General features: G+C 58.5%; 2 protein-coding genes across 2 annotated transcripts in view; one reads left to right on the top strand and one right to left on the bottom strand.

Moving 5' to 3' along the window:
- Positions 1–30019: 30019 nt before the first annotated feature.
- On the top strand, positions 30020–51688 carry ONECUT3 (one cut homeobox 3; the record flags this gene model as incomplete). The annotated part of the gene is made up of 2 exons (XM_082298059.1): positions 30020–31049; positions 51396–51688. 2 exons carry the CDS (start codon positions 30020–30022, stop codon positions 51686–51688), a joined length of 1323 nt encoding a protein of 440 aa, XP_082154185.1.
- A 9571-nt stretch (positions 51689–61259) lies between these two features.
- ATP8B3 (ATPase phospholipid transporting 8B3) overlaps positions 61260–68898 on the bottom strand; it is a gene marked incomplete at both ends in the record, with an annotated part of 17300 nt that continues 9661 nt past the window's right edge. The window contains 14 exons of the mRNA XM_082297681.1: positions 61260–61885; positions 61981–62167; positions 62937–63067; positions 63315–63453; positions 63654–63893; positions 64276–64359; positions 64930–65153; positions 65627–65894; positions 66321–66459; positions 66864–66939; positions 67188–67299; positions 67596–67760; positions 68141–68253; positions 68692–68880. Of these exons, the coding sequence (XP_082153807.1) occupies positions 61260–61885; positions 61981–62167; positions 62937–63067; positions 63315–63453; positions 63654–63893; positions 64276–64359; positions 64930–65153; positions 65627–65894; positions 66321–66459; positions 66864–66939; positions 67188–67299; positions 67596–67760; positions 68141–68253; positions 68692–68880 (2693 nt within the window). The remainder of the gene's footprint in view (positions 61886–61980; positions 62168–62936; positions 63068–63314; positions 63454–63653; positions 63894–64275; positions 64360–64929; positions 65154–65626; positions 65895–66320; positions 66460–66863; positions 66940–67187; positions 67300–67595; positions 67761–68140; positions 68254–68691; positions 68881–68898) is intronic.

Raw genomic sequence — 68898 nt, forward strand, 5'->3', positions numbered from 1 at the left:
ATCTCTGCTCTCTGAACGCTGCCAGGGGTGGTGACTCCACCACTGCCCTGGCAGTCTGTGCCAGTGCCTGACCACTCTTTCCAATATCCAGCCCAAACCTCCCCTGGCCCAGCCTGAGGCCGTTCCCTCTCCTCCTGTCCCTGTTCCCTGCGAGCAGAGCCCGACCCCCCCGGCTGCCCCCTCCTGTCAGGGACTTGTGCAGAGCCACAAGGTCCCCCCTGAGCCTCCTTTTCTCCAGGCTGAGCCCCTTTCCCAACTCCCTCAGCCACTCCTGGTGCTCCAGCCCCTTCCCAGCTCTGTTCCTGTCCCTGGCCATGCTCCAGCCCCTCAATGTCTCTTGCAGTGAGGGCTCAGAGCTGGACACAGGATTCGAGGTGGGGCCTCAGCAGTGCTGAGTTTTTGTCCCTCTCTCTCTCTTGCCATAGTTTCCATCCAAGCCAGGGCACTCTCAGCAGGAAGATGCCCACTGGCAACTTAGAGTCCAGGTGATGGAGCACCCAGCTCTGGCGGTGGATAACTGCTGGTGATTAATTACCCTGGCTATTAAGAGCCTCTGCCCAGCTCCCCGCTCGTGTTCCAGCAGCATCAGAGTCTCGTTAGGTCTCTATCCCAGAGCCCCCGTGCTGGTATTTGAACAAATCCACCTCTGAACCTCCTCATGGACCTGTGGAACAGCCTCAGACCAGCAGTGTGGGCATTGGCTTGGGCCAAGAGTTATTCCAGTGCTGTCAACCCTGATCCCAGGCAGAAGAGGAGGAATGTGGAGGGTCTGTGGATCTGCTGGGACAGGGACGACAGGAGAGTGGCCCCTTGTAAATGTGCTGTGCCATGGCCAGGAGGCTCAGCAGGGGGACAGGGACACCCACCCCTCCCCTAAAATCGGGCTGCTGCTGCCAAAGCTGTGCCTCCCAATGGAACCTGGGCCTGCCTGCTCCCAAATCCGGACACTGCACTCCACGGGATGCTCCTCAGGCCCGGCCTCCATCCCTGCTCCCCCCAAACAGCCTGGCACGGACAGGCCCTTCAAGTGAAAGGTGGAAAAAGGTAATTAATCTACAGAGAAAAAAGTGTTAATACCTCTAAGACACCGGGGACACTGGCTGTCAGCTTCCACCAATTAGTCACCTAAAACCCTGCCTGTATGATCTCTGTGGTACAGCTGAGTTGATTACTCTAATTAATTTTGCATTGATCTGCATGGATCTGCAGCACCAGGGCCTATCACGGCCGAAGGAGGAGATGGATGCCTGAGCCCTGCTGGAGTGTGGAGGAGGGAGCACATCCCGGCCACGCCGCTTCCGCAGCCCGGCTCCCACGGCTCCTCTCGCTCCCTCCCTGTCCCGAGGCTCCCACAGACAGAGGGGACAGAGCTGTCCCCAAAGCAGGGCCAGCAGCTTCTGGGAGTGCCCTGTCAGGGGTGGCACATCCCGCTGGGTCCTGTCAGGGGTGGCACATCCCAGTGGGTCCTGTCCCATCCTCTTCCACGTTCCTTCATGCCCTGCTCTTCTCCCCATCTCCTCAGTAGTCCCTTGGGGTTTTTTTGAGCAAGAATGCTTTTTGCCACCTCTGCAAATGCTGTGGGGCACCCACAACAGCCTGGGGGCTGCTGCTCTCGTAGAATCGTGCAATGGTTTGGTTTGGAAGGGACTGTAAAGGTCTCCCTTTGCCTTGCCAAGGAGAATCCCGATCCTCCTGCTGATTCACCCTTTGAGTTGTGCCTAAATGCTGAGTTTAATCCACCTGGGGCAGGCTCAGCCTCCTCTTTTTGGGGACCGTGTGTTTGTTCTCAGGAATGTTTTGTGACAGTGGAAAGCCAAACATCTGGTGTTTTCTAATTGTATTTTTTTCCCCTCACACATTTTTCCCTCCCTGGCTGAAATTTGACCTCAACTTACCAACCTGGTCTGGACATCCTCCAAACCCAAACTCCAGGTGGCACTGGCAGAACCCGTGTGGAGCAGGATCTGCCACCACCCTCCTCTTTAGGGATTAACTTCTCCCCTCTCCAACCGTCTCACAAAGCCTCCCAGCAGGAGGATCTCTGACTGCCACGATGGGGTTTCATGGCTCATTTTCCCGTCTCCCAGCACTTTGTGCATCCCATGTTCCTGCTGGGATACCAGAGCTCCCCTCCAGCCCCGGTGGGCTGCACACCCCCAGCATGCTCTGCTGGAGGAGCATCTCCTGGGAGCCAGGACAAGCTGTGGTGTCCCTCATGGTTTGCCTTGTCCCAGGTCCTCCTGCTGCCTCCCAGGTGGATTTTGCCAGGGTTTTCGGGAATGCCTCCGCTCCTCAGCTCTGTGAGCTGTTCTGAACACTTGAGAAGGCTGGGCCATGTCCCCACCAGACGTGGTTTGGCACAGGGACGCACAGCTCCTGCTCTGCCTCATCCCAGAGCCAGGAACCAGCAGCTGGAAGGAAATTCCTCCTGGACTAAAGCCAGCCTTGCACCAGGGCCTTGCAGAACGCCCCCAGCAGCCCCCAGAGCCTGCTGCTCCCACTGCTCATCCCGACCATCTCCAGGGCTGTTCCTCAAAGCTTTGGCGCTAATGAGAGTTCCTCGCTCGCTGCTTTAACCAGTGCTACTCCCAGCTCTGGATTGATCCATCTTGGAAAAGGAAAATTGAGGCACAGAGGGATTTAAACCACCCAAAGACAGAATGAGGCAAGCGAGCAGGGAATCCTCCTGCGCAGTCCTAACAAGCAGCGGGTTGGCCTTCATAAGCATAATTTCCTGGGATTAATATTAAAAATGTTTCTAATGGCTCCCACTTGTTTATTAAATACCCAGAGTGGAGATAAGTTATCAACCCTGGCTAGAATCGCTATTAATCAAATATTCAAATCCGTGCTGCAGTTGGCCACAATGGGACACACACATAATTCTCCAGCTCTGGTAATAATTAATCTTTTTCCCCCCTTTTCTTCCCTTCTACTTTGGACTCCTGCAAATATCTTTTGGTGTTAAGAGGTCCCCAGAGAGACCTGCCTCTAAATGAGGTGTAAAAATCTAAGCCGCACAAAAAATAGCATGAGGCTGGGATCGATATTCTCTTCACAGCTACATCGATTAACAACAATATTCTTCATTTATTAATTATGAAGGGGAATTTTCCATCCTTGCATCTCTTTCTCTGTTTGTTGCTTGGGTGGGTTCGCCAGGCCTCAGCGGACTCTCCCCGAGCATCCTCCAGGTACCGGCCAGGCCAAGGAGGAGCTGGAATCTGCCAGGGAAAGCGGGCATGGATGGGGCTGGATGGGTGCAGGGGACAGGGAGCAGAGTTTGGCTGCCTGGGAGGTCTGAGCAGCTCGAGGTCGCCCTGCTCGGTGGGCTGAGACCTTGTGTCATGAGGTGAGGTGGAGGAGAGTGGCTGGAGCTGAGGGATGGATGGAACTGAGGGATGGATGGAGATGGGGGATGGATGGAGCTGGGATGGATGGAACTGAGGGATGGATGGAGATGGGGGATGGATGGAGCTGAGGGATGGATGGAGCTTGGGGATGGATGGAGGGATGCATGGAGCTGAGCTGGATGGAGATGGGGGCTGGATGGAACTGAGGGATGGATGGAGCTGAGGGATGGATGGAGCTGAACTGGATGGAGCTGAGGTGTGGATGGAGCTCAGGGATGGATGGAGAGGGAGCTGGATGGAGCTGAGGGCTGAATGCAGCTGAGCTGGATGGAGCTGAGGATTGGATGGACGGAGCTGAGGGATAGATGGAACTCAGGGATGGATGGAGCTGAGCCGGATGCAGCTGAGGGATGGATGGAGCTGAGGGATGGATGGAGATGGGGGCTGGATGGAGCTGAGGGATGGATGGAGCTCAGGGATGGATGGAGATGGGGGCTGGATGGAGCTGAGGATTGGATGGAGCTGGGGGGTGGATGGAACTGAGAGACTGATGGATGGGTGGGACTGAGGGATGGATACAGCTCTGGGCCGGATGGAGCTCAGGGGTGGATGGAGCTCAGGGGTGGATGGAGCTCAGGGGTGGATGGAGCTCAGGGCTGGACGGAGCTGGGAGCTGGATGGAGTAGAGGGATGGATGGAGCTGAGAGGCTGATGGCTGGATGGGACTGAGGGATGGATGGACCTCAGGGGTGGATGGGCTCCAGAGCAGCTCCTGTGCTCAGGGAGCGTTCCCAGCCCTGCCCAAACCCCGGTGGCTGTCCCAGCTCCAGCCCGGCTGTTGCCTGGTGAGCGTCTGACTCTCTCCCACCGCTCCCTCAGTGCTCTGCTCCAGCTCCAGCCAAGCTTCCAGGTCCTGCCAGGGCTCTGCTGGGCTGCAGCAAACGTGCAGCTTCCTCAGGAGACCTCGGCTCTTCCCTGTGTTTTCCTGGGGATCTGCAAGCTCCCTGGCTGGGCAGCGAGATCCTTGATGGGCAGACGATGCTCCCAGCAAGACAATCCCCCTGTGGAGCACCCTGGCAGCTGCCACAGGAAATCCCACTCTCTAGCAGAGGACTTTTCCAGGGACACTGCAGAGCCAGCCCAGCTTCTCCAGGTGTGCAATGGTGGCTCCTGGGTCACGTTTGGGGGCCAGGGAGATGGGAAATGGCAGGGGAAGGGATCAGCAGAGAGCAGGGAAGACATGAGATGGGAATGGGTGAGAAACCTCAGGGGCTGAGCCCCTTTTATCATGCACCTTTATTTCTCAGGGTGCTTTTAGGAACCCACCAGCTCTGCCAGGGAAGTGCCACATCTCGCTCTGGGTTTCAGAGCTGCTCCTTCCCAAAGCCCCTACGTGAGCAGAGGTGGAGTTTGTGTCACCACCTCGGCCAAATAGCTGCCTCAGGCCCGATGTCAGCACTTCCCAATGAAAAGTTTGCCCCAGGTCCCTCCTTCTAAATATAAAAAGGACCAACTTAAGGAGTGCAAACAGGAATTGCACTTGTGGAGCGCTGGGCAGCACCACCTGGGTGCTGCCCAGAGGGAAGGGAGCAGCCAGGCCCCATGGCTCATTCCCTCACAAGCACACCTTGTACTTCGAAGTGTGTAATCGTTACTTAAAGTGAAAATTACCACCGAGCTCTATTAGACTTTAAAATAAAAATGAGGGGTTTTTAGAATAGATTTTCCCTAACGAGGAGCGTGACGGATGGGCCCGCTGGAGAGCGCGTGAGCCGAGCGCTGCGCAGAGAAACGAAATGGCACCGCTGGCATTCCCTGCCCTCCCCGCGGCTCCCCTCCCTCGGAAATCCATCCCGGCACCGTCCTCCCAGAGTGGCACTGGGACAGGGGCCAGGACACGTCCGTGCTGCCAGGTTAAAGTGAGCAGAGACGTTTCCTTCCTCTCCACACACAGACGTTTCCCTTCCTCCTAAATCAAAGACAGCATCCAAGAGGCCAGTGGTCCATCCCTTTCCCCCTAATGCATTTGCAGCCTGGATGGCCTCCCATTCCCTTCAGCATTCACTCCCAAATGCCCTCAGTTTTGGAGCAGAATTCAGCTTAGATGGCAAATTTCTATCACAAACTTAGCAGGGTTAAAATGTGCTATTTTTTTTTCCCCCTAGGTGACCAAAATCTGAACCCCTGAGCTGTGTGAGAGTGATAATGGTCAGATCCGGGGGTGTGGGACAAGGTTTTGTGTTTGGTTCCTGCTGTTTTTCTGGCTCAAAGCTCATTTTGCAGATCAGCGTGTGGAGCTTTCATATCTGCTCCAAAGCCGAAGCGTTTTCACGGGGAACATGGAAATGAGGTCTCTGCAATTCCAACCAAATACGATTGACGTTTTCCCGGCTTCATTAAACGTGCTATTTTTACCTCACAAGGTGTAATATCCCTCCGTGCTCGGTAGTGGAGGGGCTGGGACAGGTTTAAAGCAGCAGCTCTTCACATGAAGTTCTGTTCAATTTCTGCGTTATCTTTCCCAGCACCTTATCAGCCTCTCCGGGCTATCTGCCTTCCCCATCCCTCCCCTCGTGGCTGTCAGCGAGCTGAGGGATGCTAAATGTGAAAATCCTTTTCCATCAAAACCTCGGCGCGGGCGATGCCAAGCAGGGCCGTGGTCAGACCCCGAGCCAGGAGCGCATCCCGTGGGCATCTCCCAGGAGCTGCAGCCCAGCAACACCCAGCCAGGGCTCCAGAGGTTCCTTCCAGAGGCATCTCCTGCCATGCCAGGAGCATGGGGGGTGTCTGTGGTCGTCCTACATTTTCCATCCAAGCACTGTCGGGAAGTTTGGGCTGGTGGAGGGTTCCCCCCTCACACCTTCGGTTCAGCCTGTGAGCTACAGAGGGTTCTCAGAGAGTCTCAGGATGGTTTGGGGCATAAGGGACCTCAAAGCCCATCCAGTGCCACCCCTGCCATGGCAGGGACACCTCCCACTGTCCCAGGCTGCTCCCAGCCCCAATGTCCAGCCTGGCCTTGGGCACTGCCAGGGATCCAGGGGCAGCCCCAGCTGCTCTGGGCACCCTGTGCCAGGGCCTGCCCACCCTCCCAGGGAACAATTCCTGCCCAAGATCCCATCCAGCCCTGCCCTCTGGCACTGGGAAGCCATTCCCTGGCTCCTGTCCCTCCAGGCCTTGTCCCCAGTCCCTCTGCAGCTCTCCTGGAGCCCCTTTAGGCCCTGCAAGGGGCTCGGAGCTCTCCCCGGAGCCTTCTCCTCTCCAGGTGAGCACCCCCAGCTCTCCCAGCCTGGCTCCAGAGCAGAGGGGCTCCAGTCCTTGGGGCAGCTCTGTGGCCTCCTCTGGAGTGGCTCCAGCAGCTCCCCGTGCTCCTGATGTTGTTCCCCAGGGCTGGGGCAGCTCTGCAGGTGGGGTCTCAGCTGAGCGGGGCAGAGGGGCAGAATCTCCTCCCTCACCCTCTGCTCAAGGACAACCTGGGGTGGTTGTTCTCCTCTTCCCACCATCACAATGACCCCAGCTCCTCCATCCCCATCCATGGGAATCTCACAGTTTGGATGCACCTGTCTAAGAGTGTCTGAGCCCCATGAATAAGGTTGTCCCCAAGACTCTGGCATGAACCCACTGCGGAGAAATGCCCCTGGGAGCTGCTCACTGTCCCCTCCCCCCCAGCTGGAAGTGCCACCAGCGCCTCAAGCCCACAAGGTCTCTGCTTCCTCCTGGGAGCAGGCTGGCTGTCCCCAGGAGGGACACGTGCCGGGAGAGGGTGGCCCAGCCGGCGCTGGGGGTGACAGTGCCAGGGGAGAAGAGGCAGCTCAGGGCTCTGGCGTGAGGTTAGCACTGAATCCGCAAAAATCACCGTACCTTGAACAGTGCTCAATACACCTATTGATCAGTCCTCTCGCCTTGATCAGTTTGCTGGTGCTGCTGCCGCAGTGCTGCTTTCGGGGAGGGAGGGAGGGAGGGAGGGAGCGACACAGGAGGGGGCAGGGAGCCCAGAGCGCGCCTGCGCCAGAGATGCTCCAACTTCCCAAGGCCAACTTTGCCTTGTCCTGGTGGACTTGGGGCCTGCTCACCCTTCTGAGGGAGGCAGGGTGAGCTCTGGCCTTGGGCCTTGGCTCGGGGGGTGTTTTCAAAGCAAGACGGTGGAGGAGAAGTCCAAAAATCTCCTCTCTCCTGCCCAGCTGCCTTCTTGCCAAAGCCTCCAAAGACACCTTAAACTGGGCGTCCACCCAATGCCAAGAGCAGAAGGCAGGAGCCAAAGGAGGGAGAGGGAGATGTGGTCTCTGTCCTGGCTGGGAGCCCACTGAGGGCACCCCAAGGAGTGTGGGGAGCTGTGGGGCACCCAGTCCTGCTGTGTCTCACTACAGGAGAGTGGCAGTGTAGGAGCAGAGTTGGGGGTGGGGTGTCCCACCCTGCCCAAGGACCTGTTCATGGCCAAGGTGGCCAAGAAGGCCAATAGTACCTGGCTCATGTCATAACCAGTGTGGCCAGCAGGGCCAGGGCAGGGATTGTCCCTCTGTGCTGGGCACTGCTGAGGCCACACCTCGAATCCTGTGTCCAGTTCTGACCCCTCACTGCAAGAGAGACATTGAGGGGCTGGAGTGTGGCCAGGGAAGGGAACGGAGCTGGGAAGGGGCTGGAGCCCAGGAGTGGCTGAGGGAGCTGGGAAAGGGGCTCAGCCTGGAGCAAAGGAGGCTCAGGGGGGACCTTGTGGCTCTGCACAAGTCCCTGACAGGAGGGGGCAGCCGGGGGGGTCGGGCTCTGCTCGCAGGGAACAGGGACAGGAGGAGAGGGAACGGCCTCAGGCTGGGCCAGGGGAGGCTCAGGGTGGACATCAGCAGGAATTTCTCCATGGAAAGAGTGGTCACACCTTGGAACTGTCCACGGAAGTTTGGAGTGCCCATCTCTGGAGGTGTCCAAGGAAGGCCTGGACGTGGCACTCAGAGCTCTGGGCTGGGGACAAGGTGGGGATTGGACACAGATTGGGCTCGATGATCTCCGAGGTCTTTTCCAAGCGAAGTGACTCAGTGATTCTGTGTGACCAGAGGCGTTGAGGAAGGTGAGGAGGGACAGAGCAGAGCAGGGAATGTGGATCCACAGCCTTGACCTGGTTCGGGCTCAGGTTGCCCATGCGTGGAGTGGGTGTGAACACCAGGGTGGCTCTGGATGTCCCCATCCTGCACTGGGTGCCTGCATCCTACACTGGCCCCACCATCTAAACACCCTCAGCAGCCCTGGGGACATCTGCCGGGGGCTTGCTCACGGGAGCAGCCCCGTTCCTGCGGAGAGGACTGGGGACACGTGCTGGGCTCGGGAGCAGAGGGAGGCAGGGAGCTAAAACCCCACCCCCAAAGGTCACAGAGTTAATTCCAGCTCGTGCCCCCCTCTCACACCTCACTGATTAATAATTGAAGAAAATGTATTTCTTTTTCAGCTTGGCATAAATCAAAAATAAACACAGCATCCATGTTCTGCCCCAGGGAAGGGGCAGGAGCTGGGCTGGGAGCTGCCTTGGAATGGGGGGAGGATGGGATGGCAGTGGGGGCTCTTTGGAAGAGGCTGACATTGGCTTCGAGCTTCTCCCATTGAAATCAGCACTAAAAGGCTCCTCGAGGTGAGACCTGAAAGGGGCCAGCAGAGCTGGGCTGTGAATCTGCTGCCACTGGGAAAGCCTGAAGTGGTTTTGGGCATTTCCCAGAGCCCAGGTCCTCCACCCTTCCTCATCCCAGGTCCCCCATTTCTCCTGCTCTCAGGTCCCTCCACCTCTCCTGCTTCTAAGCCCTTCATCCCTCCTGCTCCCAGGCCCTCCATCCCTCTTGCTCTCGAGTCGTGCATCTCGTCCTGCTCCCAGCCATGGCTCACCTGAGCTACTGGCAGCCTCTGGCGAGATATTTTTGGATTGTTGGAATGGTGTTGGGGGAATTCACTGGCCTGGCACCCACACAGTCCAGGAAAACCTGGAAAAGGAGGAGGAATGGCAAGGACAATGCCCTGCCTCTGCCAGGGCCATCTGCCTGAGCAGGTCTGGAGCACCAACCATCCCTCCGTGCCACTGGTTCCTTCTCGCATCTCTAAGGATCCTTGTCCAGGAGGGGTTGGCCATACTGAAGCTCCTGCCCTCTCCATCCCGGCTCCCAGGGGTGACCCCATGCTCAGCTGCTTCTCTCCGTGCTCCCCTGCTCTGCCTGCACTGTCCCCCTTCTTCCAGCCCCCCGGGCTGCTCACAGGAGCTGAATCCCAACACTCCGGACTGCCGTGACATCGATTTGCATTCATGGATACTCAAGGAACGCCCATGGAAGGCGCAGGCATCCCTAACCGGGCTCAGCGCCTCCGTATTCACCTTCCAGCTGTGGCGGGGCTGTGCGTGCCGGCTGTGACCCCGCATCTGGGCTCTGGGGTGGCGGCAGCGCTCCCACACACGTTATCGTGCAGATCCCCGTTAAGGTGGAGCTTCATTTTGCCCTTCCGGCAGCAGTTGGAGCCCTTTGTTCGGGAGATGGAGCTGTGCAGGCACAGCCGGGACGGGGAGCCGAGAGACCCGGAGGTGGCAGCGCTGCTGGAGAGCCGGGTGCTGTCACCGACACCCGGAGCGCCCTCTCCTCAGGGCTGTGGGGGTGTGGGGCCACCCACATCCCCTAAAACACCCAGAAAACTTGTCCTGGGAGCTGGGAGGGATCCAGAGGATCCGGCTGTGCCCGGGCAGACCCCGGGCACACGGCTGCTCTGATTTCTGGCAGCCGCCTGCCGTTCCCTCCCTTCTTGGTTAAATAAAGCTTTGGGCTGTGATGAAGCCCATTAAAGTCAGAGGCGAAGGTGTGGGATTGAAATGTAGGACAGCAGCCGCTGCAGAATGTGGTTGCATGGGATCAATGGGAAATCGATACCCGGCTCTGCTTCGTGGGTTCCCGCCAGGCCCTGCTGCTGCTGCTGCTGCTGCTCTCCCCGGGCGCTTCCCAACTTCCTGCACACCCTGGAATGGCCCAGGACAGCCCCTAAAAAGTGGGAAAACAGGGATTTTGGCATCCACCCAGCCGTTAGTGAAAGGCTACAGACAAAGGCCTGCGGCTGCTGGGAGCTCGGAGCTTTCCGGGGGGCTCGGATGGGGCTGAATCCCCGTGGGACGGGAGGGACGAAGCGGAGCCTCGGCCGCTGCATCTCCCCAGCCGGTTGTGGAGGGCACTGAGGAAGCAGCCACGACCCACACGGGGTCAGAGCTTGGAGCCCTGCCTGATCCCTGGAGAGGGGAGCATCCACCGGGAAGTGGGGCTGCTCCCGCGGGCAGGGATCACCGAGCAGCGCAGCCACGAAACGGGGAGCAAACCACCAGCAGCGCATCCCTCTGCTCCCCCCCGCTCCATCTGCACCTCGCAATGAAACCCCAGCTGGCCCCCGGGGCTCATCCTCCCCCGAGCTCCCAAGCAGCCAGCCTGAGGCACCCTCCGCACCCCTCCATGCCCGCGGCCAGCGCGGGTCCGAGCGCGGCAGGAGAAGGGAGCGATCCCCGTGCCGTGGCCACCGTCACCACCGCCCGGCGGGGACACGGCGGTACAGAGGGATCTCTCAGGGGTGATGGTTTAACTGGAGCCAGGTGAGCACAGCACCGTGTGACCACCGCCGCGCATCGACGGATTGATCCGAGCCTGGTTACTCCGGCTTTGTGACATTCTCGGGGCTCCCCGCCAGCCTCTGCGGGCGGTGTGGGCTGGACAGAGCCCTGCACGGCTGGGAGCTGTTCTGGGAGTGGCGAGCTGGGGAAGGAGCTCCCCGCACCTTCCAGTGCTGCCTGTGGCACCCAGCCGTGACACCCACCCTCCGTGGTGCCCTCCACCGCGGCAGCGTGCCCAGCCAGGGCAGTGCTGTCACCCACCCTGAGCACAAGCACCCTGCGACCGCACATCCGGTCCCCTCCGAGACTCCACCGCGCTGTCCCCCTCTCCAAATGGCTCCTTGGGTCTCCTGGGGTGTCACCTCTGTCCCTCCTGCCGGAGAGGGGACACCCTGGAGAGGACTGGGAACGGGAAGGGATGTGCAAAAGCGCCATTAAACAGCCGGTTTTATCATCCCAGCTCACGTGAACACGGCGAAACCATGACATGATCCATCAGGGATGAACATTAATTATGATTGCACCTTGGGATCTTGATTGCCATTGATTTATTGATTCCTCGGCCCCTCGCAGCAGTGGCCGCTCCATAGGAATTGCACAGTGGGGAGGTGGCTGGGCCGGCCCTGGGTGGAATTTGGGGATGGGGCCTCCAGGGACACTTGCAGGGAGAGAGAGGATGATGCTTTTGAAGAGAGGAGAGAAGGAAAAGCCCCTGTGAGAGCCGAGGGATAACGCGGCGGCACCGGCTGCACCGCGGCACCTCCGCCGTGGCACAGACGGGAGCGTGGCAGCTGCCGGGACACCCAGGAGATCCCGGGAGCCGATCCCGGAGCGGGATCCCACTGAGGCACAGGCTGAGGAAGCCTCTTTGTGACAGACTCTGGTCCCCCCCCGGAGCCTCCCTGCTGCTGATCCCATCGAGCGGCGATCGGATCAATGCTGGCCGTACCAAGCCCCGCTCTGGCGGGGAGGGGGGACGGGGCTGCAGCACCTCGGAGGGATTTTTCCATCATCAGGTTCCTGGAGAAGACGCCTCTGGGCTGCTCCGGCTTGGTACATGCAGCAGTGATTAGCGAGGGTGGGAGAACAAAGCCGGTGGTGCCCCAATGGGTCCGTGCTGGGAATGGCGGGATGCAGGACCCGGCTCCAGCGGCTGTGGCTGCAGGGATGGGGCTCAGCATCCTCCTCAACTCAGCTTTAGGGGTCTCTTTCCCGCTCGGCATCTCATCAAACCTCCCAAACCAGCTCAAAGCTGCCCCAGGCTGGCGCTCAGCAGGCTCCAGGCTGCTCGCAAAGATGGATCAGCCCTGGATAACCATGGATATAGGCAGGAACAGCAAAGCCATGAGCAAATGCCTGCTGAGTGTGACCCAGCTGCCATCTATGGCCTTCACCGTGGTCTTGGGCACCAGGTGCTGGGTCACTGGTCCCTTGCAGCAAACCCAAAGTTGCCCAGGGAGGTGCCAGCCACAGGGCTGAGCCGAGCCCATCGCTGCTGGGAGCAGCCAGGCAGCTCAGGCAGGGGAGAAATAAATGATTTCAAATAAACTGGCAGTAATAGGATATTGATAACCAGACCAGGGCAGCACCAGGGGGAAACAACCTGAGAAAAACCTTCCTGGTGAATCTCCAGGGGAAATCTTTTGCAAAGGTAAAAAAAAGAAAGAAAAAGAACCCCCCCGCCCCCCCAAAAAGCCCTGCTGTAGAATAAATTCCTTCTGACGGTCATTTCTCTGGCTGCCATTTAAGGCAGACACTCGGGAAGTGCTGGGATATCGATGGAGAGGAGGAGGAGATGGCAGGACCTCCATCCCCCTGCCCCTCTGCACAGGCTGTAAGTGCAGGGCCTGTGATTTATTTCGTATCCATGAATACTGAGTGAAATCAGAATAATGGGGCACTTAGCCAAGTTACTGAGAAATCACTATTGTGATGCAATTTACTTCAATTAATTAAGCCTTTTTTGTTACCATTATTCCTTGTTTTACATTTTGTTTTAAATTTCAAACGATTGGGTGCATTGTGGTGGGAAGCTGATAGCTCTGGTTGGAGCCGTGCGCTGAGAGCCATAAATACCCTAGGGCTGCTTGTCCCAGCCCCTCCCAGCCCTTGGCGCTGCTGCCCTTCCCAAAACGCAGCAAAGACCACGGAGCTCCGAATGCAGCTCCACTGGGTGGGCCCAGTTTGGTGCTCAGGTGGATTTAATGTGGTTTAAGGCAGGTCCTGAGGATGCTCTGAATTTGACCTGTGAAGGAAAAGCCTGAGCTCTGAGTGCAATAAGTGAAAAGGAGTTTTTTTCTCACTGTATGAAAAAAGAAATCACTGACTCACAGAATCCCAGGACTGAGTTGGAAGAGACCTTGAAGCCCATCCAGTGCCACCCCTGCCATGGGCAGGGACACCTCCCACTATCCCAGGCTGCTCCAAGTCCCAGTGTCCAGCCTGGCCTTGGGCACTGCCAGGGATCCAGGGGCAGCCCCAGCTGCTCTGGGCACCCTGTGCCAGGGCCTGCCCACCCTCCCAGGGAACAATTCCTGCCCAAGATCCCATCCAGCCCTGCCCTCTGGCACTGGGAAGCCGTTGCAGGTACTGGCCCGGCTCTGGCAGCACGGAGGGAAGGATGCACCCCTCTCCTGCGACCAGAAGGAGTTTCTCCAGGGCAGGAAGGGAAGTTTCACCACGTGCCCTTGGTGTTTCTGTGCTGATCCTCTCCAGGTGGCCTTGGCCAAAGCCAGAGCTCGGGGAGGAGAATCCCAGAGCAAAGCAGCCCCCACCGGGCGCTGTGGAGTGGTTCACATCTCCCACTACCAAGGGCAAGCAGCAGGTGGGACCTGGGACCACCTCCCCAGCACAGCTCACGCCAGGAGAGGACACCCACATCCCACGGGACACCAGGAGCTTCACGCTCCTGTCAGAGGGTGAGGAGGTGAAGCTCCAGCTGGTTCTGGTGTGCAGACAAGGGCTGGGTTTCTGTTTTCCCCTCTGCTGTGTCTGGGGCTGGGTCACCGCCCCAAGGACATGGCTCTGGTGGCAGGACCTGAGCCCTGAGCAGCTGGACACTCCCCTGCCTGGCCGTGCTCCACCCTGGGTGCTGGTGGGGCCCCTGTGGGCTCCTCCTCAGGGTGAAAGGTTTGCGTTCAACTTGACCAGCATCTCCCCGGGACCCTGCACCCCCCCTGCCCTCCCTGGATCTGTGGTCAGGATCTGTGAGTCCCTCTGGCAGATCATGATCTCCCCAAGGGATCTGAGGCTGGGATTAGGTGGATCCCAGCACCCCGGGGACCTCGGGTGGAGTCGGCAGTGCTGGGTCAGTGATGGATTCGATGATCTTGGAAGCCCTTCCCAACCTTAATGATGCCGTGACTCTGTGATTCTATTCTGGTCCTCCCACACCTCCCGCTCAGCAGCCCTGGGACCTGCTCAGCAGCCCAGTGCCACCCCCCTGCAGCTCTCCCCGCATCCCCAGCACCACGCAGAGCCCAGGGATGCAGGGAGCCACTGGCAAATAGAAGGGGCCATTCGCTACCGTCAGGGGTTCTCCTTCCAGCCCTCCAGGTGATGCCCTTTAAGCTCCCGTGGGTTTCGTCCCCGTGTCACTGTTCCCAGTGCTGCAGCACAGCTCCTGCACTGGACATGTGAGGGGCTTCTGTGTGGGGCTGGTGTTACCCCTTTAATGGAGGGGAGAGAAAATATTGGTGCCTCAGACCCCCCTGGGAATAAATTCATACTGCGGGATCGATTCGATTTTTTTCCTCCTTTTGCCTGATTCCTGGAGCCTCCTGGGTAACAAAGATTAAGCTTCAAGCCCCTCTGATATTACTTTGAAATGCAGAAACCTTCAGAAAAAGAGACTAAATCTTCCCTCGCCCTGGAAAATGGCAAATATCTTTGGGGATGGGCAAGCGTTCAGCTATTTTCTCCTTCTCCCACCCCCGGAGTCACCTCGTGTGCACAGTCACAAGCACCCACACGGGCACCACACACTCCTGCACCTGCCCTGAGCTGCCCTGGGCTCCCTCTCACTGTGCAGGACCCACTCGTGTGCTGAGCTGCGGCCGGGAGCGCGGGCAGCAGCAGCCTTAATATCAGATCAATTAATTATCAGCCCTGTTATGATGCAGCTGCTGAAATGTGGGCTGGGAGAACTCGGGAGTGCAAGCACAGAGCTCTCGTTTCCCCGGTCCCATAATCGCTGGAGACAGCCCTGGCCTGTGATCCCGGTTACACCGGGACAAACCTGGAGCAGCTCCAGGTGTTTAATTGGTGTCACTTGGGAATGGCCAGGCAGAGCAGCATCCAGCTGGGATGGGATCCTGGCCCTCCCTGTGTCAGCAGCAGCAGCTCCTCAGCTGGGGGACAGCAGTGGCTGGAGGCTTCACTGTGCACGGAGGCGGAGGTGGAAATTTGGGACATTTACAGGAATTTAGGACATTTAAGGGAATTGAGGAGAGAACAGGTAAAGCTGAGAGCTGGGGAGCCCTGAGCCTGGGGGGCTCCTCAGTGCAGGGAGGGGAAGGCTGGGGGAGGAAGAAGGGGTGGAGATACTGCAGGAGGAGGCATGGGAACAATGGAGTGGAGGGGGCACAGGGACAGGGACTGGGACTGGGACTGGGACTGGGACTGGGACAGGGAATGGGACAGGGACTGGGACTGGGACTGAGACTGGGACTGGGGCAGGGACTGGAACTGGGACTGGGACAGGGGCAGGGACTGGAACTGGGACAGGGAATGGGACAGGGACTGGGACTGAGACTGGGACTGGGGCAGGGACTGGAACTGGGACTGGGACAGGGGCAGGGACTGGAACTGGGACAGGGAATGGGACAGGGACTGGGACTGGGACTGAGACTGGGACAGGGACGGGGACTGGGACTGAGACTGGGACAGGGGCAGGGGCAGGCACAGGGATGGGGGCAAGGACAGGGACTGAGACTGGGACTGGGGCAGGGACAGGGACTGGGACAGGGACAGGGACAGTGCAGCAGGTTTTGATGTGGCCACAGGGTCTTTGTTTTCCAGGACCTTGGGCTGCAAAGGGCTGGGCACTGCAGCCCTGAGCAGAGAAGAAGAAGGTCAAGCAATGGAGGGTTTCTCTCAAACCATTCAAGGCACTTTTCCCAGTGCCTGGGACCTGACAAGTCAAGTTTTTGTCACTTGAGTTAATTCGGGCTTTTCCTTGGTGTCAGCCACACATTTCCTTTACAGTCAGGTCCTTCAAGCTTGGTGATGGCCCCCAAAATGCCACCCCGGGTTCCTTTCTTTGGCCTCAGAGTCCTGGATCAGCCCAGGCTCCTCCTTGCCTGGTTCCTCCCAGGCTGGGCAAACAAAACCTTTCACAGTCAAGGCCAACTTTGCTGCTTCCTTTTCCTGAGCATCCCACAGCTCTGGACAAGTCCCTCTGGCTCTTTGCTGCCTTTGCTGGCTGCCCTGGCATCTCCAAAGGGGTCATTTCCCTGCCCCCAGCCCCTTCCCAAGGGCTGGCCTGTGTTCTATCTCCCTGCCAGGAGGTTTAACCTCATCTTTCCTCCCCTGGACATCTGGAGGAGACTCCATCTGCAGTCCAAACTCCTGCATGTGCTCACTTCCATGTCTGCTTCAAATGGGCAGCTCTGGACACGAGTCCGTCCCTGGAAAAACTCCATGTTTTCCATGATGACTTCCGTGGCCCATCCCTGGAAGTGTCCAAGGCCAGGTTGGACAGAGCTTGGAGCCACCTGCTCTAGTGGAAGGTGTCCATGGCATGGGGGGTGGAACTGGATGAGCTCTAATGTCCCTCCCAACCCAAACCACTCTGGGATTCCATGGAAATTCCCTTTGAAAGGCCTTGCCATTGGGTCTTGGCCATGCCCAGGGAAGCTCAGGGAAGCCGGGAGCCACACTCACCACGTGAGTCCACAGGTCACTGCTCTCCAAAGCCAGCCTGGAATTTCGAGGCAGAGACTTTTTTCCCCTCCAAACCCTCCCAGGCTGCGAAGGAAGTGATATCCTGACTCTATTTTTCTATCAATAAAGTTTATTGTCCTTTTCTCGCGAACCCTTCAGCAATTAAAAAAAAAAAAAAAAAAAAAAAAAAGAAGAAGAGGAGGAAGAAGAAGACAAAGGGAGTTGATGTTTGACTGCTGGGCTATCACTTAAGTCCTTGTTCCTGTTTACTCAGGACTTATTAGAGCTCATTCAATGCCTATAGCATGGCTGGATCAATACCTGCTGGGAGCAAGAGAGATTCCGCTTGGCCACTGTAGCCCATGTTGCAGAATTGATCTGCTTGGCTGCTGCAATCTGAAAATCCATCTTTTTGCGCTCCCTGCCTCTCTCCGCCGCGGGTTGCTAAGCAACGGGGGCTCCTTGGGATGGCCATTGGCCAGCGCCGTGGCCGTGCCGTGGTCCTCCCTGGTCACTTGGCCACTTTGGGCTGCGAGTCCTCCTCCACGGCTGGCTCCGGGCGGCGGGGAGGTGGAGAAAGGGCAGGGAGGAAGGGAAGGGGCTGGGGGGGTGGCGAGAGGAGGGACGAGGAGAAAAGGGAAATCGATATCACCTCACATTTAACCTTTCTTTAAAAAAAATCTCTGAGAAAACTCTATTGACCCATTCCTTATCACTTCTCGCCACCGCAGCCTCTGCGCCGGGGCTCCGCTGCCCGCACGCTCCCCGTCACCGCCCCTTTTTAGGGCACACCGCGCTCCTGTCCTCCCTTCTCCCTGTCTCCCTCACCTTGGCTGGACACAAAGTTATGCCAGGTTAGCTAAAGGTGTCTTTTTAAACTGATTTCATTAAACTGGGGCAAAACCTTTGTGCGGATGTACTGGGATCAATGTAAACCCCATTTGCATCGATTTCGCTTCGCTTTGGTAAAGGAATCGAATTATACAAACCAATACCAACCTGCTTTAAAATGATTTAAGAGTGTCTACACAAGACCAATTTTGGCTTGCAATCTTGCGTGTAGACAAGGTCCATCCCTCCTCCCAAAGAGCCCTTCATTAGGCAAATCCAGGCCACGGGAGGCTCGGGGCTCTGGCTCCCATGGCCTCCCCAACAGCATCGTCTTTGCAGCTCACCCTAAAAGCGGTGCCCAGGTTTTGCTGCTCCTCCATCAGATGCAGATCGGGGTGGGGAGGTGCTTTCCCAGGTGCTGGAGAGCATTTGCTGTGCAGGAATTGATGCTGCTCTCGCTCCATCCCACTCCAGATGGAGGCACCTCGTGTGTGTCCGTTCCTGCAGTCCCTGCAAGAGGTTGAGAACCCAAACTCTTCGTGCCAGAGCTTTACAACCCTTGCTTTGTGATTATCTCTCATGGACAGAGGACAGAGGGGTCAATACCGGACCACAGGTGCTCCCAAGTGGATGTTTCCCCCTGGGAGACACCCATGGGAAGCGGCCTCATTTCCACGAGTGCAGGGGGGCTCCCACAAAGCTGGGAAAAGCCCCATTGCTCTGGGATCGTCAAACCCAACCCCTTTGGTCAGCTCCCACAAGAGGTGGCTCACACCCAGAGATGCTCCCCAGCCAGAACACGAGCTCAGAGCTGGCTCAGGGAAGTTCTGATCCCAGTCCTCAGCCCTTGGCACAGCCTCTTTGACTCCAGTAAATCCTGGGATCCCCCACACTGGCGTGTCCCTACTGTCACCGGGCCAGGTGTTCCCTGGGTCACCCCTGGGACTGATTTTGGGGTTCAACACTCAGCTCTGGAGCTCTGCATCAGAACAGTTCCTGGTCAAACTGGGTGGAGAAGCTTCTTCCTGCTGGAAAGGGGAGTCAGCAAGGACCTGCATCACAGCTGGGCGGACTCTGGCTGGTAATGGAAACAAGAAATCCACCTGGATTGGCTTTGATCCGAACCCCTGAGCACCGTGGGCAGCTTTATGGGCCCTCAGCTGACCTTCAGCCCAAGGAAGAAGCATCAGAGGACATGCAGGTTATTATCCCATTTTAGAGATAGATTATTCTCCTATTTTAAAGATATATTATTATCCTGAAAGATGAATTATCATCTTAATGTAGATTAAAAATACCAGTAGTTTTTCATCTAGAAGAGCTGAGCATAACTCAGTCCAAGGCAGGTGCAGGTAGGGCTGAGTTCCCCATGCAGGGTGGCCAAAGGAAGCCAATCCTTTGCTGTGGGGAGTCCTCCTGACTCTGCTGCAATTTTCTCCCCCTCTGCTGCTGCCTTCTGGAATTTTCTTCTCCTACACTAACTTTTTTCACCCAGAGGAAGGGCAGGACGCAAACCCTGGAGGACAAGATGAGAGCCCTGTCAATGCAGGGCTCTGTCCCTGGGAGCATCTGAAGCCTTTCCACACCAAGCAGAGATCAGGGATACTCCAAAAGTTTGGAAAACCAGAAAAGTGTCGCTTTATCAAAAGAAATCCTTCTTCCAAAGGAGCCACTGCTCCCTGAAATCTCCCTTTTCAAACATTTCATTGGCCATGTGAAAAGGAGTCACCAGATTATCCCACTTCAGCATTTCCAAGGGAATCATTTTCCTCTTCCAGCCCCGTGTGATTTTATTTTTGTTTCAAAATCATGATTAATTTACACTAAAAGGAAATTTGAAAAACCGCCCAAACTTAAATTTAGCTGCTACTCTGAAGCCTGTCAGAACCCCCTGCCTTGACTGACAGTGTCTGTAACAGCTGGGATTTCTTTTTTCAATTCCTTGCTTTTTTTCCCCTGAACGATGACATTAAAATTCCCATAAATCCTCACAGAAGGAGGATCCTGTCAGATCCCAAACCCCTTCTCCAGATTCCCAGGGGGTTTAAGCAGGTACTTACAGGCTCTGATGAGTAGCAGCCCTTCCTCGAGTCGGGGCAGTGATTTCCCTCTTCCCACTGGGGTTTTTGGGATATTTCGTTTTACACACACGGTGATGGCTGCGGAATGATCACTTTACCAAGCAGCTCCTCACAAATCACCCGCCCCGGGTTCTGCGAGGACTCCCCACGCCCAGAGCAGGGCTCAGCAAGACCATTAACTGATTTCTGCTTTCACTTAGAGCTGCAGCATTGATGGCCCTGCTCGATATCTGACAAGCTCTGCACTGGCCCCGAGAGCTGAGCGGCGTCTCGGGAAAATATTCCTGGTCCTCCCTGCCACGGAAACCTTCAGGGTTTATCCTCAGCCGCAGCATCCAGGCAGGGTGGATGCTCCTCAGCGCTTCTGACTGCCTTTTCCCAGCTCTCTGGGTCTGAACAGCTCCAGCAGCTGCTGGTTCCAGGGTGCTGGGGCTGCGTTTGATCCCCAGCTCTGAGCCTTTGTGGTGTCCTCACAGCAGGCAGGACTGTGGCCATCCCTGCCCCAGCCTCCCCCAGACTCCCATCGACGCCAGCCCAGGTTTCCTGAGGGGGGGTGAAGTTCTCCACGGGCTCAGGAAGTTGCTGCTGGGTTTGAGCTTGGGACATGGATTTTGTGGGAAGAGAGGGAGGTGACATCTTGGGACAGAATTACCCCAGTGCCCTCCAGTGAGACCCTTCAGGTGTGAGGCATTAACCAGGGGCTTGGCTTTAACAGCTGGGGATGTTCAGCTGGAGAAGAGAAGGCTCCAGGGAGAGCTCCGAGCCCCTTGCAGGGCCTAAAGGGGCTCCAGGAGAGCTGCAGAGGGACTGGGGACAAGGCCTGGAGGGCCAGGAGCCAGGGAATGGCTTCCCAGTGCCAGAGGGCAGGGCTGGATGGGATCTTGGGCAGGAATTGTTCCCTGGGAGGGTGGGCAGGCCCTGGCACAGGGTGCCCAGAGCAGCTGGGGCTGCCCCTGGATCCCTGGCAGTGCCCAAGGCCAGGCTGGACATTGGGGCTGGGAGCAGCCTGGGACAGTGGGAGGTGTCCCTGCCCATGGCAGGGGTGGCACTGGATGGGCTTTGAGGTCCCTCCCAACCCAAACCTCTCTGGGATTGTCTGAGAACATCACGGAGAGGGAGGAAGAGGGGGGCCACGAGTGGGAAGGAGAGACCCTCAACAATGTGAGATTTTTAGTTTTGTGGGAAAGAAAATCCATTCCACATTTTTAGGAGAACCATTGCAGGTTTTATTCTTTAGGTCCTGTTTCTAAAAGCTCCTGGTCCCTCGCAAAGCCCCTGAACAACTGAGAGGCTCTTTTCAAACTCACTTGGAAGTCTGGGGGAAGAAACAGAAGCTTCACTTTCCCAACGTGCTTGAGTTTGTTGGGTGATTAACGTGAGACAGGTGTTGAGAAGCAGAGCCCACGGCAAGAGAACCCCCCTGCCCAGGAGACCCCCGGGCCGGGCTGGACAGGCCATGGGTGCAGGGAGGGAATGGCAATGCTGGAGTTTCATGGAGTCATTTAGTTGGAAAAGCTCTCTGAGATCATCGAGCTCATTAACCCAGCCCTGCCAGGGCCACCACTAAACCACGGCCCTGAGCACGCCTGCAGGGTTTTTTTGAACACTTCCAGGGACAGCGGCTCCACCACTTCCCTGAACTGCCCAGGTCACAGCCGAACCACCAAGGGGCCCTGGGACAGCGTCTGCTCAGCAGCTGCCTCCGCTCTCCTGGTGCTGGGGGGCTCTGGAGGGGCTGCAGGTCTCCACAGAGGATCTCCAGGGTGCTTGGATCTGGCACTTCCCTGCTCAGGTGCCTGTGGACATCGTCGCTGCTGCTCCAGGTCTGTGGTGCTTTTCCAGCTTCTTTTTCCTCTCCACTCTTCCGCAGCTTTTTTCGCAGTCCTCTCCATCTGCTCCTCTCCTCACCATTGAGCTCACAGCCCCTGGGGGGGGGGGGGGTTCACCCACCACCCCCCTTTCTACTGATCCGAGGCCTCCCTGAAATGCCACATCGAGGACTCCAGAGCCCAGGGGAGAGGGAAGAGCTGTGGAATAACCTGGAAAGCCGGGTGACACGGGCTCTGTTTGCACACCGGATAAATCAGCCGGGAGCCTCCGTGCCCAGCGCACACGTGTGTGCACAGCCCTTTACAAATGAAGAGCAGGAAACAAAAACTTCATCCATTAACATAATGACAGGTATTTCCCTGTTCTTAGGCCAGGCCTGGCCGAGCAGAACGCTTAAGTACATGATTAATTTGAAGTCTAAGAGACTTAAGCACATGCTTAAGTGTTCTGCAGCCCCGGACCTAACGACAGAGGTTTCCACAGAGCAATCCATGCTCCCGACATGTTCCAGTGGTGCTCAGATGTATGGATTAAGGGTGCCATAAACAGTTGAGATATTCTGTTTAAACAATCATTTGTTGACAAGACTATTCTAAGCCCATCGAATCCCTAAGTGATAGATGTATGTTGTCTCTCTGAGTCTCATGCTGTATCAGCCATTGATTTTTTCCAGCCTGGATGCTAAGGTAACCTTTACCTGAGAGCTTAGGCAGAAAGCCATGGGTGTGTGCTCGCCACGCCGGCTGTTTGCACGGCTGGGCTCAGCTTTGCGTCCGTCCTCGTGGCACAAGGCTGCCCCGGAGCGCTCCGAGGGCCAGGGATGAAGGAGCAGCTCTGGCTGCATCACTCGGTGCCGCACTGCACAGCCTGGGGATGTCTGCGAGATGCTCCCCCCTTCCCCAGAGCTTTTTCCAGGGTCTCCCCCCAGCCCAAATCATGGCTCACGGTGGTTTCTCACCTTCCAGGGAGCAGCAGTCTTGTCCTGCCATCCGTCTCCCCACTCAGCACCCACTCCAGGGTGATGTTTCTTTCCAGAACTGCACAGGTGCTCCGCTGGCTCCATCCCTGTGTGGCGGGACACCCTTCTTGGAGATCTGTTTTAATCACATTTATACACTGTAACCACGGGAAGGAATCTATTGACAGTCTGTCTTCACATTTCTGTCAATTCTTCCGGAGACATCATTAAATCCAAGAGTGGATCTTAATTTAACGTGTTAGCTAACGGGTTATTTAATTAGTTTTCAATAACCCCCCAAAAAAGTGGGGGGTGGGGAAATGGGTTAAGGGGAGAAAAAACCCAGCAAACCAGAGAGCAGGATGATGAACACATCTCGGTTTCCCGGATCTGCAGAGAAATCGTCTCCTCAGCCCCTTCTCCCCTTCTCTCTCACAAGAAAGAGCCCTGTTGCGTTTTCCCCCTCTCCCCACTGTGTTCAATAATAAATGAAAACGGTAAAAAGCAATTCATACACAGTCTAAGCGTCTGGATTTATTATCAAGACAATTACACCGAGGAGAATTCCCGGAAAATTACTCTTCGAAGTCTTTCTCTGGCACCCCCTCCCAGTTTGGATAAATACAGCAGCAATTACTGCCGCGGGAGAGAGGAGGTCACGGGGAAAGGGGGTGCCAGCACCTCGTGCCCAGCCAGGCTGGGGCTTGGGTGGCATCTGCCACCGGGGGGGCCCTGCCACGGGGTGGTTTTGTGCGGCCGGGTATCGCGGGAGGGGCGGCTTCGGGGGCACGTTTCCCTGGGCGGGTCTGTGCGGTGGTGCCGGCTGTGGCTGCTCCGCGCGTGTGGAACAGCCCCGGCTGGCTCTGAGCCACTCGGGATTATTGTGGTGACCAGCGCTGCGTGTCCCAAGCAAGTCCGGGTGGGCGAGGGGCAGGCCCGGGCATCCCAATCTGCAGGGACCGCCTGCCTGTGGCCCAGGGCAGCTGCTTGCTCTGGCTGGGGGTGGGCAGGTCCCTGCCTTGTCCCTGCTTCGTCCCCGCTGATTGCTTCGCTTTCTGGTTTTCCCTCATCCCCATCTCTGCCTTGTCGCTATCCCTGCCTCGTCACCGTTCCCGCCTTGTCCCCTTCCCTTTCTCATCCCCATGGCTGCCTTGTCATCCTCCCTGCATCATTTCCCATTTTCCTCATCCCCCTCCCTGCCGTGTCACCATCTTTGCCTTGTCCCCTTCCCTGTCTTCTTTCCCACTTTCCCTCACCCCCATCAGGGTCTCTGTCCCTGCCTGTCCCCATTGCAGCTTCATTTCCCATCTTCCCTCCCCCCAACCCTTCCCGCCGCTACCCCTGCCTCCCACGGCTCTTCCCGCAGGACGGGCCGGTCCCCGCAGCCCCGGGCCGGGGTACCCCGGTACCTGTTGCGGGGCTGAGCCTCCGGGACCGGGGGGCAGGGCCCGCTCCCCCTCCCCGAGCCGCTCTGCAGATGGCACAAGGCCCTGCCTTCCCTCTGCCCCCGGGAGCGGGGAGAAAAGTGTCCAAAGCCGGGATCTTAGCGAAAAAGCAGAGACGGCTTCTCCCGAGCCAGGCGAAGGAGCCTGAAGAGGCAGGAAAATACCTGCGGGAAACAGAGAAACAGAGGGAAGAAAATTAAAAATATATAAAGCGTGTATTTTTAAAATGGCATTTATATAAAATAAATCCTCTCGCTTTGTACATATATTATGTATAAGACATACATACTATAGATTATCTATATTGTGTATAAAATAACTGCATCTGGCTCGCGTGCTGTGGGTGCACAGTGGGACGCGGCGCGGCAGAAAGCACCCGATTCCTCCCCTTCCCTCAAGGTTTTACCGGCCCCGGCTCCGCCCCGGCTCCTGCCGCATACCCCTCGAAGCCTCACAGAGCTTTTGGGGTGCTCAGAGAGGCGGGTTTGAAGGTCCCCAAAATGCAGAAGGAGCAAAAAGTGGCAGAAGGCAGAGCAGGGGGAACAAGGACATTTCGGGGGTCTGGGGGACACCCGCGGTCCCGTCCCGTAGAGCACGGGCAGACTCGTTGCATGTGTCCCGCTGTGGGACACCCGCATCCCAACCCGGCTCGGGGATGGCCGGGCCTGAACAGGGAAAGGTGGAGAGACAACGGGAGGGAGGGGAAAAACTAGGAAAAAAAATTAAAATAAAAATTCGATTGTATAATTTTTATATCTCGCAGCTGGGCGAAATCCCAGAAATTTTTCAACGCTTTTTCCCCGAAATCTCCAACCGGGTCGAGCCCTCCCCGTGCCGCTTCCAGGGTGTAAAGTTCAGTGCTGCTCTGCGGGGAACTTTTGAAAACAAATTGCGGCTGAAAAAGGCTCCCGGAGATTCCCGGTGGTGTTCGCGGGGCGGGGGCGGCGGGGGGGACCCGGGCCCCGGGCCCCGGCCGAGGTGGGTGCGGAACCCCGGGGGCGCCCGGCCCCGGCCCGGGATGCGCCGCAGCTCCGCGGGGCCGCTTCCTTCGCGGAAAACCTGCGGGGCTTACATCGAAAAGAGCCACGGCCCGTCCTCAAAGTGCTCCCCCGGGGCGAAATCGAATGGAAACCCCCCCGGCCCCACTCCCCGCCGCCGCCGCGACCTCGCCGCTGCTTCCCGCTGAGTTTCGAGGCCGCCCAAAGTTTCCGGGTAAACGAGAAAAGTCTCCGGAAAGGCCGTGGAGGGGCCGGTTCACCCCCTAGCCCTCCCCGCCGACCCCCCCGCTTCGCTTCCCCCCTTTGCTGCTGCTTTTCCCCCCTCCCAGCGCGGCCCAGGCCCGACCCACCGGGACCGGGGCAAGACGGGCGGCGGAGCCGGGCGGGGGAGGGGGCAGGTCCCGGCGGGACTCCCGCTCTGGTCCTGTCCCTAAACACCTCCTGGGCCGAATCTGCAGAGACAATGAAAATTTTCACGAGGGCAGGGCATTAAAAAAATTGCATTATATCCCGCCAAAGAGAAAGGGAAAGGAAAAGAAGCCGGGAGGGGTGGGGAAAGGGCCTGATCTTGCAGCTAAAACTGTCTTAAAATTGAAAAAAAAAAAAATAAAAAAAGCCTGCGAGGGCGCAGATCTCGATGATCGGCCGAGGGGGGCCGGAATTTTAAGGAGAGGAAGCGGTCGGTGGGGAAAGGGCCGGAGTTTTTTTCCCGGCTGGATTCCTTCCCGGGGCGCCACAAACCACAGTGCAACGCGACTGGGCGCCGCCGGGAGAGCGGGGAAGGGAAAATCGCACCCGAAAAGGCGGGACAGGGAGGGAAAGGGGCAGAAGTGCGGGGCTGCCCCAGCCCGCGGCCGGCCCGGGGGGAGCGGAGCCCCGCGGAGGGGGCGCGGTAGGGGACGGCGGGGCTGGGGGCTGCGGTCCCGGCGCGGCGCCCCCCGAGCAGCTTTCTCCATATCCCGCTTTAATGACCCCAAATCCAGGCGGAACTTTTCCGGCGTGGCTGGATTTTTTCCTGCTTTGTTTTGTTTTGGAAGCGAAAGCGCTTGAATCCCCTTCAAGAACCGGTATCAAAGTCTCTTTTTTTAAAAGCTATTGATTGCAAAAGTCTTATTTAAACCAACACATTTTAGTTTCTCACATTTTAAAACATCATCTGGGGCCCATTGTATGGAAAATCGATTAGCAGGAATTGCCACGCTCTTTGCCTCCCGCTTGATTGTTGGAAAATCGAGACATCCATAGGCAAAGGCTGGGCTGGGGAAGGTTTGGAACCGAAATGAAAGGGTTTGCGAGGGATCTATAGGCACTAAATAATTCACCTGCCAGGCGATGGTGCTGTTATTTTGAAGCCTTAAAGAACTTTAAGGAACTTTTTTGGCTCCCGGCGGGGTGCGTGGAGCCACGTTCCGGCTCCTTCTCTTTCCTTGCCCCGTAAAACCCGACGGTTTGGCCGGTGCCCGGTGCCTGCTCGGCGGCAGCACCGTCCGCGGTGCGGCCCCTCCGCTGGGGCTGGTCCTGGCAGGGGCGTTTGTGCCTTCGCGCTGTTCCTAAGTGCGATGGGGGGGGGGGAAAAAAAAGAAGAAAAAAAAAAAAAAAGAAAGAAAAAGAAAAATACAACAGATTTGCGCTCAAAACAGCCCTCGAGCTGCGCAGCAGCACCGGCGGGCAGCGGTACCGGCAGGGTACCGGCAGGGAGGGGTCCCGGCGGAAATGCTCGATACCTCCCCCGGCTCCGGGGCTGCGCACCCCCCGCCGCCCCTCCGCTGCGGGCCGCCCCAAGAGCCCCGCACGGCCCGGGGGCAGCGGGGCACGGGCGGGGGTGCTGAGCGCAGCTCTGGGAGGCTGGGGGGGGGTTGGGGAGGGGGGCTGCTGGGTCGGCGCCTCTCTGCCCCTCGCTCCGCCTAAGCGAAGCCGTGGTCGCTGCGAGGACGTGGCGGGGGAGTGGGGGTGGGGGCCGGGTGGGGGCTGCCCCGGGCCCCCGCTCCCCCTCCGCACTTACCGCTCTGCGCCCCCGGGTGCCCGCGCTGCCCGGCTCCGCTCGGAGCGCTGCCCGGGCGGCTGCGGAGGAGCAGAGGGAAGGGAATTAAATAGGGAGAGGGAGCTCAGGAAGAAAGAGGTGGCGAGGGAAGGGATCAATAGCATCCAGCTGGCGAATGGAGCCGGGGCCTCTCCCCCGCGCTGCGTCCCGGCCCATCGCCAGAGCCTCTGGGCGCTCCGAGGGGCTTCCCCCGGGCCGGGGCCGCCGGGCAGGCAGGGGAACCCCGCGGCTGGCTCGGACCGCAGCGACTCGGCCCCGGGCCGGACCCCGCAGGGCGGCCCGGGGAGCTCCCGCCGCCTCCCCGCGCCCCGGCCCCGCGTGTCTCGGTGCCTCTCGCCCTAATGATATTGCATCGATCGGGGAAGGGCCGGGGGGGCAGGGGGGGGGGCGCAGGGCTACCGCATTACTCAATTATGTCGCACTAATTACTAAAAAGTCTCTCTCTTTTTTGCTGTTTGCTCGGTGAGAAGCTCGGCGGAGGGCAGAGTACAGCGCCCGTTCCGGGAGGCTCCCGGTGCTGCGGGCCCGGCGGTGCTGGGGATGGGGGGGCGGGGAAGGGGCGGCAGGAGCCCGGCACGGGGCCGCGGTGCGGGACGGCAGCTGCAGGGATAGATCTATCGATGGCCGGTCGATGGGCCGGTCGATGCGCTATCGCCATTATTACACTCAATGAAACCCTTCCAGACGCGGTTGCTTCATCCCTGCACCACCTCCTCCTCGCCGCTCGCCACGACACTCCCGCTCAGCATCCTCTGGCGCTGCCCGACTCCGGACCTCCCTGCCCATCTCTGCCCAGCTCCGAGCCCTCCCCTGCCCGTCCCTGTCCGGCTCTGGGGCTCCCTGCCCACCCCCGGCACCTCGACTTGTGGCACCCCCGCTCATCTCTGCCGGACTCCAGACCGCCCTGTCCATCCCTGCGCGGCTCCGGGTCCCGTTACATGCCTGGAACCCCCCCTTCCCCCGCTGGATATCGGGGACTTCGCATCCCCGGCAGAACCCCCGGGCTCTGGTTGCCTCCGTTTTGGGGGTCCTGCTCGCGGCCCGCGGGCTCTCCTGGCAGGGATAAACCGAGGGGGAGACCAAGGGAGGGCCGGAGTCCTTCCATATCCCGGCTCGGCTCAGCCCGTGCCGGCTCCAGGGGCTGGATCGCGGTGTAAGGGGCAGAAAAGGGGCTGAGGGGAGACCCCCCCGGCCTTGGTTCATCATCTGCCCTTCCTCTCACGTCCCGGGAATTTGCGGGGCTTTATTTTAATGAACTGGGCACTTAATTGACTTCCCGGAGAGGGTATCAGATGGGATAGAATACTGTGGGATGGATGGTATGGGATGGACGGAAGGGATGGGTTGGGATGGGGTGAGGTGAGATGGGGCGGCTTGAGATGGCTTGTGTTAAAAGCACTGAATTTGGACGGGATGTGACATTTGGCGGAATTACTCCCTGAGCAGCCGGGTGCCGGGTGAGTCCCACGAACACCCCCGGAAGGGTCGGGCCCTGCTGCTACCCCGCACCGGAGCTCCCAGGTCCTCCGGGACGTCCCTCGGCTGTGGAAGCCGCCCGGGGCTCGGCAGTGGCCGGGAACTGAGCAGCCCACGCGAGGCTGGCGGGCCTCACCCACAGGAAGCTATGGATTTTATTTTTATTTTTTCGGTTTGTTCAATAAAGCTTGGGAAACCGGCACGTGCCGACCTGGATGAGCGGATGCGGCCGGGAAGGCCAGAATTGCGCGGGGAGCCCAGCTCGGGGAAACGGGGCCAGGGGCAGCTGAAAACCTGTCTGGAAGGACACCGAGCACCAGCCCCTCCGGTGGCCCAAAACCGGCTCACGTTGGCTCTTCATTCTATCTTCCTCACCCTCCTTTCCTTTACCTTTCCGTTTCCCCTTTCCCTTTCAATTTCCTCTTTCCATTCTCCATTTCTCCTTTCCATTTTCCATTTTCCCTTTGCGTTTTCCATTTTCCATTTCAATTTATCCATTCCCTTTCCTTCTTTCCTTCCTTCCTTCCTTTCTTCCTGTTTTTCCTCCTCCACCGCTGCTGCTCAGGGCCCTGCAGCACCGTGTGTCGCCCCGAGCGTGTCCCTGTCAGCTCCCCTCCCCGTGCCAAGGCGACCTCCCCCTTCCCGAGGCAGTGCCAGCCGAGGGGCAGGGGAAAGGCGGTGATGGGGGCACACGCGTGGGGAAAGCCGGGGCTGCGGGGACAGGATACTTGGAGTAGGCAGGGACAGCCGGGCCCTTGGGAGGGGCACGGGGTGGAGAACGGGGCAGGCAGCGGCGGAAGGGGGGACAGGCACATCCAGGGGCGGCTGGCACAGCCAGATGTGTGCACAGGGAGGGGGCTGGGCTCAGCCAGATGTGCGGGGGCGCAGGTGGGCACTCGCCACCTGCAGCGCTTCCGGACGCGAGCTGGGTACCGGGTGCGGCGGGGCGGGCGCGACAGCCGGTACGGGGAGGGTCATCCCGGCGGCAAGGGATCACCCCGGGGCGGCGGTGTCACCGCGGAGCGGGGGGAAGGTGACCCCGGCGGGGCTCCGGGCGAGGGCGCGGCGCGACCCCGCGCTCCCCGCGCCCGTCCCGCCCCCGCCCCCGGCGGCACCGGGAGAGGTGCGGGGGGGGCTCGGTCCGGCGGGGGGGCGGGGCGGGGCGGCGCTGACGTCACGCCGCGGGCCAGAGCGAGGCTGCCGGGAGCCGGCGGCCGAGGCTCCGCAGCCGCCCCGCACCGAGCCCCGCGCCCCGCGCACAGCCCCGCGCACGGCCCCGCGCCCCGAGCCCCGCGCCCGGCAGGGCGGGCGGCGGGCGCACCATGCCGGCCTGACCGCGGGGCGCGGACATCGATCCCCGGGCGCGGAGTCTGAATTAATCCGGGCAGCCGGCGCGGGGAGGGGGGGCGGCGGTGGAGGAGGAGGAGGAGGAGGAGGCGGCGGCGGCGGCGGCGGGGGGGTGGGGGAGGAAGGCAGCGAGCGAGCGGGCGAGGCAGCGGCAGAGCCCGGCGGCCACCATGGAGCTGGCGATGGAGAACCTGGGCAGCCTGCACGGCGTCCCGCACTCGCAGCCCACCGAGCTGCTGAGCCCCGCGCACGGGCGGCAGAGCTCGCACCGCAACCTGGTGCCGCACGGGCGGCCTGCCATGGTCTCGGGCATGGCCTCCATCCTGGAGGGGGGCGACTACCGCGGCGAGCACAGCCTGGGAGCCCCGCTGCACCCCGCCATGAGCATGTCCTGCGAGTCGCCCTCCGGCATGAGCCTGAGCAGCACCTACACCACGCTGACTCCCCTGCAGCACCTGCCGCCCATCTCCACCGTCTCGGAGAAGTTCCACCACCCGCACCACCACCACCACCACCACCACCCGCACCAGCGCCTGGCCGGCAACGTCAGCGGCAGCTTCACCCTCATGCGCGACGAGCGGAGCTTGGCCTCCATGGGCAACCTCTACAGCCACTACCCCAAGGACATGCCGGCCATGGGGCAGCCCCTGTCGCCGCTTCCCAACGGGCTGGGTAGCCTCCACAACGCCCAGCAGCCGCTGGCCCCCTACGGCCCCGCCGGCCACTTGCCCAACGAGAAGATGCTCTCGCCCAACGGCTTCGACTCGCACGCCGCGATGCTGTCCCGGGGCGAGGAGCACCTGGCGCGGGGGCTGGCGGCGCCCAGCTCGGCCATGATGCCGCCGCTCAACGGGATGCACCCGCACGGCCACCCGCACGGCCAGCCCGGCGCCTCGCTGCTGGGCGAGCGGGAGCGCCCGGCGCCCGGCCCCGGCTCCCAGCCCGGCGGCTCCGGGCAGGTGGAGGAGATCAACACCAAGGAGGTGGCCCAGCGGATCACGGCCGAGCTGAAGCGGTACAGCATCCCGCAGGCCATCTTCGCACAGAGGATCTTGTGCCGCTCCCAGGGGACCCTCTCGGACCTGCTGAGGAACCCCAAGCCCTGGAGTAAGCTCAAGTCCGGCCGGGAGACTTTCCGCAGGATGTGGAAATGGTTGCAGGAGCCGGAATTTCAGAGGATGTCGGCGCTCAGACTGGCAGGTAGGACACGGCACGGCACGGCTCGGGCCGCCCGCCCCGCACCTCCGGGCGGGTGGGTCAGCGGGCTCTGCGAACGCGCGTGGGAACCCTCGGGGGTTCAGGGGTTGCCATCGCCAACTGGGGCCGAGCTCGGGCGGGTGTTACCGACCCGGTTTGTAACCTTAAGACCAAAGGGAAGGCATTTAGATTAAAGGTGAGTTATACCTAAGGCGACCTCCCGCCTCCCTGGGCCTGCTGCTGCCCGCGAGAGATGCGGGATCGAGGGTGGAGGGAGCCGAGAGGTGCCCGCCTCTCGCCGCCGCCCGCCCGCCTGCCTCGGGGATTTCCCTCTCGGTGCCGCCGAACTGGCCCCTTGGCGCTGGGATATCCTGGAACTCCTCCGCGGTCGGTTCGGCCGCCGCCGCTCGGTACCGGGGCCGCGCTCAGGGGAATCTCCGGGCCATCCCGCCGGGGCTGCGGGACCGGGGCCGCGCTCCGCTCCCTCCGGGCACCGGCTGCCCTCGGCAGAAGGAACGAGCCCCGCCTGCCCCGTGTCTCCGGTTCCCAACTGGGTTGAGGTCCCGCAGCGCCGTTCCCCGCGGTCTCGGGCCAGCGCTGGGCCGAGGCTTTCCGGGAGAAACGCGGGTTTCTGTGCCGAGGGTGGGCGGGGGTCACGGGGAAAAGGGCCGGAGGGTAGGACGGGGGGGACAGCGGCGAGCGGGGACGTGCCCGGTGCTCCCCGCCAGCCCCGGCACAGAGCCGCTCCCCCCGGAAACGACCGGAGCTCTTGGCTCCGCGGGGCCGAGCCGTGGCGGAGAAAACACGCGTTAGTGATTTTTAATTTATTTTTTAAGAAATCCGAGCTCCCCGTGGGGACGGACAAAGCCAGCGACGAGGACCCGCCGTTATTTATGGGGAAGAGCAGCGTTCATATGTATTTAGTGTAATTCAGTTGCTCTTTAATTAGGGCAGGGTAGTGGCATCTTTTAGTTCCAGTCGATGCCCTATTGAAAAGCAGTTAATAGAATGCAAATTGTTCCTGGCTTTACAAGGTTCTGGTAAATAAAGATTTAAACACTGCCGCGATCGGCCGTTTAATGCCCCCGTTGTTGGGGCTAATTGAGCAGCAGGCTTGGGCTTCTGGCTCACCAGAATTGGAAATAATAATTAATAATTCAAAAATAATAATAGCACTAATAATTAAAATTAACCGTGATGGTGATGATAAAAAGGCGGCCGCAGCTGGGGGAAGCTCGGGGGGAACCCTGTTCTCGGACCGCCTTGAGAGGTCCTTGTCCCCGGCCCGGGTCAGGGTTCCCTGTCCCTGAACCGGCTCGGAGGGTCCCTGTCCCTGCTGTCACCTCTTTGCTCCTCTCGCCGCCGTGGGAGATTTATTCTCCCCAAAATGATTTTTCTTCCCCGGCGCCACTTCCCCCGGCGCCAGGGCCGCCATGTCCCCATTATTTACGGGAATTAACCCCCCAGATTTCCGGGGAACGGGATTTGCTCATTTGCTCTCTGTGAAAACAGGAAAAAAACCACCACCAACCCAACCTCCGGTCACGAATCCGCCCGTGGATCCGCACCTCGCTCCCCACGCGGGCCCGGGCCTCCCCACGCCGCTCGCAGAGGGGCTCGGCCGAGCTGCCCCCCCGGTCCTGCCGCTTTGTTCCCGGCCCCGAGCCCTGCTGGGTCCCGCTTTCGTTTCGCTCCTGCCACCCTCTCGCCCACCCGGGCCCGGCCGTGGGGTCCGTCCCAGCCCCTCGGGCTCAGCCCCGGCCCGGCTGCCCCGAGCAGCGGCGTCTGGGGGAAGGGGTCGCGCTGGGGGGGGCCGTACCCGAGCCCCCCGATCGATGCAGGTGAATGCCCAGCCCGGCCCAGCCCGAGGCCTCGGGTTGACTCCGCTCGTTCTTTCAGGCTGCCCCGCGCTGGGGGCCCGGAGGGGTCCGGATGATTGCAACCTTCGCCCCCCGCAAGCAGGGAAGGGACCTGGGAAGCGAGCGGAATTTTTCCTTCCCGGTAAAAGGAAAAAAAGTGTTCGACGTGGGGCACGGCCGGGGCAAGGACTGGTACTGGTTCTGATCCTGTTCCTGGTCCTGTCCTGGTTCTATTCCTATTTCTCTTTTTGGTCCTATTCCTCGTTCTGGTCCTGGTTCTATTCCTATTCCTATTTCTTTCTGGTCCTATTCCTGGTCTTGGTCCTGGTTCTGGTCCCGGTCCTATTCTTATTCCTATTCTCTTTTTTTTGTTCCTATTTTTGAACCCGGCCTGGTCCTGGTCCTGGTCCCGGTCCGGGGCCGCCCGGCCTCAGGAGTCCATCTGATGGATTAGTCCGAGTCAGTGAGCCGAGGATCGATGACCACGCCGGGCCCCTAGAAATGGCACCCGCCGCTTTTCTCCTCTTTCCACCCCAGTTCCCCCCATCCCGCCGCCCCCTCCGCAGATGAACCATTAATTATTCAGCTGGGAGACGAGGGGGCTGCAGCTCCCGCCGCCCCGGGCTCCCTCCGGCCCCGCTCGCCCCAAGGGGCTCCACAAAAGAGGAGGGGTCCCACGGAGAAACATCTGGGCAGCAGCTGGCGGTGCCCAGCCCGTCCCCTCGGGCCATTCATCTCTGCGACTCCCAGTCGCGGCCGCAGACCCCCGGGCCCGCTCCAGATTCATCTCCACAAACTTCGTGACCACCCCACGAGGCCTGCGAGGGCCCGTGGGTGTCGGAGAGCTCCCACTGTGGCACTTTTGGGGGTCCCCGCAAGGGTCTGACACCCCCACCTGCTAAACCCCGGTCCCTCGTGCCCTGGGGGCGGAAAAGGCATCGGCTTCTTCCCCGTGGGATGATGAGGAATCGGGCGCGTTCCTGCGCTTCCACCCCCGCGTGTCCGCGGAGGGCAGTGGGTGCCTTCCCACCCCGCGTGTCCCTTGGTGCCCTCCAGCCTCGCGTGGCCGTGGGTGCGCTCCCATCCCAGCGCCCCCGAAATGGGAACCCCCTCCCCGCCACAGATTTATTCCGGCGCTCAGGACCAGGAAATTCGCTCGTGAATATTTTTCGGGAGGGCGACAACACCGTTGTGTCCCTTTCGCGACAAGGCGCTCCCCGCTCGCCGTCTTCTTCCATCCCTAACTCCAAGCGGGGATGCCTCCTCCCATGGTTTTCCCCGAGGCTGTGCGTGGGATTCACGCCCGCGGGTGGGGTACGGCTGGCCTGGGCAGCCCTCGGAGCCGGGCAGTTCCTCCCGCTTTTACATTCGCTTCCCCTTTTCCCTCTCCCACCTTTCTTTTTATTTTTCCGTCAACACTTCCACCCCTCACCCCCCACCTCCGTTTTTTCGTTCTCCATTTTAATTTTTTTGTTTTAAATTGGTTTTGTTCGTTTTGTTTGGTTTTCCTTTTTCTTTCTTTTTCTTTCTTTCTTTCTTTCTTTCTTTCTTTCTTTCTTTCTTTCTTTCTTTCTTTCTTTCTTTCTTTCTTTCTTTCTTTCTTTCTTTCTTTCTTTCTTTCTTTCTTTCTTTCTTTCTTTCTTTCTCTTATTTTTTCCTTCCTTCTTTTTTCTTTCCATTTTTCCTTTCTTTTCCTTTCTTCCTTTCTTTTTCTTTCTTCCTTTCTCCTCTCTTCCTTTCTTTTTCTTTCTTCCTTTCTTCTCCTTTCTTTTTTAATTCTTCCTCTCCTTCAGTGAATTCCTTCCCCGAACATATCTCCTTCGCAGCACAAACCGTCGTTATTCAACACAAACCCCAAAACCACCCCAAAACTGCGAACACGACCGCGGGGCTGGGCCAAAACTAATGCCCGAGAGCTTTGACAACACCAATAATTAATGTCACTAATTAATACCGCGAACTAATACCCAGACTTGCTAGAAAAAGGAACAAGATGGCGCTGAATAAAACCTCGGGAAATATAGATATATATTTAATTTTTTTTCACGAGTTTTGTTTTAATTTCAGCCTTTTTCAAACGACTTTGGCCCAACGACGGCTCCTCCCGGCCCGCGGCCACCGGGCACTGCGGCGGCTCCGGGCGACCCCGGCCCCGGGCCCCGACCCCGGCCCGGCTCCGGCCCGGGAGAGCGGCGGAAAACCGCGGACGGTTTCGCTGCTTTCGATCCGCGCGTGGCCGCAGGCGAAGGGGAAAAGGCGCCGCAGCCGCGGGAGCTTTGCAGGACCGGGAGCGAATGGGTTTTGTCGCCGTAAAAGGGGCGAAAACGAGAGTTTGGGGGTCCCGGCTCCCAGCGGCTCCTCCCGGCCCGGGAGAGCTGCCCAAGCCGGGACTCCGAGAAAGATTCGGGAAAGGTGGCAAAGCTTTGTCCCCGTTGGGAAGAAGAAGAAAAAAAAGAGTGGGTTTTTATTTTGGTTTGGATTGTCTTTTTTAAAAAAACTTGGATTTCTTGATTTTTTTTCCTTAAATTACTATTTTATCTTGCTATATTTTTTTCTTTAGCACGTTAATAGAGTTGGAACGAGACGAGCTTTAAGATCCCTTCCGATCCAACCCGTTCTGGGATTCCATGAATAAGAGGCGACTTCCTCCGCCGGTGCGGAGCCGCCCGCACGGAGCAGCCACCGCCGGCGTGCCCGCTCCTCACCCTGCACCGTGTCCCGCACCTCCTCGTGTCTCTCACTGCCTGAACCCCACGTCCCGCGCCTCCCCGCACCCCTCCGTGCTCCGCACCCGCGCCCCGCACCGCGCCCCGCACCGCGCCGCCGCCTTATCAGCGCGGCGGGGCCGCCTCGCTCCGCCCGCGGCTGTTTTTCTGTTTGCTCCCAATCTGCGCGTCAGAAGGGGCCAATAAACCTCCCGCAGGTTAAACATTAAATGGGGTTCCTTCCCCCCACCCCGCAGGAAATAACCTCCCCTCTCCGCGGGGTGCCGGCTCCCACCCACCCGCGCCCGCGGGGTTCTGCTCCCCCAAACGCTGCTCCCCAAATCCCCCACGGGCTCTGCACATCGGCCCAGCCCGGGGGCCGCACCTGGGGCTTTTCTTGCTGCCTCCTTTTTTCTTTTTTTTTTTTGGGTTCACATTTTGGGTGGGTTTTTGTTGGGTTTATCTTTTTCTGGGTGTACAACACGGGGGTGATAATTTTTTTCCTTGTCCTGTCAATCGCCACTGAAACCATAAGGGAGAGATAACAGAGAAGAGAAAACTCTCGGAGTGACCTTTGAATCAATTTGAAAAACCTCATTTAACTGATAAGTCTTGAAAGGCCCAGAACTAATTTGAAAATACATCTATTAAAATCTCATTGCCGCTGCCTGGGAGCTGCTGGGAAGGGTGTGCGAGGCGACTTCCCGGGGTCGGGGGAGCCGGGAGAGCAGGTTTAAGCCCTGGTCAACAAAGAGATTGCAGAGCTGACTGCAAAATGATGGGGCTTAGAGCAGGAGAAAAATAAGAATATTAAAAGAAAAGGGGTTTTTCTCTCCCAGCTGGTGGGGAAAGGGGAGATTTACAGCATTTTCCTGCCATAACCAGGCACGGAGTCTGGGATCGCAGACAGAATATTGGATTTTTTTTTTTTCTTCCCTTCACAAAACAAATCCAATATTTTCTCATTCTGCTCAGAGGCAGCTGCAGGGCCGGGGAGCCTGTGGCTCTGGGAGGGCATCCGTGCCCCACTGAGGAGCTGAGGAAGAAGCTCTGTGCTCCCATCACTTCATTTTCTGCCCAGCTTCCTTGGTGCCAAAAGGGCAGAGGAGGCAGAGGGATGGTGAAGGCAGGAGAAGACCAGAGGCAGGGCGCAGGCTCCTGTTTTCCTGCCTTGGGAATGTCCTGCCTTGCCCTGGGCATCACCTGGGTGTAAAGGGAACACAAATCCCCGCAGAAACCTCCCGGCACAGGGGGCTCCTGGTGTGAGGCCATGGCGGGCTTGGAGCAGGGTGGCGATGGCTGACTGGAAACACGAACACAAAAATAAGATTTGAAATGAAATAAACTCCATCAGAGCCTGGTTTGAATGAACTGAGGCTTGGCAGCTCGGTGGGGGTGTGGAAATCCAACTGTGCTCCTGCTCCAGACCTTGGGGTGCAATTTAGGACGCTGCTGCCTTAGGACAGGCCGCGTTCCCTGCGGGAATTGCTGCCTCCCCAGCTGGGACAGAGCTGGACCCGTCACCCCCCAGCCCCAGCACTTCGCTGCCTGGGGAGGAAGAGTCTCCTGAGGTTCCCTGAGGTTTCCTGGAAAGGTTCAGGCACCCTGAGCAGGAACGGAGGCATTGGGCAGCTTTGATCTGCCCTCACCCCATATCCATATTCCCCGCATGGCTCTGGCCATGGGTTCTTTTCTGGATTTGAGCTGAGATGTCCAAATTCCTGTAGTTTAGCATGAAGCTGAGGCTTAAAGGAACCCAGGATGAGTCTCATTAACCCAGGAGGTGTCCCATCAACCCGGGATATGGTCTGATCCAGCTGGGATGCGCACTTGGCCGTGGCCCTACTCCTGCACAGCACCAAGGGCAGCGCAGAGAGGTTGGGGCCAGCCAACTGGCCCAAATGAGAAAGTTGGAGGCCAAAATTTTCCCCTCCAGCCCATCCATCCTCATCCAGAAGCAATGGGAGTGATGCAGGGAGGCGCTGGGGCGGGGAGGTGCTGGCGAGAAGCAGCTTTTGGCAGCTGAGTGTGTTTAATCCTGGCTCCGTGCAGGACCGGGGCCATCGAGCGGCAAAATTTGCTGATTTAATGGAAATTCAAAAATCTTGTTAATACCTCGAATGATACAGGGTGATCTCTGTATCCAGCAGGACGTAAACCAAGTCGGTCTTGGACGGGAGAAATGGATTTTTAAAACATTTCGGGTTGTTAAAAAATAGTGAAGGAAAGAGGTGGTGTGGATTCTCTGGTGCTGGAAGGAGGGACCAGGGTATTTGAAAAATAAAGACCCGATATTAAAGTTGAGAGATGTTTGTATGGGCATGGGTAAGATTTCAAGAATGACCTTAATAACTCAATCTTAGCATATATATATATATATATATATATATTCTATTAGGGACCTGCACCACTGCTCTAAACACTGGTGCTTTCTGTAGTGCAAGGAGAGGAGGTTCAGAAGTGATTCAAGAGGGATTCCATGGGGTTCCGGGTGTTTTATGGCTGCAGAAGTTGGGGTTCAAGGTGTTTCACGGGTGGTGAAGTCAATGCTTTGCCCACGGCCCCACACGGGTGGGCTGCAGGTTGCTCGTGTTCCTTGTATTGCTCGTCTTCACTTTGGGATCTGGGGAACCTTGTCACCCCTGGCAGACTCAGGGAGGCTCAGCTCTGCCCAGCCTCGGAGAAGGAGATGGAAAATCTCCGTACGGAGCAGGAGGGGAAAGCAGGGGCTGCTGTGGGGAGGCTGGGACTGGCTGTATTCCCCTTGCTTGCGGAAAAGGGAGGAAAATCCCAACATCTGGATCAAAAAAAACCCCGAAAGATGGAAGAGCAAATTGCAGCTTTTTCTGCTGCTGCTGCCATGCCAGGGGTACCAAGCCCGCTGTGCTGAGCTCAGGGCTCAGCAGGACGATGAGCAAGGGGAGCTGCTGGTCTCCCATCCAGGCTGGAGGAGAACAGAAGTCTCCTGCTGTAGGAATGAATCCAGGGAGCCCTAAACACTGGGGCTTGCAGGGCTGGGTGCGCTGAGGGCGCTCAGAGTGTGGCACAGCTCTGAGGGCACTGCCGGCAACCCAACGCATCAGGCTTGGCTGTCAGGGACCCTATAAAACCCCCAAATGGACCAACAGCAGGGCAAACACCTCGGGCCACAGCGATCCTCAAAGGTGATGGTGTCCCCAGGGAGCGCCCACAGAGGTGCCCAGCCCCGGTCTGGGGAAGCCAAGGGCCATGGCAAGGTTGGCTTGGGCCACTGGGAAATGTCCCAAAGCCTCCCCACACCAAGTGCCACGACGTGGAAGCGACACCAGCTGTGACGTGGCCATGGACTGAGAGGCCGAGCATCCACAACCCCCTCGTGCCTCAGTTTCCCCGGGAAGCAGTGGGGATGGGGGGGCTTTGGCAGCGTGGGGCAGAGCTCTGGCAGCGCCGGGTTATCAAATCCGAGGAACTCGGCGATGCCACGGAGCCTTTCAGCCGGGAGATAAGGCCCCTCCGTGGGAGTCACGCTCCTCCCGGCCGATAACGAGCAGGTAATGAGCGAAGTCTCTCCATTAGGGATAAAATTGCAAATGCACCGGGAGCTGCTGACGGGCGATAGCATCAGGGGCTGACAGAGATCTCAGCGGCTCCGGGGAAGCTGCTCCCACTGCGGAGCAGCGCAGACCCCGGCACAGGGCCGGGGGACGCAGTGGCAGCGTCCCATCCCTGCAATTTTCCCACAGATCTGGCCCTGCTCTGCATTTTCCCCCATTTTCCTTGTTTGCCCTGCCGTGGTGCCCCCCAGATAAATTCCAGCTCGGGATGGGGGATGGATCCCGCTGGGTTTTCCTCTGTGGATGGAGCAGCACCTGGCCCAGTTTGGCTGGAATGGGATGCTCGATGATGCCAAGGTGGTTCGGGCTTCCAAAGCCCTCCCAGAATGGGGGGTCCCTTCCCCATCTCCCCCCAAATCGCAGGGGGAGGTGGGATGCTGACACTGCCCTGCCAGGCTTCAGAGTCACCCCAAGGCCTCTGGAAATGGATCCCTGGATCAATGCCTGATGTTAACTCTCTTTTTGGGGCCAAACTGCAGGATTTTGGTGACATTTCTCAAGCAGAAGGCAGTGAATCCCTACCCTGGTATTCCCAAGGGAGCTCCTCTACTGGATTCCTGCTGGACCACCCAAGGCCACTCGCTCACTTGCCCACACACACGGGCACCCAGAAAGAACAGAAATTGAAAAATAAATCATCAAAATCAGGGCATTTCTTTGAGGAAAACTGATTCCAAACTGGCTCGCTTTTCCTGGAGAAAATCTGAAAGCATCTCCCCAAAACCTTTTCCACCCCAAACTGGTGATTCCTCTGCCTTCAAAACCTCCAAGAAAAACCCAGATTGTTTATTTGCTCTGGTTTTTGTCACTGTGGCAGGGTGGTTGCCCCACTGTGGGTACCTGGGGGTGAGCCAGGTTCTTCATCCTTGGGGGGGTCCATAACCCCCCTGGGAAAGGGACCTTGGGGGGACATTTAGGGCATTGGGGGGTTCAGATGCCCCCCTCAGCGTCGTACCCCAGCATTTTTTCAGGGTCTGTGGAGGGTTTGTGCTTCCTCTGGGTGATGGATTCATTCCGGTGCTCCCAGAGCCCAGCCCGGGTACCCCGGGGGTGCTGCTGGTGGGAGGGGGCAGCCCCCGGGAGTGTCACTGTCACCTGGCAGAGCCCCTGGCAGTGTCACTGTCACCTGGCAGAGCCCCCCGGGAGCGTCTCCTGTTGTGCCAGAGCGGGAGAAAAGAGGCAGGAATGGAAAGGGGGACGGAAGGTGGGGAACAAAGGGGCTGCTGGGCGTTGGGCTTGGGCAGAGCTGTGGCACCCGGCGGGTCCCCTCGCTGCCTCCTCTCCTCGCCTCCCTTTGCTCTTCCTCCTCCTCGTTTTCTGTTCCTTTTACCTTTTTGCTTTTTTTCTTTACCTTTTCTTTTTCTCCTCCCCCCCTACCCTTTCTTTCCTTTTCCCTTTTCATTTGTTTCCCTTTTCCTTTTTCTTTCCCCTTTCCTTTCCCCTTTTCCTATCTTTCTCTTTTTCTTTTCCTTATATTTCTCTTTTTCTTTTATCTTTTTTTCTTATTTCTTTTTCTTTCCGCTTTTCTTTCTTCTTCTGCATCTCCTCCTCCTTTTCCTCTTCTTCCTTCTCTCTCTCTTCCTTCACTTCATTCTCTTTCCTCTTGCCTCATTCTCTCTTTTGCCCTTTCCCCCCTTTCCCTCTCCCATTTTACCCCCCCCAACCCCTTTTCCAGCCACTTTCCAAGAGAAACCATTCCCTTTAACCTCTCCTAAGCCCCTTCCCCGAGCTGTGCTGTCACATCCCACCGCCCCACCTTCGGGGGGAAGCCCTGGGGACGGGCAGCTCCCTCCCGGGGAATAGGGCAGGGAATAGGGCAGCTCCTCCGGGGTGAATCCCCCCCTTCCCGCAGCCCTCCCTGCAAACCTGCCCGCGAGCTCCCGCCGGTCACGTCGCCATCAAAGTGATGTGCCAGCAATATCCAACACGCAGTTAAAGCCACTCGTGGGAGTTTCAATAAAATCGACCGGGCAGGATCAATGGGCTGCGCTGGCCCCATCCCCACACGGAATGGGGCGGGGGGCAGGAAAAACACCCAGGGCTGCGAAATGGGGGCGGTGGGAGGGGGGAGCTGATTACAAATCTATCCCATCCTTGCCGTGATTAATTGCTGCTTTACCAGAAGGAACAGCGCGGGGTGGGGGTCATTTTTAAAGGTAACGTTGAGGAGGGAGTTTCTCTGCTGTCTTTGGAGGGAAGGAGGCAAAAGCCTTTTCTCCCGATGGGGCCGGGAGCAGCCCCCCGCGGGCACGAACTGGTCATTCAGCCCCCAGCAGCGATTTGGGAGTTGGGAAGAACCCTCCCCAGCCACGCAGGGCAAGCCGAACCCCATCCAGCGGGCATCACTGGTGTCCCTGTTGTAGAGCTGGCTCAGCTCCCAGCCAGGACCAGCCTGATGGACCAGCGGTGTCCAGTTCTGGCTGCCCCTCACTCTAAAGCACCCCTGAGCAGCCCCTTCACCCCACACCGGGACTTTGAAAAGGCTCTGCGCCCTCCCCAGCGCTCAGGGGCTCTCGGTCCTGCCCTGCCCTCCCCGGAGATGCCCAGCTCAAATTAAAACATCATCCATCGTTACAGTGGCAGCGCATAATCCCGGGCAGATCAGTGCAATTACTGCGGGAAATGCCTTGGGAGCTGAACTAATAACGCCGGGCCGGTGTATTAAGAGTCACTGGCTTAGCGCCGGCCACGCCACAGCGGCCCACGCGCGTGGGAGGACGGCCGGGGACACCCCGGGGGCACAGGGGTGGTGCCTGGGTGGGGGTTTTGGGGTGGTTTTTCCTGCCCCCCTCCTCATATGTGTGGAGCAGTTGTGGGGTTGGGATGGGGAGGCGCTGGGCAGTGATGGGACAGTGGTGGGACACGGTAGAGGGTGACAGTGGAGCAGCTGTGGGACAGGGATGGGGCAGGGATGGGCACTGATGGGACAATGATGGGCAGCGATGGGCAGTGCTGGGGCAGTGATGAGCAGTGCTGGGCAGTGATGGGGCAGTGCTGGGGCAATGATGGAGCACTGGGGCAGCGATGGGGCAGCGATGGGCAGTGCTGGGGCAGCGATGGGCAATGATGGAGCACTGGGGCAGTGCTGGGGCAGTGCTGGGGCAGTGCTGGGGCAGTGCTGGGGTAGTGCTGAGGCAGCGATGGGGCAGAGATGGGGCAGCGATGGAGCACTGGGGCAATGATGAGCAGTGATGGGCAGTGCTGGGGCAATGACGGAGCTTCCCTGCCCCGCACCCGGGCCGGGCAGCTCCCGGGGCTGCCCACCCCGTCCCCCGTCCCCCCCCCCGGGACGCGAGTGGACCGCTCCGTCCCGTGTGCGCGGAGCGGCCGGACCGGCCCATCGCGCTGAGCGTGAGGGGGGGAAGGGTCGGTCCATTGGGCAGCGGGGGGGGCGTGGCGGGCTGTACCACTGCCACCGCCCCGGGGGGGAGGGCGCCCGGCCATCCGCAGGGGGGCGCCAGCGCGGCGGGGACGGCCCAACGCGGCTGCGGGGGGGCGGAACAAACCATTCCCGGCGGCGGGGGGGGGGGGTCGGGCAGGACCAACGCTCCGAAATGGCGGGGGGGGGCGAGCTGGGACCCTCGAGGCTGGGACCCCCCCCTCACCCTCAGCCCGGGAGGAGCCGGTGCCACCCTGGGCCGGAGTGGCGAGGGGAACACACCTGAGGCGCCACACCGGGCAGCAGAATGCGGTTTTGTCCCCACCGCTGTCACAAAATTCCAGAGCGGTTTGGGTTGGGAGGGACCTCAAAGCCCATCCAGTGCCACCCCTGCCATGGCAGGGACACCTCCCACTGTCCCAGGCTGCTCCCAGCCCCAATGTCCAGCCTGGCCTTGGGCACTGCCAGGGATCCAGGGGCAGCCCCAGCTGCTCTGGGCACCCTGTGCCAGGGCCTGCCCACCCTCCCAGGGAACAATTCCTGCCCAAGATCCCATCCAGCCCTGCCCTCTGGCACTGGGAAGCCATTCCCTGGCTCCTGGCCCTCCAGGCCTTGTCCCCAGTCCCTCTGCAGCTCTCCTGGAGCCCCTTTAGGCCCTGCAAGGGGCTCGGAGCTCTCCCTGGAGCCTTCTCCTCTCCAGGTGAGCACCCCCAGCTCTCCCAGCCTGGCTCCAGAGCAGAGGAGCTCCAGCCCTTGGGGCAGCTCCGTGGCCTCCTCTGGAGTGGCTCCAGCAGCTCCCCGTGCTCCTGATGTTGTTCCCCAGGGCTGGGGCAGCTCTGCAGGTGGGGTCTCAGCTCAGAGGGGCAGAATCCCCCCTCCCCTGCTGCCCACGCTGGGGGCTCAGCCCAGCACAGGGGGGGTTTCTGGGGTCAGTGCCCATGGCTGGGGCAGGTTGAGCCTCTCACCACCAACACCCTCAAGTCCTTCTCCCCAGGGCTGCTCTCCCTGAGTTCATCCCCCAGGCTGTGCTCAGGGCCCTGCTTGCTATGTGGAGGCCGGGCTGGGCACCTGCCAGCTATCCTGGCTCTGTGCCGGGTGGGAACACCTGGGATTTGGGGTCACATCAGAGCCGGGCTGTGACATGGGCTGATAAAGGGCTGTGAACTGCCTGGAGAGCCTGGGGGCCTCCTGGAGAGGGGCCTCACACCTTGGAAGTGCTCCAGTCTGGGATCTCCTTCCTGCTGGAGCTCAGGGATGACCCAGAACAGCCGATGTCCCTGTGCAGATCATCCTGCCCACCTTCAGAGCATCCTGGAGACACAAACCTTGGACACCCCACCCTGAGGATTACAGACTGCCCTGGTTTTCCCTGCACCGCAGAGGAAGAAATCCAGCAGCCCACTGAGAAGTGACTCGGCCAAGCCCCAAGGGACCTTCCCATCTCACACCCGGGACCAGATTTAATCAGGAAATGCAGAAAACTCTTGGTTTTTTTCCCCCACTGCCTTTTCCCTCTCTCCAGCACACATTCTGTGGCTGATGATGGCTCTGGGCCCTCCTGGACACCATCTCTGCTGAGACCAGCTCAGGACCAACACAGGCTCTGATGAAAGATGTGTCGTTGACGCTGAGTTTGTTCATTGTCCAGCTGCTCAGACCCTCAGGTCCAGGAGCAGCTGGAGGCAGGGACAGGCTGGTGGGAATCCCTGATGCCGAAGGGAGATCCTTGCTGCTGCTTTCCTGCATGAAGGGGCGAGGACAGAGGGCAGGCATGAGTGTCACAGGGATGCCACCCCGGGACAAGGCTCCTTGTCCAGCATTACCTCGTTCTCACAGAATGGCAGAATCCTGGAATACCCTGAGGTGGAAGGGACCCTCAGGGATCATCAGTGCAGCCCCTGGCCCTGCACAGACACCCCAACAACCCCAGCCTGGGCATCCCTGAGAGCGCTGTCCAAACGCTCCTGCAGCTCTGGCAGCCTCGGGGCCGGGCCCATTCCCTGGGGAGCCTGGGCAGTGCCCAGCAGCCTCGGGGGGAAGAACCTTTCCCTAATATCTGACTCAACACCAGCCCCCCCCTGCAGTTGTGACACAAATCAAACCCCAAACTCCCCTTTCCCCCCCCCCACCCCCCCCACATTCCGTAGCTGGGGCTCTTGCACCAACGCTGAGCCCAAGTAAGTCCCACTGATTCCAAGGAAAACTTATTTCAGGGGATGGAGGTTTTCCAGCCGCACCCCCACCTCATCCCCTCCGCACTGCCATCCCTCCGGGCCCTGCCGGCTGCTGCCTGACTCCGGCACTTCATTAGCACCAATTTGCTCCCGTCACATTAAGTGGTGCTGACTCGGAGAGAGGAGTGAGGAGAACGGAGCAGCCTCGAGCACTCCCAGGGCTCCCGTGTCCGGCCCTGCCTCACACCAGCAGCTGGGCCGGTCCCTGGCAGCAGCTCCCGATGGCCATGGGCTCCACTGGAACAATGGAAGCAGCAGATCCTGGTCCAACGAAAGGCCTGGAAAGGGAGGAAATAGGACAAATGGGGGGAAGCGACTTCCCAGCAAAGCCATGAGCTGATCCCGGCTCCCCTGGGTGATGGGGAGGGCCCGGCGGGGCACCGGGTCTGCCTTTACAAAGGTGGCTGGAAAAGCAAGTGGAAAATGAAACCCCTGCAGAAAGGACATGCTTTTAACAACAAACTCACCTCTTTAAGTCATGTGAAACCATTTCGGTGTCCCTGAGAGGGGTTTGGTGCCAGAACAGCTCACCTGGAAAGGACAAGAATAAAAGCAGGGCAAATGTGGAGGGATGGAGCCAAGCACAGCTGCAGCAGCCACAGCTCCTTTGTATCCCTTCAGCCGCCCTCAGACCAGACAAACCCGTCTGCTTCAGTGCTGCGAAAGCTGAAAATGCTGCCCGTGGAAGAACAGGCCAAGCTTGAGAAGTGCAGGAGAGGAAATGAGGCGTCCTGGGGGGCTCTTCTGCGTGTTGGGGCGGCTCTGATGATCCCAAATCGGGAAGACACACGACCCCCATCTCGGGAAGGAGGACGGAAGGCTTGTGCTTTCCTCTCCCCTCCTGTCCCTCCAGGTGCCAACCCCTGGGAGCCCCGGGGCTGTGGGCAGTGTGTGGGGTGGTCGGTGTGGGCGGCTGGCAGAGCCTCGCAGCCCCGTCCGGGTGGATCAGAGCTGCTCCCTGCGATGAGCCACCGAAACCCTCGGCGTGGGAAGGGCAGGGAAGCGAAGGGAAGTGCAGGCGGCAGCGCTTTGTCTCATCTCATCTCGTCTCATCTCATCTCCTCGTTTGCAGCGTTCAGAGGAAGATTTAATTTGCTGGGCTCGGGGAAGCGGCTCCCCCTGCAGCGCTGGCTGCATACCAATGACCAGGGGCTCTCCTCGTCCTCCCCGGGCTGCCAGGGACAGCAGCGGGGAAGCCTGGCCCCACCGAGGCGGGGACACGTGGCACGGGGACACGGGTGGGGCTGGCAACTCGGGCTGGGCCGTGCCATTCCTGCCCAGCAGGGCTGGGAGGCTCTGCAGAGGCATCGCAGCTCCTGACCGCCTCTCTCGGACTCTGAACGGCCTCTGAGCTCTTTTTTTCACTGCAGAGTGGCTCAGATGCTGTTGGGACCATGGCACCCAAAATTCCCCACAAGTTTTGGAGCCCAGAAGGTGCTTTTTTTAATCGTGCTGCTGAAAACAGGGGGATCCCAGGAATGGGCACTGCAGGGCAGGCTCTGCTCAGGTCATTCTGTGGTTGACACCACATCTGTGTGTTCGTCTGTGTTTGGAACCAAATGGGGTTTCAGAAAAAAAAAAAAAAGGAAAGGCAAAAAGAAAGTTGAAGTTTGTTTTTTTGAGTGCTTTTCCTTTGTTCTGTACTGCTCTGCCTGTCCTGTCAGCATCGTGTCCTCCCAGCTGGAGAAAATCTGGATTTCTGCTGGAGACCCCTCTTTGTGACAAATCTCATTGGGCTCTTTTCCTACAGTGCAAAGAGAAGTCAAACCAAGCTCTCGGAGCTGCCCCAGCACCCCGGCACTGTGCACCAAAGTGGTTCTGGTTTGGAGATAAAGCTCCCTGATGTCTGCTCCAGCTTTGGGGGAGCAGATGCCCTGAGGTTCACTCCGACCCTGTGTGAGGCACTGGGCTCACCCCTGTTTGCTGGGAGCTGGAGCTCCCAGAACCTTCCAGAACAGCGGGGTGGGGGCTGAACCAGTAACACCCAGTCCCCTTCTCTGGGAAGGGGAGTGACATCACAGAACCATGGAATTGTTAAGGCTCTTAGATCAAGTCCAACCATCAACACAGCACCACTCCCATGTTCCCCACTGAAACAGGTCCCCAGGTGCCACATCCGCACCTTTTTTGAACACTTCCAGGGATGGTGACTCCACCATTTCCCTGGGCATCCTGTGCCAGGGCTGGGCAACCTTTCCCATGAAGAAATTTTCCCTAATATCCAATCTAAACCTTCTCTGGTGCAACTTGAGGTCATTTCCTCCCATCATTTGTTATTTGGGAGAAGAGACCGACCCCCACCTGGCTACACCCTCCTTTCAGATCCCTCTGCCCCTTCAAGGAGAGGAGGAAACTGAGGCAGTCCAGGGGCTGGACCCGTCTTGAAGGCGTGGAGAGAAGCGAGATTTGCTCAGGTCCATTTCCCACCCGGTGCCCAGCAGTGGCATCAGCTCATCCCACCTTTGCCCCAGGGAAACCTGTCCCAACCTGGCCAACCACATCCAGGTTCCCCCTCTCCATCCTTTCCTCCACCTCCCTCTGAGCCCATAAATGCTCCTCAGTCCCCTTCCACCCCTGGGAGATGATTTGACAAGGAGAAAAAGAGAGAAACTGGTGGTTTTTGTGAGGTTTTTTTTCTCCCCTAACCTTGCTTACAGCCAGCGAACCGGCTCTGAAAGCCCCTGGCTGTCTTTTGTGATTTCAACAAATCACCAGCACTTAAGCAAAGTGGGCAGAAAATTACAGGTTGTATTGCAAGTGAATGGAGAGGGAGAGCACGCTGGGGCCGAAAAACAGAGGTTTGTGGGTGTAATAGAGCAAGCAGGGACTGGCAGGCTGCGGAAGCCTGCAAAGCCATCAGGTATTAGTTAAATGCTTAGCGGGGTTCACGCTGCGAGGCATAATCACAGCTCCTGAGCAGCAGCCATTTGATTGTCTCTATTATGTCCCCTCTGAAATGATTTGGGAGATGTTTCGCTCGGAGCTGTCAAGGTTAAGTCAAGGAAAACGCGCTCCCTCTGACATGAGGCTCCCGGGAGGCAGAAACCCTCGGCAGAGTCCTCCGGGGAGGAGGGTGGGATGCCTCTGCTTCTGGAGCTCTTTCCTCCTGCTTTCCCTGCCCGAGGTTCCTCCTTGTCTTTGCTCCCTGTGGTTTTCCCACAGCCAGGTCAGAGCTGCCTTAGGGATGGGATTGTTTGGATTGCATGCCTGGCGTGTGGAAGGATCCGTGCTGTCACCCTGTCCCACTGCGTCTGGCCTCCCCTCCTTGTGACTTCTGGGCTCCTTGGTTGGGTTTGGAGGGCGTGAAATGGGCTGGGGAGAGGTGGAGGGAGGAGAAAACCCCCATTGTGGGTGAGCCCAACCCATTATTGGCCAACAGAGCATCCCCCGGCCATGGGAGACCTCAATCCATCTCTGCCATGGCTGGTCCTGGTACTGCCAGGGTCCTCTGTGCCCCAGGAGGAGCAGGACAAGCCCAGGAATAAATCCTGCAGAGGCAGGGCTGGAAATGTCCCCATCCCCACCAACCACAGCTGAGCCCAGACAGCCAGGAAGGACATGATGGAAAAACAACATTAAGCCAAGGTTGGGTTGTTTGGATCTTAGGACTTGGGGGAAAAAGGGATTTTGAAGCACAAAGAAAACACCTCACCCATGGCTGATCTGGGTGGGAGTCAGAGCCGTGCCCCTGGCTGCCCCTCGTCCCTGGCTGCCTGCGGGGACATGGGGACGGCCACCGCCAGCCTGCCTGGGAAAGCAGCGCCCAGGGGATGGGGAATGGGAAAAAGATCCTCCATTGAGGGGTTGATGGCTGCCGTAAATAGATCTGAGCAGCGTCCCCATCGATCGCTGCTGTGCGGAGCTGTAATTAGATTGAGCTGGGGGAGAGGGGTGTTGGGCTGCGTCAGCAGAAAGGGAAATTAATAAATAAACAAACGAGCACAGAAAATGTGGGATGCGGCCGCCGGCGGCAGCGCAGGCCAAAAATAGCCCAAAATAGCAGGGGGCTCAGGGGTGGGGAGGGGGATGGCACCTGTGCCTGAGCAGTGGCACCGGGTTTGCTGCAGGAGCCCAGTTTCACCAGCAAGGCCCTGATGGTTTGTGTTTGCCTCGGAGCTCGGGGTTGTTATGGGAGCCTGGGTTGTAACAATCACTCCTAAAAATGGGATGGGGGTTGGAATGTGAGGCTGGAAAGCTGAAAGGCTGAATCTCGGGCTGGCGGCCCAGCACTGTGGTGGGAGTGGGTGCCAGCAGGCAGGAGAGCAAGAGGACAGGATGGATTGCCAGGGTGACAGCTGGGTCACATCCACAGGTCCCGTGGGGATGTGGGGGACATTCCAAGCACCATCCTGCAGAGCAAAAGCCCTGTGGATGGAGTGTGAGGAGCCCACCATGGACACAGGAGGAGCTGAGCGTGCCATGGGTGCTGGGAGGGCGCGGGGAGGGTGGGCGAGGGGCACAAGTGTGGGGGGAATTTTTCTGTTTGTTGTTTGGCTTGGGGGGGAAGTTTGGGGAGGGTCTTTTTTTTTTAAATTCATGTCTGGGGAAAAAAAGTCAAATTTTCTATAAAGGCTTTTTTTGTTTGTTCTTTTTGCAAGCATCTGATGGTCATAGGGTAGGTTTCCACATTCTCTGCTGGCTGTTTGAGTAAGGTACCCCTGGGACAGGGTCCCCTGGCATCACTCAGAGTGTCCCTTTGTCCCTTTGCAGCCAAACCTGCCCAGGGGGGAGAAGGGGAGGGGAAGGTTCTCCACTGGCTGTACCAGGGGTGGCTGATTCGGACAGAGAGTGGTTGGTTGTGTCCAGCTCGGTGCCTCCCATCCCCTACCCCAGTGGGAGCAGAACTGGTGGCTTCCAGCACCATGTGGGGACAGGGCCAGGAGCGAGCCCAGCAGCTGGGACACAGAGCTAAATCTGCTGGATAAGCTGTCTGCTTCACTGAGCTCCAGATTTGCCCAGCTCTGGGTGGAAGGGGTGGACATCATCCTCTCTCAGTTCGAGGTGATGTGGAGAGGGCTTGTAGGGGAGGCCAGCTGAGGAACTACAGGAGGAGGAGCTTGCTTGTGTTCTAGTGAGGAAGAAATGACTCCAAACACCCTCCCACTCCTCCTAGGCTACACACGGCCGCCCCTTGGGCTGTGGAGGTGTGTTGGGAGAGCAGGAAGGTGTTCAGCCCACGGGGAATACCTGTCCTGTGCTGCCCCATCCCTGCAGCGTTTCTGCCTTGGCCTCCAGTCCCTCCAGGCTCTGTGCTTGGAGCTTGGAACTTGCTTTGACCCCTCCAGGCCAAAGAGGCTCCTGCAGGTGCCTGAGAGAAGCCAGTTGAAATCTGCCACCCAGACAGCAAATGTCTCAAGGGACCTGCGCCCTCCCTGCAAAATCCTCCAGAAGATCTGAACAGAGAAATTCCCAAGGCTGAAAACTGCTGCTGCCCTGGGCAAGAGCAGGACTTCCCCTGGCCCACGGTTTGCTCACTCTTTTCGGAGCTTCCCAGGAGGAAATGCTTTGTTCCCAGCTGTGTAGGGTCAGATCCATGCCCTGCCTTGCCTGTGGCATCACAGGTTCCTGCAGTTCCGTGTCTGGTTGAGTCCCAAGCAGTCAAGTCCGTGAGCACCTACATCAAACCTCGACAGCTTCAGGGCCGGCCCTGCTTTGAGCAGGGACTGGATCAGCTGCCTGCACCATTCCATAGTTTTCCAGGAAAACACCATAGCAAAGGTCCCCTTGCCCCACCTCTTCCACCAACAGTGTGCTTGATATCCCCACAATAAAAATTCATTTATTTCTTTATTTAACTCACTCCCCCCTCTGCCCTCATGCAGTGGGGTGGGGTCAGGGGGGCTTTCCTGGCTCTCGCTGTCCTTCCCCACATGACATCCCCTCTGTGCTGACCTTTGGCTTGGGCCAAACCTGTAGGGAAGCTTTTAATTCGATGCTGACAAATGTGCCTGAGGATCCGGTAGCAAAGGCACACAGGGGAGACAGAATTTCCTGGAGCCTCCAGTGACTCAGGCAGGAAAACCCCTTCCCAGAGCAGGTGCATCCATGATCGGTCCTTCCAAGCTGGTGCTGTGGGATGTGGAGGCTGCAGAGTGACCTTTCCATAATGTCCCTGTCCCCGGCTCTTCCCTGCACTTCCGAGCTGGCAGCTGGATGGGGTGGCCAAGAGACACCGGGTCCCTGAGTCCTCCAGGGAGACCCACAGAGGTGATGAGGAGGCGAGTGAGACCGTGCTGAGGGAGGCCGATGGATTTGGGGATGGATCCCGGTAGCCAGTCTCTGTGAACAGAGCAGTCCAGGGCTTTCCTCAGTCTCTAGTCCCAGGGTCAGCTGCACATGCTGACACTTCTCCTGGCCTTCCCCATGGCTTTTGTCACACCGGTGTCACAAGAGGCCACTGTCCCATCTCAGCAGGTGCTCAGGCGCACAGGGAGGAAGAGGAGGGAGCGGTGGGACACGAGCCAGCGAGTTTCCTGGAGGGAAGGGCCTGGATTTCGGGAGGCAGCCGGGCAGCCTGCACGCGGGCCAGGGTGGGGAGCCCCAGTTAACAGCCCTGTTCTCTCTTTTGAACGCCTGCAGCTTGCAAACGCAAGGAGCAGGAGCAGCAGAAGGACCGGAGCCTGCAGCCCAAGAAGCAGCGCCTGGTCTTCACGGACCTGCAGCGCCGCACCCTGATCGCCATCTTCAAGGAGAACAAGCGCCCGTCCAAGGAGATGCAGATGACCATCTCCCAGCAGCTGGGCCTGGAGCTCAACACCGTCAGCAACTTCTTCATGAACGCCCGCCGGCGGTGCATGAACCGCTGGCAGGAGGAGCCAGGCGCCAACCCCGGGGTCCCCTCATCGTCTACAAGCACTTTCTCCAAAGCATGATGTCCCCCAGCCCTCCCTGCCCCTTCCTGGATGTCCCCCTCATGACAAAGCCAACCCCAGACTCACACGCATGGCCTGACCGGGGTGGGTGCTTTTGGGGTGGGTCCATCAGCCTCCCAAACCCTCAGCCGGGTGTCACCCATGGATGGGCCTCGGGCCACCTCCTGCTGCCACCTTGTGCTGCCACATCCTGCCAGCTCATGGAGCAGGGACAGGGTTTGTGACCAGGGCAGCTCCGTCTCCAGGAGGGCTCAGAGGAAACCCTTGTGGAGCAAGGGGTGGCGTGGGATGGAGGGAGGGAGCGAGGCTCTGTTTGGAAGGAAGCATCCCTGGTCCCTGGGGATCACAGAGCCTTGTCTTCACCTGCCCACGAAGGTTTTTGGGGAGAGGGGCCCATCCTGACCTCTCACCCAACCTTGATCTCTGTCACAGCCATCCTTACAGCTCCCACAGGGGAGGGGTAAAGGTGGGGGTGGCACAAGGAGTGCTGTCATGGGCTGGGTTCTGGCACAACCCCACTGGACCAGGGCCAAACCTGCCGCGGTTCAAAGCGGGCTGAGCAGGGAAAGTGCTCCTGGTGTGCCTGGAGGCCTCCCAGGCTGCTGCCAGGGCTGTGGTTGCTGGAGGTTTTCCCCTGCTGAGGTGCAGTGGATTCCCCAAGGCAGCCAGACCCTCTGTGCCATCGCCACGTGGCACTTCTGTCCCTTGAGGGTTTTGGAAACCTGGCTGAGGACATTCCTGCACCCCTCATATCCTCTATGGGCACCTTCCTCTGATCTCCCCAGGACCCTCCCAGGAGCACCCACACCCCAGGCCCCTCACACACTCACAGCCCTCGACCCACGAGAGCGCCCCGGCCCCAGATCCCTCCCGGAGAAGCTCCACGGCGAAGGAGTCCCCTCCTGCCTCCACGGACCCGAGCACCCCCATCCCGAGGGGACCCCAGCTGCTCCGCGCCGCCCGGCGCCCCAGCAGGTCAGAGAAGCACATTTTAGCTACAGAAATCGGGTATTTAAAAATAACAATTGTTCGAAAGGAGACGGGAGGAGAGACTTGGAGAGAAGGATCTGATCTTTCCTGGTGACTGGCTCCACCTTTCACCTCTGGATTTCTGGTTCACTTTTCGGCTGAGGAATGGACACAGACAAAGCAGATTTGTTGGCTTTGCGTCTCGCCCCATCCGCCCCTAGACACACACTCTTGTCCCCTCCCATCCCCCCTCTTCATCTCTGTTACCAAAGAAATTACAAAACCAAAAACCCAACGACAACAACCAAAAAAAAATTCCCTCCTGGGAACCAACATCGGTGCACGGTGGGAAAAGAAAAATCCGAGGGATCTGGTGGCAAAATCCAGCCCTGGGTGTGAGAAGGGGGAAAACTCCCCGACAAGATTGAAAGGGAAAAAAAGCAACCCTCTGAAAAAAAGGAATAACAACCGAAACCACAACCAAACAAGCTCAGCAAAGACCGGCAACTTACCAAAAAGACAACAGATTTTTTTTTTTTTTTGTGCCAATTAACAACCTGCCTTAAACGGATTTCTGGAGCAATGGTACTTAGCTTCAAAGGGATCGTTTCCTCCGAGCTCTCAATGGTGACTTGTGCCATATAAAAAAGCAATCACGAGGCCAAACCCTTACAATCAGCCCTCTCCCAGCCCCCCGAGGGCTCCGAGGAGCAGGAGGTGCCGCTGGGGACGGGGAAGGGCTGGGAGAGGCTTGGGGATGAAGGGGAGGCAAGGTCCCCTTCTTCCCCCACCACTTGGGGAAAAAAATATCCTCCAAAACCAACCATCAACGAAAAAAAAGGGATACTCTTGAATTTATGCGGGTAAAAAGTACCATCTGTGTTCTAGCGCTATGGTTTCTTCGATTCACTTTACTTTGAGAGTGATCAGTTGTGTCACAGGAAGGCACCTTGTTGAAAAGAAGGAAAAAAGAAAAGAAAAGAAACGAGACGAGAAGAAAAGGGTATGTGTTCACCAAAAAAAACCCCCACAAAACCAAAAAAAAAAAAAACAAACCAAAACCAAAAAACCACCCCAAAAAAAAGAGGAAAGAAAGGACGAAAGAATGAAGAGAGAAAGAAAAAAAGCCCTGCACACGAAGCCCTGAGCGGGCAGGGTCAGAGGACGTCTTGAACCAAAGAGCTCCTGGGGTAGGTGGGCGGTGGAGGGGCTGGGGGGTGTCAGACTGGACACGGTCACACCAAACTGAACCAATGCATTGCTGGACAGAGGGCGGGAGAGAGGGATGGAGAGAGGGAAGAGCAGGAAGGGGCGGGTGCCGCAGCGTATTTTGCCAACCAGAACCCAAAACCTAATGGGAATCTCATCCCCCCAGGACCCCGCTCCCCGCCACTGATTTTTTCCCCTGATGTTGTTTCTTCGTCTTGTCGTGACGTGGTGACGATGGTGGTGGATCCCTGAACCCCATCGAGTAGTATTCAAGGGCTGAAAAGCCAGGAAGGGGGCCTTGGTTTGGGATGTGAAAAACACAACAGGGAAAAAAAAAAAAAAAAAAGGGAAAAAAAGGAAAAGAAAGAAAAAGAAAAAAAAAAGAAAAAGAAAAAAAAAAGAGTAAATGCCACAGGCCCTCAAGGATGCAAAGACATTTCTAGTGAGAACCCGAGACTAAAGGCTACCTCACTTGAGTTTTCAATTTTTGTGATTTGAAAATCACGTCTGATACCAAAGATTTTGTTGCCTTGTCTGGTCTGTGCTGGAAACGCCACTTTCCCTGCTCCCCGTGGCCAGCCCGGCCCAGAGCCCCTGGCCACCCCCAGCCCCAGCCCCAGCCCTGTCGAGTCCCCAGAGAGCGAGGGAGGAGGCGAGCGAGCGACTCCGGGATGGCAGCGTGGTAGATGAGTGCCTTTTTCTTGTACCAAAGGTGTGTGGCCATTTCTTTGCTCCTCTGCTTTGATCCTAAAGACTCACTGTTACCTCAGCTCTCCACAGGGACAGATTCCCACAGCTCTCGTAGTCTTTGGGTGTTGGGATGAAGGAAAGAAACCCAACACTTGTCCTAATTGAAGAGGAAACATCCCCCTCGCTGAGGGAAAGGTGCTGGTTCCCCGGCATGTCCCCCCTCTCTGATGTCCCTGTGTCCCCCAGCCTGGTCCCCAGGGTCCCTCCCTCCAGCCCCTCTTGCCCCAGGAGCACAGACCTGGTGGCCAGGGATGCTGCTCCCAGGGAAAGGCTTTGCTCCGTGTCCTTCTCCAGCCTCTTGGTGCTGCAACCCTGCAGAAGCCCACGGGGTGACCAAGTGAGTTTCCTCATGGGGTGACCAAATGAGTTTCCTCACAAGGTGACCAAGTGATTTTCCTCAAGAGGTGACCATGTGATTTTCCTCACAAGGTGACCAAGTGAGTTTCCTCACAAGGTGACCAAGTGATTTTCCTCACAAGGTGACCAAGTGAGTTTCCTCACGGGGTGTTTTTGCTTTACTCAGCTCAGATTTGGGCTTCGGTTCCCGCTTTTGGTAGCACAGCTCGTGGCATTTCTGTTTGGACAGATGAAGGCAGGAACCATGGAAAGCTTCACCAAACTCCTCCTCCAAACTCTTCCTTTAGGGAATGGGCTGGAGCTGCGAATCCTTTCAGTAGGAGCTGTTTCCAGGTCCCCAAAGGGGCGTTTTTGGCTCACTGGGGAGGGTCTCTGCAGCCCCGTCTGCTCCATTCTGTCCCTTGGCTTCAGCAGGAGGACCTGCCAGAGATGCTCTTCCCCAGCAATCTCCAGAATGCCCAGTTTTGGGAAAACTTGGGTTGAATTGTACCTGCCTGGTTCAGGCTTCGGCCAAGGCGACTCCTTTGAGTTGGACCAAACTTGCCCAGGGCCAACCCTGGTGTGATTCTTGGGGCTGTCCTGTGCAGGGCCGGGAGCTGGACTTGGTGATCCTTGGGGGTCCCTTCCAACCCAGGAGATTCCAGGATTCCAGGATTCTAACACCCCTGGTGAGAGCAACCCCGTGCGGGTTCCCCATCCTGCTGGGCAGCCTGAGAGGGCCGGTCAGACCCTGTCACCTCCCTGTGCCCCCCGTCCCCCTCCACACTATTGCCTTGGCCAGGGCTTGCCCGCCCTCCTGGCCACGCCACCCCTCTTGTCCCCAGTCCCCACCTGGCTTGTGATACCAAAGACGTTCTCTATGCAGGAGAAAGCCTTCATTGCCACCCAGCACAGACCTTACAAGCCTTTGACAATGTTCTCTGAAATACCTCAAAATATTTAATGTATAGTTTATGTGATAAAAAAAAAAAAAATTACTTAGCTAGTTTTTGGAATTTGTGACTTGAAGCTTTATACTGTTAAATTATAATTTTGCAGAAGACGGCATGTTCTTATTTCTTTGATGCGTTCAATGGGAGACATATTGAATGTTAAGGAAATGAAAGCTGGATAGTTTCAAGATTAAAAAAAAAGAGAGAGAAAGAGAGAGAGAGAAAGAGAGAGAGAAAGATTAAAAAAAAAAAAGGACCCTTGGTGTTTACAGATTTCATATTTAAACAAGTCCTTTTAAAAAAAAAAAGAAAAAAAAAAAGAAAAACTAATGATGATGACGATACCTTTGCGTTCAGATGTGTTACTTTTCTCTGAGTCATGTCGTACAAGAGTATTTATTATATGTGTTCTGTGTTCAAATGTAATTTAAGGAAGACAAAAAAAAAAGGCAAAAAAAAAAAAGACAAGATGAGAATTTGATTTATGCATGAAAAAAATATACTCTTTCTTGAAGTAATGTAATAATTATTCGGGGACGGGTGGTGGGGTGGGAGCGGGAGGGGACAAACTGTGCTTTTTTTGTCCACGAGTTTTTGGTTGATGAAGATTTCTCTGCATGGATCATGGTTCTGTTCCAACTCACAACCACGGGAAAGTCATCCTTTATCCCCTTGGTTTCTTCCTTCACCTCTTTTCTTCCTTTCCTCACCCTGAAAATCGCGTGGCAGCCACAGGGGGAGGTGGGGGCTGCTCGGGGGACCCCCGGGGAGGGTGGGGGGCAAAGCCTGGCCCCGTTCCCAGCAAACAGGGTAAGGGAATCTGGGACACGGGACCCTGCCGTGCCCACCCGTCCCTCCTGCCTCCCCCTGAGCTCTGGCTCCTCGCTCTGCTTTGTGGTTTCTCTTTGTTTGTGGGGGGTTTTTGGTGGGTTTTGTTTTTTTGCTTTATCCAGCTCTGTGGGTCAAATCCCAAGCGCAGCCAAGAGGAGGAGAGACAATCAGCCACCACCAGAACCTGAGCTGGCAAAGCCATGGGGCTCCTCATGTGCTCTGAGACAAGGGAAACAGCCCTGGGCACCCCAAAACCCCTCTCAGGGCTGAGTCCTCTCCAGGTGATGCTCCCATCCTTGGGACCACCTCACAGCCCTGCCTGTGCGCTTGCCCTGCACAGATAGAGCTGCTGAAGATGGTGCTGCATCAAGGCCCAGCTGGACCCAGGGATGGAGTGACCCATTTCTGGGGTCTTTGTCCCCAAGAACGTGGTTTGGGTCAGAGGCACACCCAGTGCTCTGTCCCTGACAGACTCTCCTGTGCCGCCAGCCTGGCTCTCACTCTGTGCAGAGATGCCTGTCCCGGCTGAAGAAGAAGAGCGCAGGCAGTGGAAGAGGCCCTGGAGGATCCCAACCCAGGATCCCAACCCACCAGCTGGGCTCAGGGCATTTTGGAAGGGCTTTGGAGCTTTCTGCAGTGTCCAGAATCCAGCTCCCTGAGTGGCTTCTTCCTCCCTCTGCTCCTCCTCCTCTCCCTGCTTAAAGACGGGGGGGAGGAGCAATGAGAAGGGAGGCCAGGAGGGCGATGGGGACCTGGAGGAGGCAGTGGTGCCATTCCCAGAGCATTTCCCTGAAACTGCTGCTTCCTCAGCCCTTTCCAACCTCTTCTCCACTCGAGGTGGACCCAAAGCTCAGCTCACCATGAGGAAAGAGATCTCAGCTTCCTCAGGCCCCACCAGAGTGGCCCCCAAAAGCCAAGGAAGGTGTTTTTCAGTCTGCAGCTTTTGTCTGGTGCCGTGTCCCTGCAGCCTCTGCCGCCAGCCCCGAGATGCTCAGCACCAGGTGGTGGAAGGAAGACCTGCTGCCCAAGGACCTGGCTCTTAGGAGGAGATGATGTTGGTTCCAGCAGCACCACTCATCTGCTGACCAACCCTTCTGTCCTCTGGGGAGCTCAGCATCTCCCCCATGTCCCATTTCCTCCTCCGAGACCTTTTCCACCATGAGAAGCTTGAAGGCCAAGACCATGATTCCAACTGCAAGAAGGTTGACCAGGCTTGGATACAGCCCCCAGTCACAAGTCCTCGGACCTTACAGAGACCAGCTGGATTCCATCCAGGGGAGACCCTGGAGAAGCCAAGATCTGAGCCCTCTTCCCTGTCCTTTGGCCCAGCAGGACTCTCTGGCTCAGCTGAGTCCTGCCCACACTGGGTCTGGCCATGCCTGCTGCCCACCCCAACCAAAATGCCTTGAGGAGCAACTTGCCACGATACCAAAGATTTTTTTTCCCCCCGCAGGTAATGACAATCTGAGCTCTGTCCTAAAGACAATTCTCTTGACCAGGGTTGCACCCAAAGGGCATTTTTGTGCTATGGGGAGCAGGAGCGAAAATGGGGCCCCGGGAACACCTCCAAGGGTGACAGAGGGCAGTGAGGAAGAGGAGGAGACCTGGGATCTCCCACTGACACCTACTGGTTCACCCTGGCCGCTGTCTCCTACTTGAATTGTGGAAGTTTTCAGGGATTTGGGTCATCCCATTACCTGTGGTGCCCCCAGCCACCCCAGCTGTTCCTCGGATGGAAGTTTTCCAACGATGGCTTTTATGCTTTGAAACCCCACCACGGCAGTGGGGCAGCGCTGTCCCCATCCCACTGGGAAAGCAGGAGGCTCTTGGGGTTGATTTTAAGCATCTTTACCCCACTCTGGCACAACCAGAGCCAAGCTCCAACAACAGCCGTGCCGGTAGGACATTGGCACAGAGTGAGAGAAACAGCTTTGCCAAAAAAATCACCGTCCACCCTTTTTCCTGACCATGCCGAGTCTGGGTGGGGAAGACGATCAGCTCCTCGTTACCTCTCTCCCCAACCCATGTTGGGCACCGTTGGGTGGTCACTGCCCTGTCTGCCTGTCCCTGGCACCACCACAGCCCCCAGCGTGGAGCTGGCTCCTTTCCCTTGTCTCAGAGGACACCTGGCCACGGGGCCAGACCTGCAGGAGCTGCTACGAGGAACCCACTTCCTCTCATGTCTTTCTTTGGGGTTTTTAAAGAGAGGAAATTAAAAATGCAAAGAACAAAAATTGGGGTTGTTTTGGTTTGGTTTTTTTTGTTTTTCCTTTTTCCCCTTTGATTTCTAAAGGAAACAAAGGAGTCAGACAGAATCCACAGCCTCGGCTCTGCCAGCCCAGCCTCCTCCAGAAAACATTGCTCATTTTTCTGTATAGCAATAGGTGATGCTCGTCCTCGTCCCGTGCAGTCTGAGGGCCACATCTCTGAGTTTTTAAATGACTTTTTCCTTCTAATTAAATTAATTTAATTTTTTGCTGCTGCTGCTTCATTGTTACTCTCATGGGATAAGTTTTATTCTACAGCGAAATGCAATTGTTACTCCTCTGTGTCTTGCAACTATATTTGTTTAAGCTATTTACAAACGTTAAAAAAGAAAAAAAATAAAATAAAAAAGAGTCTTATGTGTCAGGCACTTTATCCAAACTGTGCTGTGTGCTCTGGAGTTTGTTCCTTGTTCTTTGCAATGACTCATGCAGGGGAAGTTATCAGGAAACTTAACTCCAGCCTGTCAACAGGTTTTAAAAGAGAGAAAAAAATTAATCTCTATTTGTTCATCCTCTACTGGTCATGACTGTGTTGTAATTTCTGCAGCTTTCTGTTTCTTCAATAAATTATTTTCTAGTCATTCACCCTGGCGTGTGTGGTGTCCTGCAGTGGTGAGGGGCTCAGTTCCCTGCCCGTGCCCCCTTTCACCACCTTGCTCCTCTCCCACATCTGGCCTGGGAGATTCGGGGATCATGCCCAGGAAGCTGGGGAAAGTTTCTCCCCATTTTCCACCTGGCAGTTGCAGCAGTGAGAGCTTTTCCAGAGGAAAGATTTTTATTTCTTGGCACCATCCAGGCCCTTCTGGCCAGAGCCCAAGGGAAACACTTTAATTCCCACAAACCCGGTGCAGATGAGGCCAAAGCACTTGTAAAACAAACCCATCGAATCACGTGTGCTGCAGGCAGGGCCAAGCGTCCGTGGATGATTTAATTGTGTATCATTTTATCCAAATTTCTTGTCCTACTGTGCCTTTTGCCACTGCATGAGCACTGCTGGCACAGACCGAGGGACCACGGGACTTTCCTGTGCCTCTTTCACCCTTCGTGGTGTAGCAGAGATTACCAGGAGAGGAGAGAAGAGCTAAAAAGTCCTTTTAATTAAAAACCAAATCCAAAAAAAAGGGTGACCCAGTCACCAGTCAGTTGTTCACACACAACTTCTCCAGCAGCCCATGCTGGTGGCCCTGGCTCTGTGGGACTTAGCCCCTGTGCCCACCAGGCAGAACTTATCCACATCACCCCCAGAAGTGCTTTTTGGGGCTTTGCAGAGCCTGTGGCCATAAGCCGCCCCCAAAGGTGGGGACACCAGGCCTGGGGGAGCCGTGTGGAGATGGGGCAAGGCACATAGAGGTCACCTGGCCCTGGTGCAGGGACAGCAAAGGCAGGAGGTGGGAGCGGTGGGGAGTGACAAGGAGGGGCTGCAGGAGCCAGGCTGGTCTGGCTGGAGAAGAAGAACCTGCAGGTGATCGATCAATCAATCAATCAATCAATCACACCTGGCTGCCCCTCCAGAAGTTAGGGGACATTTTAAAGTTACACTGCTCGAGCCTGAGCCACCTGGGCTGGTGGAGGTGACCCTGCCCATGGCAGAGGGTGGCATGAGATAGGCTTTAAGGTCCCTTCCCACCCAAACCACTCTGGGATTCTGGGACTCTGGGACCTGTTCTATGACAGAAAAGCCGCTGGACCAAAACCAGCCCCTGGTGGAGAACACAAAACAAGGTTCTTCGTGCAGCCACTGCAGCTGCGGTGGGTGGGAATGAGCAGGGGTGAGGGTCTGCACCCCTACCCAGCCCCACCGCTGCTCTCCATCGGGGCATTTAATTAATTCACAGGTGGGTTAATGAGCCTGGGTCAGCAGCCTTGCTTCTGTGGGTCCAGCCTGGGTGCGATGAGCCTCTCACAGGGGGAAACTCTGGCTCCGAGGGCTCAGCAGAGGGAAGGGGGCTGGGCTGCCAGCCAGGGCTCACAGGGTGAGGGGACAATCCTGGTGGCAGCGGGCAGTGGCAAAGGGGGACACGGAGCCACTGCAGGGGACGCTGGGGGGGACACTGAGCCCAGGGCTCAGCGCCTGCAGCAGCAGCTCCCCCAGGCTGGGCCAGCCCCTCTGCGACCGCGGGGGCTGCAAAACCCACTAAATACGATTAAAGGTGGCCCCTGAAAGGAGGGGAGCAGCCAGCTGTGTGCCCTGCTGGCCCTGCCCCGTCCCAGCGGGGTGGCAGGCTGGTGGCCGGGGCAGCTACAGCGAGGGGCAGCTCAGGGAGGACACAGCCGGGGTCTCCTCGGGGCGCAGGGCAGCCGGGGCGGTGCCGGGGGTGGCCGGGGCACGCAGGCTGTCCCGCAGGTTGTCCCCGCAGACTGTCCCGCAGGTTGTCCCCCCGCAGGCTGTCCCGCAAGCTGTCCCCGCAGGCTGCCCCGCAGGCTGTCCCCGCAGGTTGTCCCCCGCAGGCTGTCCCGCAGACTGTCCCGCAGGTTGTCCCCCCGCAGGTTGTCCCCCCGCAGGCTGTCCCCCGCAGGTTGTCCCCCGCAGGCTGTCCCCGCAGACTGTCCCGCAGGTTGTCCCCCCGCAGGCTGTCCCCCGCAGGCTGTCCCCCGCAGGCTGTCCCCCCGCAGGCTGTCCCCCCGCAGGCTGTCCCGCAAGCTGTCCCGCAGGTTGTCCCGCAGGTTGTCCCCCCGCAGGTTGTCCCCCCGCAGGCTGTCCCGCAGGCTGTCCCGCAGACTGTCCCGCAGGCTGTCTCGCAGGTTGTCCCCCCGCAGGCTGTCCCGCAGGCTGTCCCGCAGGCTGTCCCGCAGGCTGTCCCCGCAGGTTGTCCCGCAGGCTGTCCCCGCAGGTTGTCCCCCGCAGGCTGTCCCGCAGGCTGTCCCGCAGGCTGTCCCGCAGGCTGTCCCCCCACAGGCTCTCCCCCGCAGGTTGTCCCCCCGCAGGCTGTCCCCCCGCAGGCTGTCCCGCAGGCTGTCCCGCAGGCTGTCCCCCCACAGGCTCTCCCCCGCAGGTTGTCCCCCCGCAGGCTGTTTCGCAGGCTGGCCCCACGGCTGATGAGGCCGGCGTAGCCCTCCTGGTGCGAGAAGGCGTAGCTGGAGCGGCGGCGGAAGGAGCCGCGGGGGACGTGGGATCGCAGCTCCACCGAGGGCTCGGGATCCCGCTTGGCCTTCAGGTGGATCTTCTGCAAGGACACGGGGACATCAGGGCTGGGGACACCTGCCAGGAGAGGCCTCACCCCAAGGGGGGACATGAAGGGAGCGTAGGGGCACCTCCACCAGGAGCCGGTTTGGCTCTCAGCTCTGCAGTGACCTGATTTTCCATGGGGATGAGAGATGTGGGGATTCTGCCGGGGATCTGCAAAGCTCCTGGAGCTCTGGAGCACAGTGTCAACCCCTGCTCCCACTCAGGCTGTGGACACCTCCCAGGCAAGCCCTCACCCCGAGGTGGGACAGACAGGGACACCCTCCAGCAGGACAGGGTTTGGATCCCAGCTCTACCATTACTTCATGGTGGGATGAGGAATGTGGGGACTCTCCCAGAGCTCTGGACCACAATCCCAACCCTTGCTTCCACCTGGGACTCTTTGGAACCCACAAACCTGATGGGGGTGAGCTCCACCAAGGCTGGGGTGGCACCAGGACCTGCACCAGACCCCAGACCCTGCTGGGGGGTCCTGGAGGACAACTCTTACTTCAGCCAAAGGCAGACCCTCTCCAAGAGCTGAATCGGGTCTCTTGGCCCAGGCCCCCCTGCTGGGCCGTGGAACAATTTGGGGAGAGCCCCTGGAGTCAGAGCTGGGTGCCAGTGACCACCATGAGTGGGGCCACCAAGGAGAGGCGACATGTCCCAGCACTACGCTCCTGGGGAACCTGCCCTTGCCATCACCAATCCCAGACACCAACACCGGTGGGAAGCAGGACCCACCCCTGCCGGTGCCCCCCAGGCCTCACCTGCTGGGTGGTGGCTCTGCCCAGGGTGGCACGGAAGGCGTGGACAGTGAGCGAGGGGAGGGTGTTGACCACCAGGGACAGCAGGACCACGAGCAGGACATAGGGGTCAGTCAGGGCATTCCAGCTGGCATCTGTCAACACAGGGAGCTGGGGGTGATGTTTGAGTGGGGAAGGGGGAGGGGGCAGAGGGAACAAGTGCTGGGGGACAGGCCCCCACCCAGGAAGGTGCTGGGGGCTCTAAAGAGGAGATGGCATCTAAATTGGAGTTCAAAATCAAGACAGCAGATCGAGAAGTGGCAACGAGGACATGATCTACAGGGTGGGAAACAGCTCCTAGCACCATGGGCAGGGAAGGGAAGGATCCCTGGGGCACCTCACCTGGGAAGCGGAAGATGGCGGGGGCTATCCTGAAGGCATCAACACTTTGGGTCAGGAAGGAGAAGAGGCAGTAGAGGAGCAGGCTGGCTGTGACCATCAGGAAGGACAACACTGTCCAGTACTTAGTGTCCAGGACGATCTGTGGGGACAAGGGCAGAGCAGGCAGAGCCCCACGAGAGCCGTGGTGACCCTCGTCCATTCAGCTGCTGTTCCCAAATTCCTCCTCCAGCCCAGGGAGATCAAACCCCAGCCATAAAGCCACTGGGGGATAGTGCCAGAGCCCAGGGACCCTAAAGATCAGCTGTGGGGCAGGGTGAGGAAGAGCAGATCAGTGCTCACCTCCACGAGGACCGACAGCAAGGCTGACAGGGCCACTGTGACAGAGAAGGACTCGTAGTCGCCCACAGCCTTGGTGCCAACGTGGTCTTCAAAGGCCCAGAGCGCGACGTAGAAGCTGATGAGGGAGGTGCCCACCCCGTGCAGGAGGGTGACACCAAAAACGTGGTAATTGAAGAGCTCGTCCTGCTGCCCGACCATGTAGAGCTCAGGGAACTCCAGGCTCTTCTTGGCACTCACGTCCTGCCGGGAGAGCATCCCAGAGAGGATGCAGGGATTGGGAGAGGGAGAGAATCCCACATGGGATGCAGGGATTAGGGGAGGGAGAGCATCCCAGAGAGGGTACAGGGACTGGGGGAGCAGCATGGGGCCGCCCCACCCCACACACCCTCCGGGACAGCAGTAGAGATGGACACACGCAGTGTGGGTCCCTCTGCCCAGCGGCTCGGGGGTGATGGGGGACAGGCACCCCAGGACTGAGGGTGAGCTCCAAATGCCCACCGAGCTGCCGACTGTGCCTTTGTGTCCTGGCACCAAGGGCTGTGCAGATGGGTGCAGGGACTGCCGGGCTGATTCCCACTTGCCGAGGGTGGCACGGGGCTGGGTGAGCCCGGTGAAGCCGTACCTGCTCCAAAAGGCCCACGGACAGCACGGGGTAGGCAGTGTAGAAAATGTTGTAGAGTGCAAGGAACCAGCCCTCATAGAGAGGCTAGAAGGGAACAGGGAGAAGCTGTGAGCTCAGAGGTGCTTTGGAAAGACTCACAAAGGATGCCCAGGCCCCAGGACACTCAGATCCAAACCTGGAAATCCCCATGGACTTGCCCCATTCCCTGCATCAGCCCCACACTGTCTGCAGGGCCATGCTGCAGACAGAGGTGGGGGCTGGAGCCCCACACGGTTCTGGTCAAGTCACACTTGAGGATGGCCCTTGGGATCAAAGCTCCCATTGTGGAGGAAACCAGCTCAATGCATGTGGGATCCTGCATCTGCCCAAGGCTGAACTGCAGCTCACAAGGAGATCCCGAATTTCCCCAGGGTGCTTTTCCCAGTCCAGCCAGGTGAAAAGCAGATAACTGGTGCAGATAACCAGCTGTGCCTCAGCCAGGCAACCCCAAGAAACTGGACTTGGCAAGGGAGAAAAGGGGACTGAGGTGGTGATGTGGACACGTGTCCTGCAGGCAGTCCCAGGCACGATCCCTGCAGGAGATCCTGAGCAGGGGGAGTTGTAACTCTGGTGTAGAGACCTCCAAAGGATGGATGTGACCCCTGCAGCCCTCACCTGAGCTGTGAATCCGCTGTGGAAAGCGAACCACACCTGGCCCAGGAGGCCAGCGAAGGTCTTGTAGAAGAAGTAGCGGAGGAACTTGCAGATGCGCAGGTAATTCCAGCGGCCGTGGACGAGCAGCAGGCGCTGCAGGAAGGAGAACTGGGCCAGGGCGTAGTCGCTGCACTGCACGGCCTGCAGCCCCTCCAGCCCACTGATGCCCACCCCGATGTCCGCGGCTGCGGGTGGCAAACGCACGTCGGGAGGTTTGGGGCGAGCTGGGGGCTTGATTTCCCCGTGGGTTGTCCCCAGGAATGTGAATCCAGGAGTGACAGACAAAGGGAACCGTCCCCCTCTATCCCATGTCCTGGATATTCCAGGCGTGGTGTGCCAAGGGCACAGCTGCATGTCAGGGCTGCTGGGAGGGGCAGGGACGGCTCTGCCAGCTGCCCACGTTGGGGTTTGAAGGTTCATCAAGGTTCATCCCAGATGCCAAAAGCACACCGGCCACCCTGCACTTGTCTGGGGCTGGTCCCTGTCCTGTGCCTCTCGCTCCCCTCCCAGCACAGCAATGTGGGGAACAGGTTTGGGGCTTCCCCTCCCAGCTCCTCACCCCAAAGGGGAGACTGAGGTGGTGGAGATGACAAACGGGGCAGCACCATCACCAGTGGGACACACCAACTGGACCCCAACCCCCCTGCTTGAGCCTCACTTTTGATCATGTTGACATCGTTGGCGCCGTCCCCGATGGCCAAGGTGACGGCCTTCTTGTGCTTCTTCACCAGCTGCACCATCAGGGCTTTCTGCTTGGGGGTCACCCTGCAGCAGATCATGGCCTGGCAGCTGGTGGCCAGCTCTACAAAGGCCTTCTCCACCAGACCTCCCCTGTCCTGTGAGGCCTCGGCCCTGTCACAGCACAGCCACCGCCATGGCCACCCCTTCTTCTCCTTCAGCACCTCTCCCGTGTGGAGGATTTTGTCCTTGGGGGAGAGCACATGTGGTTGGGACCTCACCCATAGCCCTCAGAGCCCTCAGCTCCTCAACAATGCTCATGAATGCTCCAAAAGAGTGCCTCTGATTTTCTCCACATTCATCACAGAGCAGGTGCTGTGACCCAGTATGAGCCCAGCATGTCCCAGTATGACCACAAGAGCTTGTGTCACCCAGCCCGCGTCACCCCAGAACACTGGGCAGCTTTGGTCAAAGCCCCCCAACACCAAATGGTCAGTGCAAGGTTGTTCTCCTCTCCACCCTTCGTTCCCCAGCCCCAAATGGGCTTCTCCCACCTTTCAGCAGGAGGAGCACCACGTCCTACACGTGCTGGTGCCACCCAGGACTTTGATACCGCCAGGGTGGGAACAACCATCAGGCAGGGAGCAGAGAACAACATCCAGGTGCCACCTTACCAGGAAGTCCCCGCTGACGATGATGGCTCTCTGGTGGCACGGAGCCTCTGCGCGCTGCTGGGAGAGGCGGCGGCTGCACGGGGTGTCCCCACTGCCACTGAGGTTGTTGTTGCTCTCCCAGTAAACCTGGAGGATCTCACTGTGGGAGGAAGCGGGGGTTGGACGTGAGCTGGGGACACTGGGAATGCTGGTGAGACCCACAGTGGGCCTCGGTCATCTCAAAGCCAGGGAGATGGGACTGTGGTGGGAACAGGGGGGACAAAGAGGAGGCTCACTGATAACAGAAATCAGCCTGGTTTAGAGGCTGGAGAGAATCTGAAACCCTTTCTGGTCAAAGCCTGCCAAGGAAGAGCGTGGGGGCAGAAACAGGTGGGGAGGCCTGGAAAAGCATCAGAGGAGGACCATGGACATCCAGGCTGGCACAGGGAAGGAGAAGCACCTCTGGCTGAGCTGAGCTCTGCCCACCCTGCCCTGGCCCCTCTGCCCTCGGGTGTCCTCAGCAGGGGCAGCGCTGTCCTGAGCCAGGAGGTGACGATTCCTCACCTGACCTCCTTCTCCTCCAGGATCTCCATGTCATCCGTCAGCAGCCTGCAGGCGTAGCCGATGTTCACTGCGGTCTCTGCAACACCCAGCTGTCAATGGGCCATGGTGCTGCCCCCCAGCCCAGGGCAGCCCCCAGCCCTTGGCTCCAAGAGCCCTTGGTGGGCAGCAGCTGCTTCCCGTGCCTCAGTTTCCCCTGCTGCTACTGGGGAGTAAAGGGAGCAGCAGAACCAGTTCCTGCCCACCCCCAGCGGCCCTTCTCCTCTCTGGTCCTGGTTAGGGGAGAAGCTGAAATGTGTTGGGGGGTCTAGGGGTGCCCCCACTGACCTTGTTTGTCTCCTGTCAGTACCCACACTTTGATGTTGCCCAGTTTCAGCAGCTGGATGGTCTCGGGGACTCCGTCTTGCAGCTTGTCCTCGATGGCCGTGGCCCCGAGCAGCTGGAGGGGGTGACGGGGTGTCATGGCATGGGGCAGGGCAGGATACGGGGGTGGGAATCACCCCTGGATCCAACCAGCAGCCCTTGCTGGGGGTAGACACAACTCGACAGCTACAGCTTAACACCCCGGTGTCCGCTGGCACGTCACAAAGTCACCCTGGGGGAAAACTCCTCCTGTCCTCCCACCCAGGGAATGGGCATTGGGTTGGACACTCACACCTCATCCTGGAGAGCCAAACCCCACGTGCCTGCCCTCTGGAGCACAGAGAGCTCCTCCTGACCCCGGCCCCATCCCACCTGCAGGTTCTGCTCCATCTCCTCGTAGAGCCTGTCCAGCTCCCGCGCACGGTCCTGCAGCAGCACCGTGGCCTCGCGGTGCCTCTGGCTCCAGGCGCGGAACTCGGCCTCGCTCACCTCCCTGCTGGCCACGCACAGCGTCCTCAGCGTCTCCTCTGCAAAGCGCTGCAGGGAGGAGACATCAGGACTCTCCTCCCTCCCCAGGATCACTCTCACAGGACCAGGGATCACCCCAGGCCGGGCGTGGGCAGAGCCAGAGACGTTCCAGGTCCTGGGCATCTCTCTCTGGGCTCTGACTCCCTTCCCCCATCCTAGAGCATCCCCATGAGCATCCTCAGATGCAGCTGGTCCACGCAGAACACCGAAGGTGGATTCCATGCCCTCTTACCCCCTGTCCCATATGCAGGTGGGGCTCCTAGGGCAGAAGGCAGAACCCAAATCCCTAATGCAGAGGGAGGAAGAGCAGCAGGGCACTGCAGGACACCCAGCCCAAAGCCAGCAGGAGGGAGAGCAGTCCTGTCGCCCCGGGCTGGTGTGGGACTCACATCCAGCGCCCTCTCGGTGAGGGTCTCGTTGGGCCCCCGCCTCCGCAGCCTGTCCAGGATGACGGTGTCGGCACCCTTGGTGTAGAGCCGGATGGTGCCCTGGGGGTCTCGCACTGGCAGGGAGGGGAAGGACACCTTAGGTCCCCTCAGAGATGGCTCCCATTCATCGCTGTCCCTGCACAGCAGCCACACTGGCCCCTGTTGAGCCCCAGAAGGCACCACAGGGCTCGCTGGTGCTTTTCCATCTGTGGCCATGGGAAGCACAGGAATATCCCAGATCTGCACCACCACGGGGCACGACCAGGCCTCAGGGACTGTCAGTTCCTCACACAACTCCTCTGAGCCCTGCATTTACCTCCTCTCTCTTGGCTGCTCAAACCCTTCTTTGGCTGCCTTCACCAAGGGTGAGCAAATCCACAGGGATGACCAGGATGACCCTTAAGAGCCCGGTGCCAGTTGTGGCCACCTGCAGCCATCCCGGTGCCATCCCTTATAGGGCTGAGCACGGAAGGGACCCTGGAGGTCCCCCTGAGACAGCCCCTGTCACTCACCCAGCACAGACATCCTCTTGCGGTCGCTGTTGAAGTCCAGCATGGCCAGCACCTCGTAGGTCCTGGTGCTGCCCAGCTCCCTGATGGTGATGGTGTCCTGTGTCCGGGCCAGGAAGACGTAGCCCAAGTTCTTGGCTGCCAACACCAGCGCCTCCTCATCTGGGGAAGCTGCCTGGTAAACTAGCTGGTCTGCAGGAGAGGGGTAGG

The sequence above is a fragment of the Coloeus monedula genome, assembly GCF_965178545.1.
Source record: "Coloeus monedula genome assembly, chromosome: 27".
Taxonomy (NCBI): domain Eukaryota; kingdom Metazoa; phylum Chordata; class Aves; order Passeriformes; family Corvidae; genus Coloeus; species Coloeus monedula.